Raw genomic sequence first — 72,089 nt, 5'->3', positions numbered from 1 at the left:
CCAAGACTAAAACTCAAGCAAACTCCAGAGTCTGAGCAATTAACCACTAAGCCGAATGACTAACAGGCAAGAAAGCAAATGAAGTTAAGATAGTGCAAAGTTGAATGAGTTTTTCAAGTTTGCTTATTTATTTTTTATTTATTTATTTATTTATTTATTGAGAGAGAGAGAGAGAGAGAGGGAGGGAGGGAGGGAGGGAGGGAAGGGGGAGGGAGGAAGAGGGAGAGAGGAAGAGAGAATGAGCGAGAACAGAGGAGGGGCAGAGAAAGGGGAGGGGGCTGCCAGTGCAGAGCCCAACATGGGGCTTGATCCCACATACTGTGAGATCATGACCTGAGCCAAAATCAGGAGTCAGATGCTTAGCCAATTGAGCCACCCAGGCACCACCAAAGTTGATATATTTTAAAGATCCTTTCAATTCAAACATTCTAGCAAAATATAAAAATTCCTGCTTTGAATCTTAGAGCACTTCTACCCTTTCCTTTGTCTAGCCACCCTTTTTATCACTGTAATTTGCACAAATTTGATGACTTAGGAAATTCTAAACTAGACATACTGCCTCTTCAACTCAATAGCTTGGATGTGTAATTCTCCAGGTGAGTATGCATGTATTTAGTGATGGGTAGATGGGTGAATGGTTGATGGGCAACCTAAAGCTCCACCTCTAATAGCCCCCTTCCTTGCTGCTCCATCTAAAAGGCCAAAGTTGCGTGTAAATAGCAAATGACAGGGTTGGAGGGGAAACAACAAAGGCTGGCTATTGTTTCCCAGAACTAAATAGTAATAACCTCTCAAAACATTATTTTCATTCTGGCTGTGATCTCAATGCCCATTTTGATTTCAAAACACAAAACTGTGTATGCGTGGGTGACTCAGTGAGTTCATGACCTGATGTGAGTCACTCCGCCTTAAGGAGAATGCTAATTCTGATCCCTTTGCTTTGGAAAAGTTCTGAAATTTTGATAAAAGGTAAGATTTACTTGCATGAATATCTATCCAGTAGCAATCTGAAGCCTGCCCAGACATTTGCAATCAACATGCATGCAGGCATCCTCTGATTCCAAAAGTAAAGAAAAAAAAAAAGAGAGAGAGAGAGAAAAAGAATGAAACAAACAAACAAACAAACAATATAGAGATGTGAAGTATTAAAAACAAATAACAATGGAAATCCTATGCCCTTAGGCATGGGATGCTTGTGGATCCAGGAGCAGTTTTGAAGTACTAATGCTCTTGGGTATCCTCATCATTAGCTTCCAAGGAACTGTTCTTTCTTGGCTTAAAGAAAAGAAAAAGAAAAGAAAAAAAAGGCAGCAGTACAAAAAATAAATAATTATTGACCGTCTATTATGTGCTAGGCTCTGGGCTGTTGACAATATTGCAGTCAATGAAATAAGCATAGTCTTTTATGGAGCTTACCATTCCATGATAAATGAGCTACAAAAAGACAGTGGTGGGGTGGGTGCTCTGATGAAGGCATTCAGGGTTATACAAGGCTAACGTCAGATTACGTAACCACAGAGACCCTGCTTCAAGTGCAGGGAAATTCACTTTCCCATTCAGAATGGCTATTAAACAGGTAATAAAGTATTCACTAAGCAGAGAACAGAGGAGAATACTCCAGGTAAAGTTTATATGCTGAAGCTGAAATCAACAAAGAACATTTAGGACTGAAACAAGTCCAATGAAGCTACAACACAAAGAGGGTGAAGGGAAGGTAAAGAATTAAGAATCAGGGAGGTTACCTTAGTTATCAAACGATCACTATGAATTTTTTGATCTCCTCTGATGCATACATCCTGCTCTTTTATTGAGTTAGAGAAATATGAAAAAATATTTTAATTCAGTCTAACTTTGGTCTTTCTTCTTTATTTCCTTGACCAAGCTGAAACTGGTCATCTATACACTCAGTGTGCTGTGGGACTATCCATGAACATGGTTCCTTTTCCAAAAGGCTTTATATCTTGAGATCAAAGGTGTCATCTCTCTGTAGGAATAAATTCTCTGTGCTGTCACAATTTTTATAGCAGTAGTATGATTTCATTTAAAAAATAAAAGGCCAAGACATGTCACCTCAATGTAAGTATTATTACTAACTACAAACTTTTTCTTTCTACTCTCTTAGTTAGGTTTTGTGAAATAAGAACAATGTCTTACTTACAGAATGCTTTACATAGCATTTCATATACTTTATTTCATGTGAACCAGACAGTCAACACAAGGATACACTACTATAGGTGAGGAAACAAATTTAAGAAGGTCATGTAATTTCTCCCAAGGCCATATTAGTAAGTGGAAAAAACAAGTTTAACATCATGGCTGCTCCCAGTCCCATATTCTTTCTTTTTATAAAGATGTTTTTCAAAATGTAATCCAAATGTGTCAACCTTTGTGCTGTATATTGTATAGGATACCTAGATCATACCCTCAAAAACTTTCAGGAAAATTGTGTGTGATTTTGGGTAAACTATCTCAATCTCTCGGAGCCTATTTTCTCATCTATAACATGGCAGTGATAGTACCATCTACTCAGGATGCTTGAGAGAATTAAGAGAACACATATGAAATGTTTAGCATTTAGTAGGTAAATATTAAGTATTTAATATTTAGATAGGAAAAGTATGTATGTGGAAAAGTACCAGTATGAGGCAATATAGAATTGGACATTTTCTAGGGCAAGTAGGGGTTCTGAGAAGAAAGATCTTACTATAGGCTGGATCCTTGCTACTTCAAGTGTGGTCTGTGGATAGGTAACATCAACATCACCCAGGATCTTATTAGAAATGTAGATCTTCAAGTCCAGCGCCAGTCCTGAGTCAGAATTTATATTTTAATAATATTCCTGGATGTTATATATGCCAATTAAAGTTTGAAGAGCACTTAGCTTGACATGTTTTTGATGATATGCAAAATTCAGATATTCAAGGAGAAGATGGGGACAATGGGCTTCCTATGGTTGAGAAGAGAAGGGAAAAAAGGTTTAATAAACCAAACTACTGAAATGTCTTTAGTGGGTGGGTATCTTACTTAAACCAAAGGGTTGTTTGGGGGTGCAGTAAGAGATGAAACTGGGCTTATAAACCCAGGTCATATTATCCATGGTCTTGGATTCTAGCCAAAGAGGTTTTGCCCTTATCCTTCCTCTGGTCTAATATCTTTATACATTTCTCCTTTAAGCTCTCATTTCCAATATAACTATTATCTTATAAGAATATGATTCTTAACATGTGATTAGCTGACCATCTAGAACAGAACCCTTGGGAAGCTGGTTGGAAAAGCTGGACCCACTTCCTAGCTTATCTGAGTGCAGGTCCTAGAATTTCAAGTATGAGAACCACTACTGTTATACAATGTCTGTCATAAGGACACTTTATGACGTAAAAATCTGAAGATAAAATACAACTGTCTTTAGAGTTCTATTCCTAATTTTTAAACAAGCAGTAGGAACTCAATCCATATGCATTCTTTAAAAAGAAAGACCATAATCAATGGTCTCTATATCCCTAATACCAGGAGAAGCTGGGTGATCAACAAGCATTTGCTGAATGAATCAAGAAATGCATGCATGCATAAATGACTAAGCAGATGATTTCAGAGATAACTCTGAAGTAAACAAATATGTGTACGAATTACAGTTGCATTTTCATACTAAAAGTAATGAGCAATGAAATCAAATGTATTCATTTTCAGAAAGAATAAAATTCACAGTTGCCACCAACAAACTTCTTTTGAAAAAGCTGACATGAATTTGATCAATATCCAACAAACAGACTCCTTTATAAACTGACTCAAATATGGTTTGGGGAATATCGTTTTGGTTACAGTCAACCATAGTTTGTGTTGGAGCTTCGAGGATGCCATGAATTTTTCTGTAAACCAATGCATGCATCTGAAGGAGATTTTAATACTGCATTTCAAGTTGGGGCTTGATACAGGACTAGCAGAATTTAATACACTACTATCCTTACTGTTCCAAGAAAAAGCAGAGAATTATTTATGTTATCTCGAGTTTTCGCAAGTAATCATCTGAGAAAGTGAGTATGGATCAGATGAAAATTCAAAAAATTTGGAATGTGTTAGAAAAATGGATGAAATGAAGAATAAAGTATTTCCTTATATTAACCATGATTAATTGCATAGAACAAGAGGCAGTTCAAGCCACTGTATTGAAACAACTCACTTCCAGTGTTAATAATGGTCAACAAGCAGGGTCAGCACCCCATTTAAGCAAATTGCAGCATGGGAGTCTACAACAGGGAAATCTTTTGCAGTCTATGCAAGTCAGGATGCTTACCTCTGCAAAGACAGAAAAATCTAACTCAAACTACATAAGCAAAAATGAAAATGAAACCAAACATAACACATTCCTGAAAATTACAGATTTTTTTCTGGCTTTATGCAAAACTTGATCTAGGCCTCAAGCAATGTCACCAAGACCCAGTATCCCCATCCTGCCCCCAATGTTCTTCTCCATCCTGGCGCAAATCTCAGGCCCCATACAGTGCCAAGATGGCTGCCAGCAGCTCCAGGCTACCTTGGAGCTTCCAAGGTTCAAACCCAGTATAAAACCAGATTTTCCTCTCTGTAACAGCTGAGTTCATTTTAATTAAACCAGTTTGGCCATATTGAACCAGTTAGTAATGCTAGAGAAGGGTGAAATCACACTGATGAGCACAGACTGGGTCATGTGCTCACACTCAGACCCATCATTGTAGACAAGGGAACTTAACGCTTTCATAGATTAGGCTCTAGGGTTCCACCTCTGGCATCAGGAGTGGGGCCTCACCTCAACAAGGACTAACAAGAGATGAAGAGTTTCCTAAAGGAAACTCAGGGTTCTACGATGAGCAAAGGAGGAAATGGACTCTGGCCATTCAAGGACAGCATATATATTCAGTGGTTTTCCAAGGACAGCTTTTATAGGCCAAATTTGACACCAAGGCTTACCTCAAGGCATTCTATGTGACACTCACAGATGGAGGAGAAGACATACATACAGAGCAGCCACGCTTTGTGGCAATTGGGCTACTTCGTTCCCCAGTGCTTAAAATCTACAAATGGCTCAGGACAAGTCTCAACCTACCAACGAGGCTTATAGGGTGTTTGAGGACTTGGCCTCTGTTTCTCTCATCGTCCTCATTCTGACTCTCAGTTGGTAACACTAACCTTCCTTTGCTTTTTAAGCTTCTCCATCTCTCCTACCCTAGGCCTGTGCATATACTGTTGCTCTGCCTGTCACACACCTGCCATCCATTTTGTCATCTCCAAACCCTTCACATAACCCCTTTGCTGGGAACTTTCCCATCATTCAGGTCTCCCCTGAAAAAAAGCCTAAGCCCGTGTTAGCCTCTGTTATCTTCTCCTACGGTATCCAAGTGTCCTTTAGTAACTCTGAATTCATCTTACAGAACATATTTAATAGTGTCTTGCCCCGGCTGTATCATAAACTCAGTAAAAACAAGAATTAGGTCCTCCTTCCTTTCCATTTCCTCCATCCCACCCAGGAAACAAAGCTCCAGGGGAACATTTTCAGGGGCTCAGAAAACATTAATAGATGAAGGAATGGATAGATGGATTGAAGGATGAAAGCTAAAAAACAAAAGCAAAAAAATAGTACTATGAACACATACATTAAAATATTTTAGCCCCACTAACGTAAGTATATATGTGCATGGTATTTACATATGAATTATATATTCCATACATTAGGTATTTATGGAAGGTATACTCTGTGCCTGGATTGGTTTGAGGCACTGGAGATATATCAGGGAAAACAAATAAAAACAGTATTAAGACCTAAAATAAACATTATAAATAAATCAACTACCTAACATGTTAGAATGTATTAAGTTCTCTGAGAAAAAAAGTCCAGCAAGATAAGGGGATTGAGCAAAGCTGTGTTGATGAAATACAATTTTTAACAGATGGGCAGAGCAGTTGCCACGGAGAAGGGACTAGGTGAGCAAAATATGAGGAAGGGAGGCATAAGCCAGGCAGATACCTAGCAAAGGAGCCCACTGGGCAGGAAAGCAGCCAGTACATGGGCTGAAGTGAGAGCAAACATGGCTTCACACATGCCTGCTGAAGGACCCTAGTCACAAACATCTTATTACTAAGAAAAATGAAAACTACTTTTGCGTAATTGCCAAAGACAATTTTACCTATCTTTAATTACTGAATGTGCAAATACCACAGATATGCTAGAACTTTTTACCTCAGTAGACTGACTCTACAACTCGAAAGGTTTCTCTGATCGGTTGAGAAAATAGGAAAAAAAAAACCGCAAAAACAATTTCACCCACTGGGTATTGACTTAGAAATGTTCATTTACATTAACTTTATTCATCTGAGAATTTAATGGGCATGCCTTAATTATCCGGAGAGGCAAATGTCTATTAAAATGTGGGAAAACCATGTAATGGCTATGATAAGTTTCTTTTTATTACTGCTTTAATAACTGCAAACTTCAATGAGTACCAACAATTGTATTACTATTAATGCCTATTTTATTCACTAGAAGTTCAGAAACATCTAAGCAGCTAGCTTGAATATTAGCTTGAATTTTTTTTTTACCCTTGGTAATGATAAGCTTTGTTATTTGCCTTCCTCCCATCTGGCTTGCTTCAACAAAATGATAAAGAAAAGAGTATAACAAATTTAATTACGTGAGCCATGTTTCTAAGACTGATACTGTACTAATGAGGACACATTCAGCCTCACAGTCCCACAATTGCTCATGAGTTGATTACAGAATAAGACTTTCATTCTAAACTTCTTGAAATGATTCCAATGATTACAAGCAAAAATGTCTCTTACAAAGCTTGAAATAATACGTCAAATGGCAACAACAATAACAGTAATAATACCTCACATTTATTGCTACTTACTACGTGCTGGGCACTATATACTGGTTCATTTAATGTTCACAATATTCCTGATGAAGTGTGTACTGTTTTTACTCCCCACTAAATAGATTAATGAACTCCAAAAGTCACTCTGCAAGTGGTGGGAGTCATGTGACTCGACCCTATTATGTGATTCTACCCTCTTCACCATGTGGACTGGACTTGGGTACAATACCTGATTAAAGCAGGACTGATCAGACTACCCCTCCTGGGACACATACTAGAGGTCCATGGATGGCTGGAACCTCCTGTAACCCACAGACAGAGAAGCAGAGAAAGGCTCTCTGCTGTAAGAACAGAAGAAAGCAGAGATGGAAGGCAGTGCAGACAGAGAAGAGAGAGATGTTCCTTTGATGACTGATTCCTTTGCAGGACCTATTTTGGGCACCACCTCATCAACCAGGATCTGTGTATTTTCTAACATATTCCCTGCTGTGGCTGAAGCTGAGGAAGGTATCTCTTGCTTCCACTTAAGCACATTCTTTAGATAGTCTTTAATTCACCTGAGAATTTAATGGGAATGCCTGAATCAGGAAACTTAAGGTGTCCCACCAACTACCATCACTGACAGCAGAGAAGTAAAGACCAGACTAGTCACAGGCAACAACTGAAAAATGAGTATGTTACCAGGATTTTTTTTTCAGAGTGTGTTGCACATCCAAACCATTACTCAGCATTAACTCTGCACCCTTTTTGAAAGGCATCAGCACAGCACTGTTAATAATAACCCCTTGAAATCTGATACTGAAGACACTATGCTGTTTAAACATCTTTTCCAAATCTAACCCCAAAAAAGGCTTTATCACCTTTCATTCACACTCATGAATATTTTTGAGTACTTGCCATGCACGTACTAGTTAGTTTTGCTCTCATTCCATGCTGTGGTTTTCCTCTGTAGCACCTATCACAATAGTAAATAATCATATAAAATTTGCTTATTTTTCATCTGTCTCTCCTGCCAGACTTTTAACTCTATGTGGGCAGACTAAATATGTTTAGAGCAAGAGCTGCTATAGAGGGGCCTCTCGGGAAATTTTTAATCAATTAATTAATCCTCTTTTCCCTCCTTATCCCCATTTACAGCAGCTCAGAGAAGCTAAGAAACTTGCTAGCCCTCATGTAGCTGGTACATGTCAAATACCCAGCTCTTCCTACCTCTAAAGTGTATACTACTTTCCATATGCTTTCACTCTCCCCTGGGCAATGTCTAAGTGTCTTCTTCAATTCCATGAAATCCCACCTTTTAACGGTTTTAATACTGTAGTAGCCTTTTAAGGATGTTGAACTTAACATATTTTTGGCAATGAAAGTTGCACTGTAAAATAGTCTCATTTTTTCACCTCCAACATAAAATCCCATTATGCTATTGCCTAAAGATACAGAGCAAGAATTAGATATGGTACAAACCACCTTTACAGCACAGGTTATCCTATCCTGGAGCATCTTTGTAAGACCTTTTTTTAATACAGAAATAGTTAAGGACATATAAAAAGCAGTTTCTAAACATGCTTCAAAACAAGGCTAACAGGTAAAAATAAATACAAGTATTTACATTCAAATCCTACTCTGCTAGAAAATGTTCCTCTCCTCTCAACTTCTGTTGTTAGGTTGGGTTTAGAGCCTAGATGTGGTAAAGAAAAGGGGGGGAAATGAGAATGACTAGGAAGGAGTTAAAGGTAGAAATAAAAGAAATGGGAAGCAGTAATTAAGGAAAACATCCTAAAAGACCTTCCCTGATATGCTAGTGTTCAAAACATGCCAACTTTCAGAAAAGACAGAAATATGATTTGGGCTAGTACATTCTGTTTTTAAAATCAAGATCCATAATATTTATACAAGGCTGATTTCACATAAAATTTTGGATTTATGTCCTTTGAAAAATTCTGAGTCATCTTTAGATGGGACTCATGCTCTCCAATATGCCCTATTTTCTACCACCCACTCCTCTTTCCAGACTTCACTCATTTACAAAACCAGGCTGTGTATGTATAATTTGATTTGGGTACCTCCAATCCGAATTCACAATTCACTTCCCATTTTCTCAAAACTTGAGTCACAATGGATTCCTGTACATTCAATTTATCTAGGATACATAAGCTCCAAGAGATGAAAAAAGATATCCCATCAAGATATCCCATCCAAGTGGACACCCAAAGAGAACAGGGGTGTCCCTACATATATCAGACAAAACAGACTTAAAAGCTCTAACAAGGACAGAGGGGAGGAGCCAAGATGGCAGAACAGCATGGAAGTTTTTTGTGTGTCTCGTGTCCATGAAATACAGCCAGACCAACACTAAACCATCCTACACACCTAGAAAACCGATTGCAAGATTAACACAACAATTTGCACAACTGAACCACAGAATTGAGCAGGTATGCAGCGTGGAGAGGTGAATTTGGGGAGTGAGAAGCTGTGGAGGGTAGGGAACTGCTTTTCTAGGTGGAGAGAGGATGGAGACTGTGGAGGGCAGCAGAATACGGGAAAAGCACCCCTCCCCAAAAGCAGCTGGAGAGAAAGTGGAAAATTGGAAACAGACACAGGGACTAAACTAAAAAGGGAGAAAGGAGAAAGGAGAGGGTTTAAATTCCATTAAGACTGTAAACAAGGGGAGCTCAAAGGCTGCAACTCCACAGCTGGATACCTGCCAGTGCTCTGGTGGGAAGGGCAAATCCCCGGGAACAGAGTGGGGTCCGGGAGGTTCTCAGGCCACACGGGGAAAAGCAGTTCCACTGCTGGAAGGACATTTGGTAGAGACTGTTGAAGCCACCTGGTCCCACCAGACCCCAGAAAATGGCCACATTCGCTGGTGCTGGAACAAGGTCGTTAAGGGGGAGGCCTGGTGCCAGATGTGTGCTGTGATTTTCCATAATCCCTGAAATGCTGCTGCTACACTATCTCGCAAACTTTTCCTGGAATAGGCTGCTGCCTGGCCACAGTCTTGGGGCACCAGCAGCAGCAGGGTCCAGCAAGCATTCATGGGTGCAGCTGACATTCAGCCATTGCTCGGTGAGACCCTCCCGCAGAGGGGTGGAATGGGTCAAAGCTGCAGTACTTCAGAAGTAAGGGGCCGGGGAAAACAGCCGCATCTGAGACAAAACTTGGGAGAGAGGTACTGCCTGGGGCCTGGTCACGGAGACTGAAAAAGCGGGGAGGAGATGAAAGCTGAAGACAGAACATGGGTGCGCGACTGCTGATCCGGGAGAACAGACTGGGTATCTGGGTGGCGCCATTTTCACTGCTCCTGCGCATGTGCATACACACCTACCAGCACTGCAACAATCCACCCCAGTAGGCTAGCAGCACCATCTAGTGGAGAACGGAGCTGTTACACTGAGCCCCGCCCAAATGGGCCAACCTCGCTTTTCAAGAACACAAGTATCACCACCGGCTTAGAGTTTATGGACTCTAAAGCGCTACCATAGACTGACTTCTAGAGGAAAATGAAGCAATTTCAGTCCTACTGCAATCTGTTAGCAGGTTCATCTATTCAATTTTCTTTGTTTTTTTAATTTTTCTCTTTTACACTTCTTTTTCTAGAAAACAGAAAGAGAAAAAATTCATTTTTATTTCCAATTTTTATTAAAAATATTTTTAATTTTTATTACTATATTTTTTACTTTTGTGTAAATTTTTTCGAATTCTATTTTCCATCATTTTATTTTAGTCTACTTCAGCATATTCACCTTTTCAAATTTTCAACAATTTCCTTTTTATTTTTTTCTTTTTTCTCTTTTTCATTTCTTTTCTTTTTCTTGAATGCAGAAAGAGAAAAACTTCAGTTTTATTCTCAATTTCTATTAAAAATATTTTTATTTATTTTTTTACCATATTTTTTGTCTTTATGTATATTTTTTCAAATTCCATTTTACTTCCATCATTTTATTTTAGTCTACTAGAGTGTATTGACTTTTTCAAATTTTCAAACGATTTCCTTTCTTTGATTTGTTTTTTTATCTTTTTATCTTTTTTGTTTTCCTTTTTTTTGAATAAAGAAAAAGAAAAAATTCATATTAATTTCTAATTTTATTAAAAATATTTTTCTTTAATTTTTTTCTACTATATTCTTTACTTTTGTGTATATTTTTTGAAATTCTATTTTACCCCAATCATCTCATTTTAGTCTACTTTAGTGTATTCATTTTTTCAAATTCTCAAACGATTTCCTTTTTTTTTCTTCTTCCCCCCTCCCCTTTTTTTTTCTCTAATCTGTCAAACCACTTTCAACACCCAGACCAAAACACACCTAGGATCTAGGATCATCTATTCAATTTGTGTGTGTGTGTTTTTAATTTTTAATTTTAATATTTTTTTAATTTTAGTTGTTTTTAATTTCAATTTTGCTACCTCATTAATTCTTCTTGTCCCTTCAAAACGACAAAATGAGGGAATTCACCCCAAAAGAAAGAGCATGAAGAAATGACAGCCAGGGATTTAACCAACACAGATACAAGCAAGATGTCTGAACCAGAATTTAGAATCACGATAATAAGAATACTAGCTGGAGTCGAAAATAGATTAGAATCCCTTTCTGCAGAGATACAAGAAGTAAAAAATACCCAGAATGAAATTAAAAATGCTATAACTGAGCTGCAATCACAGATGGATGTAGTGGTGGCAAGGATGGATGAGGCAGAACAGAGAATCAGCGATATAAAGGACAAACTTACGGAGAATAAAGAAGCAGAAAAAAAGAGGGAGATTAAGGCAAAAGAGCACAATTTAAGAATTAGAGAAATCAGTGACTCATTAAAAAGGAACAACATCAGAATCATAGGGGTCTCAGAGGAGGAAGAGAGAGAAATAGGGGTAGAAGGGTTATGTGAGCAAATCATAGCGGAAAACTTTCCTAACCTGGGGAAAGACACAGACATCAAATTCCAGGAAGCACAGAGGACCCCCATTAGATTCAACAAAAACCAACCATCAACAAGGCATATCATAGTCAAATTCACAAAATACTCAGGCAAGGAGAGAATCATGAAAGTAGCAAGGGGAAAAAAGTCCCTACCCTACAAGAGAAGACAGATCAGGTTTGCAGCAGACCTATCCACAGAAACTTGGCAGGCCAGAAAGGAGTGGCAGGATATATTCAGTGTGCTGAATCAGAAAAATATGCAGCCAAGAATTCTTTATCCAGCAAGGCTGTCATTCAAAATAGAAGGAGAGATAAAAAGATTCCCAGACAAAGAAAAATTAAAGGAGTTTGTGACCATTAAACCAGCCCTGCAAGAAACTTTAAGGGGGACTCTCTAAGGGAAGAAAAGATGAAAAAAGCAACAAAAGATTAGAAAGGACCAGAGAACACCACCAGAAACTCCAACTCTACAAGCATCATAATGGCAATAAATTCATATCTTTCAGTACTCACACTAAACATCAATGGACTCAATGCTCCAATCAAAAGACATAAGGTAAAAGAATGGATAAGAAAACAAGATCCATCTATTTGCTGTTTACAAGAGACCCACTTTATACCTAAAGACACCTTTAGATTGAAAATAAGGGGATGGAGAACCATCTATCATGCTAATGGTGAACAAAAGAAAGCGGAGTCGCCATACTTAGATCAAACAACCTAGACTTTAAAATAAAGACTCTATCAAGAGATGCAGAAGAGCATTGTATCATAATCAAGGGGTCTATCCACCAAGAAGACCTAACAATTGTAAACATTTATGCACCAAATATGGAAGAACCCAAATATATAAATCAGTTAATCACAAACATAAAGAAACTCATCGATAGTAATACCTTAATAGGAGACTTCAACACCCCACTCACAGCAATGGACAGATCATCTAATCAAAAAATCAACAAAGAAACAATGGCTTTGAATGACACACTGGACCAGATGGACTTAACAGATACATTCAGAACATTTCATCCTAAAGCAGCCGAATATACATTCTTCTCCAGTGCACATGTACATAAGTACAAAAAGATTGAGATCATACCGTGCATATTTTCAGACCACAATGCTATGAAACTCCAAATCAACCACAAGAAAAAATTTGGAAACGTATTAGTTGGAAACTGAAGAACATCCTACTAAAGAAGGAATGGGCTAACCAAGCAGTTCAAGAGGAAATTAAAAAGTATATGGAAGCCAATGAAAATGGTAATAACACAGCCTAAAAACTCTGGGATGCAGCAAAGGTGGTCATAAGAGGAAAGCATATAGCAATCCAGGCCTTCGTAAAAAAGGAAGAAAGATCTTAGATACACAACCTAACCTTAAGTCTTAAGGAGCTGGAAAAAGAACAGCAAATAAAACCCCAAACCAGCAAAAGACAGGAAATAATAAAGATTAGAGCAGAAATTAATGCTACAGAAACCAAAAGAACAGAACAGATCAATGAAAACAGAAGCTGGTTCTTTGAAAGAATTAACAAAATGGATAAATCAATAGCCAGTTTGATCAAAAAGAAAAGGACCCAAATAAATAAAATCAACAATGAAAGAGGAGAGATCACAACCAACACAGCAGAAATAAAAACAGTAATAAAACAATATTATGAGCAATTATATGCCAATAAAATGGGTAATCTAGAAGAAATGGACAAATTCCTAGAAACATGTACACCACCAAAACTGAAACAGGAAGAAATAGAAATTTTGAACAGACCTATAACCAGTAAGAAAATCGAATTAGTAATCAAAAATCTGCCATAAAACAAGAGTCCAGGGCCAGATGGCTTTCCAGGGGAATTCTACCAAACACTTAAGGAAGAGTTAACACCTCTTCTCTTGAAACTGTTCCAAAAAATAGAAATGGAAGGAAAACTTCCAAACTCTTTCTATGAAGCCAGCATTACCTTGATTCCAAAGCCAGACAGAGACCCCACTAAAAAGGAGAACTCTAGTCCAATTTCCCTGATGACTATGGATGCAAAAATCCTCAACAAGATATTAGCCAACTGGATCCAACAATACATTAAAAAATTTATTTACCATGACCAAGCAGGATTTATAACTGGGATGCAGGGCTGGTTCAACATCCACAAAACAACGTGATTCATCACATCAATAAAAGAAAGGACAAGAACCATATGATCCTCTCAATAGATGCAGAAAAAGCATTTGACAAAATATAGCATCCTTTCTTGATAAAAACCCTCAAGAAAATAGGGCTAGAAGGAGCATGCCTCAAGATCATAAAAACCATATATGAATGACCCAATGCTATTATCATCCTCAATGGGGAAAAACTGAAATCTTTCCCCCGAAGGTCAGGAACAAGACAGGGATGTCCACTCTCGCCACTGTTATTCAACATAGTATTGGAAGTTTTAGCCTCTGCAATCAGACAACACAAAGAAATAAAAGGCATCCACAATGGCCAGGGGGAGGTCAAACTTTCACTCTTTGCAGATGACATGATACTCTATATGGAAAACCCAAAAGACTCCACCAAAAAACTGCTAGAATTGATTCATGATTTCAGCAAAGTTGCAGGATATAAAATCAACTCACAGAAATCGGTTGCATTCCTATACACCAACAATGAAGCGAGAGAAAGAGAAATCAAGGAATCGATTCCATTTACAGTTGCACCAAAAAACATAAAAACCTAGGAATAAATCTAACCAAAGAGGTGAAAAATCTATACACTGAGAACTATAGAAAGCTTATGAAAGAAATTGAAGAAGACACAAAGAAATGGAAAAAGATTCCATGCTGCTGGATAGGAAGAAAAATATTCTTAAAATGTTGTTACTACCCAAAACAATCTATATATTCAATGCAATCCCTATCAAAGTAACACCAGCAGTCTTCAGAGAGCTAGAATAATCCTAAAATTTGTATAGAACCAGAAAGACCCCGAATAGCCAAAGTGATCTTGAAAAAGAAAACCAAAGCATGAGGCATCACAATCCCAGACTTCAAGCTATACTACAAAGCTGTAATCATCAAGAGAGTATGGTACTGGCACAAGGACAGACACTCAGATCAATGGAACAGAATAGAGAACCCAGAAATGTACCCACAAACGTATGGGTGACTAATCTTTGACAAAGCAGGAAAGAATATCCAATGGAATGAAGACAGTCTCTTCAGCAAGTGGTGCTGGGAAAACTGGACAGCAACATGCAGGAGAATGAACCTGGACCACTTTCTTACACCATACACAAAAATAAACTCAAAATGGATGAAATACCTCAATGTAAGACAGGAAGCCATCAAAATCCTCGAGGAGAAAGCAGGCAAAAACCTCTTTGATCTTGGCTGCAGCAACTTCTCACTCAACACGTATCTGGAGGCAAGGAAAACAAAAGCAAAAATGAACTACTAGAACCTCATCAAAATCAAAAGCTTCTGCACAGCAAAGGAAACAATCAGCAAAACTAAAAGGCAACTGATAGAACGGGAGAAGATATTTGCAAATAACATAACAGATAAAGGGTTAGTATCCAAAACCTATAAAGAACTTATCAAACTCAACACCCAAAAAACAAATAATCCAGTGAAGAAATGGGAAAAGACATGAATAGACACTTCTCCAAAGAAGACATCCAGATGGCCAACTGACACATGAAAAAATGCTCAACATCACTCATCAGGGAAATATGAATCAAAACCATAATGAGATACCACCTTACACCTGTCAGAATGGCTAACATTAACAACTCAGGCAACAACTGGTGTTGGCGGAGATGCGGAGAAAGAGGATCTCTTTTGCATTGTTGGTGCGAATGCAAGCTGGTGCAGCCATTCTGGAAAACTGTATGGAGGTTCCTCAAAAAACTAAAAATAGAACTACCCTACAACCCAGCAATTGCACTACTAGGCATTTATCCACGGGATATAGGTGTACTGTTTCCAAGGGATACATGCACCCCCATGTTTATAGCAGCACTATCAACAATAGCCAAAGTATGGAAAGAGCCCAAATGTCCATCGATGGATGAATGGATAAAGAAGATGTGGTGTATATATACAATGGAGTATTACTTGGCAGTCAAAAAGAATGAAATCTTGCCATTTGCAACTACGTGGATGGAACTGGAGGGTATTATGCTAAGCGAAATTAGTCAGTCAGAGAAAGACAAAAATCATATGACTTCACTCATATGAGGACTTGAAGAGACAAAACAGATGAACATAAGGGAAGGGAAACGAAAATAATATAAAAACAGGGAGGGGGACAAAACATAAGAGACTCATAAATATGGAGAACAAACTGAAAGTTGCTGGAGGGGTTGTGGGAGGGTGGATGAGCTAAATGGGTAAGGGGCAGTAAGGAATCTACTCCTGAAATCATTGTTGCACTATATGCTGACTAAATTGGAAGTAAATTTCAAAAAATAAAAAATAAAATTTAAAAAAAAGCTCTAACAAGGACAAAGAAAAGGCTTATATAATGATAAGCAATTCATCAAAAGATATAACAATCATGTATATGCACTCAACATAGGCGCACCTAAATACATTAAGCAAATACTAACAGATTTTAAGGGAGAAATTGACAATAATAATAATAATAATAGAGGGAGACCTTCAATATGAATATCTACTCTCAATAATGGATAGACCATTCACACAGAAAATCAATATGGAAACAATGGACATGAATTATACTTCAGACAAAATGGACCTAACAGACATATAAAAAGCATCTCATACGACAGCAGAATACACATTCTTCTCAAGCGCACATGGAACATTCCTCAGGATAGATCATATGTTAGGTCACAAAATAAATCTTAGCAAATTTAAGAAAACTAAATTAATACCAAGTATCTTTTCCAAGTACAATGGTATGAAACTAGAAATCAACAACAAAAACAAGAAGCAAACTGGAAAATTCACAACTATGTGAAAATTGAACACTTCCAAACCAATGGGTTAAAGAAAAAATCAAAAGGAAATAAAAATCTTGAAGCAAATGAAAATGGAAACACAACATACCAAAACTTATGTGAGGCAGCAAAAGCAGTTCTTAAAGGGAAGTTTATAGCAATAAATGCCTAGATCAAGAAGATAAAGATGTCGAATAAACAACCTATTTACACCTGAAGAAACTAGAAAAAGAACAAACTAAGCCAAAAGTCAATGGAAAGAAGAAAAAAACAAAGACTAGAGCAGAAATAAATAAAATAGAAACCAGGAAAATATAGAAAATATCAAATGAAACAAGCTGGCATTATGAAAAGTTAAGCAAAACCAACAAACTTTTACCTTAAGAAAAAAAAAAATCAGAAGTCAAAGAGCAGACGTCACAAGTGATACCACACAAATACAAAAGATCTTAAGAGACTACTTAGAACAATGATACGCCAACAGACTGATTAATTTAGAAAACAGGTAAATTCTCAGAAATAGACAACCAAAAAAACCTGAATCACGAAAAAATTTTTAATGTAGAGAGAACAGTAATGACTAAGGAGATTCCATCACTAATCAAAACTACCCAAAAAGAAAACCTACCAACTACCCAGATTCAGATGGTTTCACTGGTAACTTCTACCTTAAATGTAAGGAAGAGTTAATGCCAATCTATTTCAAACTCTTCTAAAAAAAATGAAGAGGAGGGTATACTCCTAAACTAATGTTAGAAAGCCAGAATTACCCTGACACTGTATATGGAGCCTACAAGAAAAGCAAACTATAGGCCAGTATCTCTGATGTATACAGATGAAAAGATTCTCAAAAAAATATTAGCAAACATTTTTCAGTAGTACAGTAGAAGGATCATACACCATGTTAAAATTAGATTTATTGCTGAGAAGTAAGGATGTTTCTACATACACAAATCAGTAAATGTGATACATCACATTAACAGAATGAAAGATGAAATCCTATGATCATGTCAGATGCAAAAAAGCACTTGACAAGATATCATATCCTTTAATGATAAAAATGCTCAAAAAATCAGATATAGAAGGACATACCTCAACATAATAAAAGCCAAGTATAACAAACCCAGAGTTAACATCCTAATTAACAGTGAAAGATTGAAAGTTTTTCCTAGACTATCAAGAACAAAACAAAGATGCCAGCTCCTATTCAATATAGTATGGGAAATTCTATCCACAACAATCAGGAAATAAAAAGCAGTAAAAGTCATGTAAATCAAAAAAGAAGAAGTAAAACAGTCTCTGTTTACAGCTGATAAAATCCTACGTATGCAAAATCCTGAAGACTCCACCAGAAAGTGTTAGAACTAATTAATAAATTCATTAAGCTTGCTGGACGCAAACCAACATACAATTGTCAGTTGCATTTCTATACATCATGAACTATCTGAAAAAGAAATACAAAAAAGAATTCCACTTAGAATAGCATTTAAAAATGAAATACCTAAGAATAAATTTAGCCGAGGAATTGAAAACCCTACATAGCAAAAACTATAAGACAATGATGAATATTATTAAAATGTCCATACTACACAAAGCCACTTAGAGATTCAGTGCAATCCATATTAAATTCCTGTGGCGTTTTTCACACAAATAAAGAAAATCGTAAAATGCATATGGAATTACAGAAGATCCCACATAGCAAAGAAATCCTGTGAAGGAAAAAGCTGGAGGCATCACATGTTCTGATTTCAAACTATATTACAAAACTATGGTAATCCAAATATGGTACTGATGTAAAAATAGACACACAGATGAATCGTACACAATCAAGAGCCCAGATGTAAATGTTTTCGCATATAGCCAGCTAATAGTTTACAAGGAAGCAAAGAATAGTCAATAGGGCAAGGATAGCCTCATCAATTAATAGTGTTGGGAAAACTAGATAATCTCATGCAAAGAAAGAAATTGGACCCCAAGCTTAAACCATTCACAAAAATTAACTTGAAATGGATTAAAGACTTAAACATAAGAAATGAAACTGTAAAAGTCCTGAAGAAAACATAAGGAAAAGGTTTCCTGACATTGGTGTTGGCAAAAAATTTTTTAGATATGACACCAAAAGCACATGCAACAAAAGCCAAAACAAACAAATGAAACTACAACAAACTAATAATGTTCTGTGCAGCAAAATAAAACACTCAACAAAATTAAAAGGCAACCTATGGAATGGAAGAACATTTTTGCAAGTCTATCTGATAAGTGGTTAACATTCAAAATACATATTTTAAGGGTGCCTGGATGGCTCAATCAGTTAAGCATCCAGATCTTGATTTTGCCTAAAGTCATGACCTCATGGTTCATGAGATTAAGCACCACATCAGGCTCTGTGCTATCTATCAGTCAGGGCCTGCTTGGAATTCTCTTTTTCCCTCTCTCTCTGCAACTTACCTGCTCATTCTTTCTTTCTCTCGAAATAAATAAACTTAAAAATTAAAAAAAAAATACATATATATATGTGTGTGTGTGTATGTATATATATATATGTGTGTGTGTGTGTGTGTGTGTGTATATAATTCACACAACTCAATAGAAAAAAAAAGCCAAAATAATCCCATTAAAAGTGGCAGAGGACATGAATAGACATTTTCACAAAGAAGACATACTAATGGCCAATAGGTACACAAAAAGATGTTCATCATCACTAATCAAAAAGGAAATGCAAATCAAAACCACAATGAGATCACACCTCATAACCATTAAAATGGTTGTTACTAAAAAGACAAGAGGCAATAAATGTTGGAAAAAAGGGAATCCATGTCCACTGTTGGTTGGTAAGAATGCAAACTGGTACAGCCACTATGGAAAACAGTACAGAAGTTCCTCAAAAAGTTAGAAGTAGAACTTCTTATGATGCAGCAATCCCACTTCCGGATATGTATCCAAAGGAAGTGAAATCAGTATCTCAAAGAGCTATCTGTGCCTCCATATTCATTGCAGCATATTTATTAAGAGTATGATAGCCAAATATGAAAACAGCCTAAGAGTCTATCTATGAAGTCTGTCTACAGATGACTGGGAAAAGATGTGGGATTATGTGTATATATGTGTAGGTACACACACACACACACACACACACACACACACACACACACACAATGGGTTACTATTCAGCCATGAGAAAGAAGGACATGTTACAATCTGTGACAAAATGGATGGGCCTTGAGGCCATTATTCTAAGTGAAATAAATCAGACAAATACAAATGCTTTATGATGCCGGTTTTATGTATGATATAAGTAAGTCAAGTAAGTGAGTCAAACTGATAGAACCAAGGGGTAGAATGGTGGTTGCCAGAGGATGAGGGTTGGGGGGAAATGGGGAGATGTTAGTCAAAGGGTAGAAGCTTCCAATTATAAAATGAGTATATTCTGGAAATCTAACATACTACATGGAGACCACAGTTAACAATACTATTGTATTGAAAGGTGCTATGAGAATAGATCTTAAATATTCTCACCATGCACACAAAATAGTAACTATGTGAAGTGATCAAAGTATTAACTAATCCAGTTGTGGTTATCATTTCACAATATATAAGGGTATCAAATCATCATGTCGTATTCCTTGAACTTACACATTGTTATGTGCCAATTATATCTCAATAAAGCTGGGGGAGAAAATGAAGTTGACTTTCACAGGAAAAAAAAGTATGTAAGAATCCACTGCTGTAGATGGGCCCTATAGGAAATACTAAAGGAAGTTCTTCATGCTGAAGTTAGAACACTAGACATTTACTCAAATCCACATAAAGAAATAAAGACCTGAGGGTCACGGGGGTGGCTCAGTTAAGCGTCTGACTCTTGATTTCAGCTCATGATCTCAAAGTTTGTTGGTCCGAGCCCTGTGTCGGGTTCCATGCTGACAGGGCAGAATTCGCTTGAAATTCTCTCGGTCCTTCTCTTCTACCCCTCCCCACTCCTGCTCTCACTCACTCTCTCTCTCTCAAAATAAGTAAACTTAAAAAAAAAAGAAATAAAGATCTGTAATAAGTTATAAATACATAGGTAAATGTAAGAGACATTATAAATATATTTGTGTTCTACTTTTCTTCTCCTGATTTAAAATACAACTCCATGAAGCAATAATACTGTGGTGATGGGCTTATAATGTATAAAGATATAATCCATATGAGAATACTAGGACTAAAAAGGAGAAAGCACACAAAGCTACATTGGAGCAAAGCCTTTTCTACTTTCAACATTAAGTTGCTCTTAAGCCAAACCAGATTTTTGTAAGATATTAATTGTAATGCCTATAGCAACCACTAAGAAAACTACTCAAATTTTATGTAAAGAAATAATTATTTACATATCATACTAAATATCATTAAATATACTTATATGCAACTAATTATACTCATATTAAATATAATTAAATATATATTTTAAATAAATAAGATGAATTGCTATGAATATTGTAGAAAACAAATAGTAAAATATCAGACATATCTTGCCTTATTAGTAATTACACTAAATGTAAATGTTTTCACACTTACCAAAAGACAGGAAATTGTTTTAAACACATGATGCAACTACATGCTGTCTACAAGACAAACACTTTAGATTCAAAGACATGAATATGTTCAAAATAATATTAAAACATATTGTGGCAACAGTAAGCAAAGACAGCTGAAATGGTTACAGGAACATCAGAAAATGACTTTAAGACAAAGTTACTAAAGACCAATCAGGCCATTTGATAACGACAAAAGGGTCAACCAATCCAATAGAAATAAAATTACAGATTAGAAAAGAAGAGAGGGAAGATGGCGGCGTAGGAGGACGCTGGGCTCACTGCGCGTCCTGCTGATCACTTAGATTCCACCTACACCTGCCTAAATAACCCAGAAAACCGCCAGAGGATTAGCAGAACAGAGTCTCCGGAGCCAAGAGCAGACGAGAGGCCCACGGAAGAGGGTAGGAAGGGCGGCGAGGCGGTGCGCGCTCCACGGACTGGCGGGAGGGAGCCGGAGTGGAGGGGCGGCCCGCCGGCCAAGCAGAGCCCCCGAGTCTGGCAGGCAAAAGCGGAGGGGCCAGACGGACTGTGTTCCGACAGCAAGCGTGACTTAGTGTCTGGGAGGTCATAAGTTAACAGCTCTGCTCGGAAAGCGGGAAGGCTGGAGGACAAATGGAGGGAGAGTTGCTGAGCCCCTGGACGACAGAGCTCAGCTTGGTGGGGAACAAAGGCGCTCACCAGCGCCGTCTCCCCCGCCCATCCCCCAGCCAAAATCCCAAAGGGAACCAGTTCCTGCCAGGGAACTTGCTCACGCAGCGCAAACACCCAACTCTGTGCTTCTGCGGAGCCAAACCTCCGGCAGCGGATCTGACTCCCTCCCGCTGCCACAGGGCTCCTCCTGAAGTGGATCACCTAAGGAGAAACGAGCTAAGCCTGCCCCTCCTGCCCCCGTGCACCTTGCCTACCCACCCCAGCTAATACGCCAGATCCCCAGCACCACAAGCCTGGCAGTGTGCAAGTAGCCCAGACGGGACACGCCACCCCACAGTGAATCCTGCCCCTAGGAGAAGGGAAGAGAAGGCACACACCAGTCTGACTGTGGCCCCAGCGGTGGGCTGGGGGCAGACATCAGGTCGGACTGCGGCCCCGCCCACCAACTCCAGTTATACACCACAGCACAGGGGAAGTGCCCTGCAGGTCCTCACCACTCCAGGGACTATCCAAAATGACCAAACGGAAGAATTCCCCTCAGAAGAATCTCCAGGAAATAACAACAGCTAATGAACTGATCAAAAAGGATTTAAATAATATAACAGAAAGTGAATTTAGAATAATAGTCATAAAATTAATCGCTGGGCTTGAAAACAGTATAGAGGACAGCAGAGAATCTCTTGCCACAGAGATCAAGGGACTAAGGAACAGTCACGAGGAGCTGAAAAGCGCTTTAAACGAAATGCAAAACAAAATGGAAACAACAACAGCTCGGATTGAAGAGGCAGAGGAGAGAATAGGTGAACTAGAAGATAAAGTTATGGAAAAAGAGGAAGCTGAGAGAAAGAGAGATAAAAAAAAATCCAGGAGTATGAGGGAAAAATTAGAGAACTAAGTGATACACTAAAAAGAAATAATATACTCATAATTGGTATCCCAGAGGAGGAAGAGAGAGGGAAAGGGGTACTTGAAGAAATTATAGCTGAGAACGTCCCTGAACTGGAGAAGGAAAAAGGCATTGAAATCCAAGAGGCACAGAGAACTCCCTTCAGACGTAACTTGAATCGATCTTCTGCATGACATATCATAGTGAAACTGGCAAAATACAAGGATAAAGAGAAGATTCTGAAAGCAGCAAGGGATAAACGTGCCCTCACATATAAAGGGAGACCTATAAGACTCCGGACTGATCTCTCTTTTGAAACTTGACAGGCCAGAAAGGATTGGCACGAGATCTTCAGCGTGCTAAACAGAAAAAATATGCAGCCGAGAATCCTTTGCCCAGCAAGTCTGTCATTTAGAATAGAAGGAGAGATAAAGGTCTTCCCAAACAAACAAAAACTGAAGGAATTTGTCACCACGAAACCAGCCCTACAAGAGATCCTAAGGGGGACCCTGTGAGACAAAGTACCAGAGACATCACTACAAGCATAAAACATACAGACATCACAATGACTCTAAACCCGTATCTTTCTATAATAACACTGAATGTAAATGGATTAAATGCACCAACCAAAAGACATAGGGTATCAGAATGGATAAAAAAAACAAGACCCATCTATTTGCTGTCTACAAGAGACTCATTTTAGACCTGAGGACACCTTTAGATTGAGAGTGAGGGGATGGAGAACTATTTATCATGCTACTGGAAGCCAAAAGAAAGCTGGAGTAGCCATACTTATATCAGACAACCTAGACTTTAAATTAAAGGCTGTAACAAGAGACAAAGAAGGGCATTATATAATAATTACAGGGTCTATCCATCAGGAAGAGCTAACAATTATAAATGTCTATGAGCCGAATACCAGAGCCCCCAAATATATAAAACAATTACTCACAAACATAAGCAACCTTATTGATAAGAATGTGGTAATTGCAGGGGACTTTAACACTCCACTTACAGAAATGGATTGATCATCTAGACACATGGTCAATAAAGAAACAAGGGCCCTGAATGATACATTGGATCAGATGGACTTGACAGATCTATTTAGAACTCTGCATCCCAAAGCAACAGAATATACTTTCTTCTCGAGTGCACATGGAACATTCTCCAAGATAGATCATATACTGGGTCACAAAACAGCCCTTCATAAGTTTACAAGAATTGAAATTATACCATGCATACTTTCAGACCACAATGCTATGAAGCTTGAAATCAACCACAGGAAAAAGTCTGGAAAACCCCCAAAAGCATGGAGGTTAAAGAACACCCTACTAACGAATGAGTGGGTCAACCAGGCAATTAGAGAAGAAGTTAAAAAATATATGGAAACAAACGAAAATGAAAATACAACAATCCAAACGCTTTGGGATGCAGCTAAGGCAGTCCTGAGAGGAAAATACATTGCAGTCCAGGCCTATCTCAAGAAACAAGAAAAATACAAAATCTAACAGCACACCTAAAGGAAATAGAAGCAGAATAGCAAAGGCAGCCTAAACCCAGCAGAAGAAGAGAAATAATAAAGATCAGAGCAGAAATAAACAATATAGGGTCTAAAAAAACTGTAGAGTAGATCAACGAAACCAAGAGTTGGTTTTTTGAAAAAATAAACAAAATTGACAAACCTCTAGCCAGGCTTCTCAAAAAGAAAAGGGAGATGACCCAAATAGATAAAATCATGAATGAAAATGGAATTATTACAACCAATCCCTCAGAGATACAAACAATTATCAGGGAATACTATGAAAAATTATATGCCAACAAATTGGACAACCTGGAAGAAATGGACAAATTCCTAAACACCCACACTCTTCCAAAACTCAATCAGGAGGAAATAGAAAGCTTGAACAGACCCATAACCAGCGAAGAAATTGAATCGGTTATCAAAAATATCCCAACAAATAAGAGTCCAGGACCAGATGGCTTCCCAGGGGAGTTCTACCAGATGTTTAAAGCAGAGATAATACCTATCCTTCTCAAGCTATTCCAAGAAATAGAAAGGGAAGGAAAACTTCCAGACTCATTCTATGAAGCCAGTATTACTTTGATTCCTAAACCAGACAGAGACCCAGTAAAAAAAGAGAACTACAGGCCAATATCCCTGGTGAATATGGATGCAAAAATTCTCAATAAGATACTAGCAAATCGAATTCAACGGCATATAAAAAGAATTATTCACCATGATCAAGTGGGATTCATTCCTGGGATGCAGGGCTGGTTCAACATTCGCAAATCGATCAACGTGATACATCACATTAATAAAAAAAAAGAGAACAACCATATGATCCTGTCAATCGATGCAGAAAAGGCCTTTGACAAAATCCAGCACCCTTTCTTAATAAAAACCCTTGAGAAAGTCGGGATAGAAGGAACATACTTAAAGATCATCAAAGCCATTTATGAAAAGCCCACAGCTAACATCATCCTCAATGGGGAAAAACTGAGAGCTTTTTCCCTGAGATCAGGAACACGACAGGGATGCCCACTCTCACCGCTGTTGTTTAACATAGTGCTGGAAGTTCTAGCATCAGCAATCAGACAACAAAAGGAAATCAAAGGCATCAAAATTGGCAAAGATGAAGTCAAGCTTTCGCTTTTTGCAGATGACATGATATTATACATGGAAAATCCGATAGACTCCACCAAAAGTCTGCTAGAACTGATACATGAATTCAGCAAAGTTGCAGGATACAAAATCAATGTACAGAAATCGGTTGCATTCTTATACACTAACAATGAAGCAACAGAAAGACAAATAAAGAAACTGATCCCATTCACAACTGCACCAAGAGGCATAAAATACCTAGGAATAAATCTAACCAAAGATGTAAAAGATCTGTATGCTGAAAACTATAGAAAGCTTATGAAGGTAATTGAAAAAGATATAAAGAAATGGAAAGACATTCCCTGCTCATGGATTGGAAGAATAAATATTGTCAAAATGTCAATACTACCCAAAGCTATCTACACATTCAATGCAATCCCAATCAAAATTGCACCAGCATTCTTCTCAAAACTAGAACAAGCAATCCTAAAATTCATATGGAACCACAAAAGGCCCCGAATAGCCAAAGTAATTTTGAAGAAGAAGACCAAAGCGGGAGGCATCACAATCCCAGACTTTAGCCTCCACTACAAAACTGTAATCATCAAGACAGCATGGTATTGGCACAAAAACAGACACATAGACCAATGGAATAGAATAGAAATCCCAGAACTAGACCCACAAACGTATGGCCAACTCATCTTTGACAAAGCAGGAAAGAATATCCAATGAAAAAAAAAAACAGTCTCTTTCACAAATGGTGCTGGGAGAACTGGACAGCAACATGCAGAAGGTTGAAACTAGACCACTTTCTCACACCATTCACAAAAATAAACTCAAAATGGTTAAAGGACCTGAATGTGAGACAGGAAACCATCAAAACCCTAGAGGAGAAAGCAGGAAAAGACCTCTCTGACCTCAACCATAGCAATCTCTTACTCGACACATCCCCAAAGGCAAGGGAATTAGAAGCAAAAGTGAATTACTGGGACATTATGAAGATAAAAAGCTTCTGCACAGCAAAGGAAACAACCAACAAAACTAAAAGGCAACCAACGGAATGGGAAAATATATTTGCAAATGACATATCGGACAAAGGGCTAGTATCCAAAATCTATAAAGAGCTCACCAAACTCCACACCCAAAAAACAAATAATCCAGTGAAGAAATGGGCAGAAAACATGAATAGACACTTCTCTAAAGAAGACATCCAGATGGCCAACAGGCACATGAAAAGATGCTCAATGTTGCTCCTCATCAGGGAAATACAAATCAAAACCACACTCAGATATCACCTCACGCCAGTCAGAGTGGCCAAAATGAACAAATCAGGAGACTATAGATGCTGGAGAGGATGTGGAGAAACAGGAACCCTCTTGCACTGTTGGTGGGAATGCAAATTGGTGCAGCCGCTCTGGAAAACAGTGTGGAGTTTCCTCAGAAAATTAAAAATAGACCTACCCTATGACCCAGCAATAGCACTGCCAGGAATTTACCCAAGGGATACAGGAGTACTGATGCATAGGGGCACTTGTACCCCAATGTTTATAGCAGCACTCTCAACAATAGCCAAATTATGGAAAGAGCCTAAATGTCCATCAACTGATGAATGGATAAAGAAATTGTGGTTTATATACACAATGGAATACTACGTGACAATGAGAAAGAATAAAATATGGCCTTTTGTAGCAATGTGGATGGAACTGGAGAGTGTGATGCTAAGTGAAATAAGCCATACAGAGAAAGACAGATACCATATGTTTTCACTCTTATGTGGATCCTGAGAAACTTAACAGAAACCCATGGGGGAGGGGAAGGAAAAAAAAAGAGGTTAGAGTGGGAGAGAACCAAAGCATAAGAGACTGTTAAAAACTGAGAACAAACTGAGGGTTGATGGGGGGTGGGAGGGAGGGGAGGGTGGGTGATGGGTATTGAGGAGGGCACCTTTTGGGATGAGCACTGGGTGTTGTATGGAAACTAATTTGACAATAAATTTCATATATTAAAAAAAAAAGAAATACAATTACAAGTACATATGAACAAAATACATGAAACCAATGCTAGTGAATTAAAGGTAGAAATAAACAGTTAAACAAATACAGTTGAATTTTTTTTTAAATCTTTCAGTAATAGACTGAACACATAGCAGGAGACAAAGAACAAAATACAAAACATGAACAACACTGCAAACCAAGTAGACTTAACAGACCACAACCATGGAATATTTCTTCTCAAGAACACATGGAACATTCTCCAATGCAGATTTTATGTCAAGTGATAGAACACCTCTCAGTAAATTGAAAATGATTGAAATGATAGAAATGATGTTCTTTGACCACATCTTAAGAAAATCAGTAATCATTAACAGAAATAAATTTTTAGGGGCTCCTGGGTGGCACAGTCAATTAAATGTCATGACTCAGGTCGTGATCTCATGGTTTGTGAGTTCTAGTCCTGAGCTGTGTCTGGCTCTGTGCTGACAACGCAGAGCCTATGTGGGATTCTCTCTCTTCCTCACTCTCTGCTCCCCTTCTCGCCTGCACATGCTCTTTCTCTCTCAAAAATAAATTTAAAAAAACCTTAAAAAATTTTGTGAAATCACAAGTAAGTAGATATTTTAAACACTCTCTTAGATCATCCATGAGTCATCAAAAAAGAAATCACAAGGGAAATAGGTGAGCACTTTAAGATAGGTAAAAATAAAACACAACATCCCAAATGTATGAGATGGGTAGCCAAAGCAATGCTTAGAGGGAAATGTATAGCTCCAAACCCATATGATTTAACAAGACAAAAGATCTAAAATCAATAACCAAATCTTCTACCTAAGGAAACTAGAGAAAGAAGAGTTAACACAAAGCAACCTGAAAGAAGCAAATAATAAATATTACATTATAGTGGAAATAGAGAACTGATCAACATGTTCAGTAAATCACTGAAGACAAAATCAACTCATAGAAACAAGTTACAGAAATGTAACCAATAATAAAGCAGCAGAAAGAGAAATTCAGAAAACAATCCCATTTAAAATTGCACCAAAAATAAGATACCTAGAATAAATCTAAGCCAAGAGATGAAATACCTATACTCTGAAAACCATAAAACACTGATGAAAGACACTGAAGATGACACAACGAAATGGAAAGACACTCCATGCTCACAGACTGGAAGAACAAATACTGTGAAAATGTCTATAGTACCCAAAGCAATCTACACATTTAACACAATCCCTATCAAAATACCAACAGCATTTTTCATAGACTAAGAACAAACAATCCTAAAATTTGTATGGAACCACACAAGACCCTGAAGAGCCAAAGCAGTCTTGAAAAAGCAAAGCAAAAGCATCACAATTCAGGACCTCAAGGTATATGAGAAAGCTACAGAGATCAAAACAATATGGTACTGGCACAAAAACAGACACAAAGATCAATAGAACAATAGGAAACCCAGAACTATATGGTCAATCAATCTTCAACAAAGTAGGGGGGAAAAAAGGGAAGGAGAGAAGAAAAGGGAGTGAGAATTCACTCTCAGTTTGTTTCCTCTACCCAGCCCCACATGATGGCAACAGTTTAGGCCTGTTCGTCAGCTCATGAACTGTTTATTTTAGAAATGATGGGCATTAAGGAGGGCACTTTTCAAGAAGAGCACTGCCATATGTAAGAGAAGAATCATTGGGTTCTACTCCTGAAGACAAGACTACACTGTATGTTAACTAACTTGAATTTAAAAAATAGGAAAAAAAAAAAAAAAAGAAAGGAACAGAATTTGTGTATCTCTGAACAAAAGAGCATAGTAGGTTAGGTAAAACCATGTGGTAAAAAGAGTGCAAAGGTTTTAAATTAATTCTTCAGGTAACCAAATGAAGCTTCCCCTGTTTAAAAAAAATTACAGACACCATGGAGCGCCTAGGTGGCACAGTCAGTTACGTGTCCCACTTCAGCTCAGGTCATAATCTCCTGGTTCACGAGTTTGAGCCCAGCCTCAGGCTCTGTGCTGAGAGCTCAGAGCCTGGAGCCTGCTTCAGATTCTGTCTCTCTCCCCTGCTTGTGTGTTCTCTCTCTCTCTCTCTCTCTCTCTCTCTCTCTCTCTCTCTCAGGTAAATTAACACCTTAAAATATTACAGAGAGGCACAGATACACACATCACTACATTATATCTGCAAAGGTATTCTTTCTAAATGTTGTAACAAAATGATAAAGCCCCAAGTGCAGGAATGTTTAAATTAATACATTTAAAGTCTTTAGCATTGTTGTAAACCATCTAGATCTTCTGCTGTCTATTGGCAGTTATAATAAAGTATCTTATACAAGTATATAAAGTAAGTATGCCACATGAGCTCTTTCAAAAACATTTACAAGACTTAAAAATAAAGTATTTATAGAACAAAAAAATTTGGCTAAAAAGCACGCAAACCCACAATAATTAACAAGAGCTGAAAAGGATTTAGGATTCTGGAAACACTGCTTCATACCCTTTGTACTCTGACTACAAATGTTGCACAGTGACTGGCACACAGTAGTCATCTGACAAGTATTTTTGAAATAATTCAAGCAGCTTCCTCTCAACCTTGTTCCCACTGCTCTGTGCAAGTACTTTATTCTTCTCTAGATCTGTCTCATCACTCATGTTCAAAGCATCCCTTTCCAGCAGCCTACTAACCTTTTGCGCATGGTGTTTCTATCACCTGGAACACCTTCTCCCCTTCCTCACCTATTAAATTTGAATGTTACCAATCTATCAAAGAACAATGCAGATTTCAGCACAGTAAACCGAATCCAACTTCTCTAGGCCATAAAAGTCTTTTAGGATCTGTACTTCTTTGGAACATATTTATGTGCTATGCATCCAAACTACCTAAAGAACATTTTTTTAAATTTAGGTGCCCAGGACCCATATTAAAACTAGTGAATCAGTATGTAATTTGCAGGTCTGTATCTTTTAAAGCTGTCCACAGGTCTGCAAATCAGCCGTAGGAGACCATTTTCTGTACCACATAAAATTGCCTTATAGAGGATACCTATTTGTGCTGGTTTGTAAACATTTTATAGTGTCAAAGGTAAGTGCTGAGAGGACCAAGCTGTATGATAATCCTCTGTTATATCCCCCACAATCCTGAGCACAGTACTGGTCACAGACCCATTACTGGATTTATGGAATACGAGTTAACTTGGGCTTAAATTTCACATTATGCTGTTTGGTCCATATAGTTTTAATCTGTATCCCAAACGCAGTGCCTATAGCAGGACTTAGAACAATGTAAGTGTCCAATAAATACTTGATACATTAAAGTGAATTTAAAAGGCACAATTTTGCTACCCATTCTGATTTACAAGTGGTCAGATAATCCCACTTCATAATCCTGAAGCTCTTTCATGCCCATATCTCAAATTATAACCTGTTTGATCTTCCAGTGATGTCATAAGGTGTGAAAGACACAAGTGGAAAATTTAGGATAGTAAAAACATGTCATATTTTAGTTGAAGAAGCCTCTTCAATCAACCAGTTCAATTCCATTATTCAGCCATGACAAAGAAGGAAATCCTGGTATTTGTGGCAGCATGGAAGTTGAGGGCTAAATGTTAAGTGAGGTAAGTCAGACACACAAAGACAAATATTATAAGTGATCACTTACATGTGGAATCTAAAACAGCCAATCTTGTGAAAACAGAGTAGAATAGTGGTTACTAGGCTCTGGGGGAATTGCAGAGATGTGGTTCAATCTTACAAACTTGCAACTAATAGCTTAAAAAGTCCTGGAGATCTAATAAACAGCATAGTGCTCATATACAATAAAGCTGTATTAGAAATTTCAAAGTTGCTACAAGAATAGAGTTTAATTGTTCTCTTCCCCCCAAAAATAAAAAGTAATTATGTGACATGACACGATGGTAACCATGTTACAATACATAAATTTATCAAATCAACATGGTACCTTCCTTAAACTTAAATAATTTTTTGTCAATTGTATCTAAAAAAAAAAAAAAAAACAACTAGTCTAAGTGCTTTATGTAAGAGTACAAATTAACATCCTAAGAGGCAAAGTGACTTGTCCAAGATCACGTGTTTAATTAATTACAAGGGGACGTGTGATTCAAAACGAGAGCTACAATCTTCCAGTGCCAGGTATTCTTTGTCTCCCAGGGATTGGTTCCATGTTTCTCCTTAAATGCCCTTCTACACTGTCAACCGATAGCTGTTCTCACAGAGAAAACAAAGGTTTAGGCAATTGGCTTGCTCTTTGGGTAAGCTTTACAAACAATAAATAAAATTAGTCAACTTCTTACTAACTTGACGAGCAAGCTAATGCATTCAGTTGTCTTATCTCCTTTCACTGTGACCCATCTTTAGCCTCGATGCCTTACTTCCTAATTCTTTAAACTACCAGGAGAAACTCTCTTTGGATGGACACTCCTAATATTCAAAGAACCACATTATTGAAGAACCCTTGCAAAATAATTTTTCACTTCTGCTACTGGTAAAATCTTCCTAATTTTCTGAACTTTTGGATGCCTAGAGACTTTACTGAAATACATAGCAAAATGGGTGTTAGCCCTATAATTTATCTATAGATTTATTTTTAGAAAGGACTGATTAGTACAATTTCCCCATAGTTCCAATGGTCTTCTGACTTTTGGCAATATGGCGCTCCTAGTTGATTAACAACAACAGCAATAACAACAACAAAACCTAAATGGAAATTTGAGATTCAATTCGTACCACTGGCTTTTTTCAACTTTGTATTGTAAAGCAGTTTTAGACTTCAGATAAGTTGCAAAATATTACCCAATGTCCATCTATTCCTTACCCAGCTTCCCCTCCTATTAACAATTTACGATTGTACAATTTGACATAGTATAATTCAGATGCACAATTCTGGAACACTACTGTAATATAAAAAAGACTTTATTTGAATTTCACCACTATTCCTTCCCCTCCATTTATACATTCCTCATATTTGTATTCTATAGGGCTGATTCAGTATTATCACAGTTTTCAGCTCAAACTGCTCCCAATTCGGCCAGTGAAAGATTGTTCAGCTTTTCCTGTGTACTTCTGACAAGCCCCATCTTCTTTTGAGCAGTTCCTTACTTTCAGCACTTGTTCCAGGTCCGTCTTGTATTTTTCTCTACCTCAAACCTAGAATAAATTGTTCTCCAAAGAGCCTTGGCTCTTTTTATGTAAGGAATGATATTTAGAAGCCAAAGTCTCATCACCAATTGTGTTCACTGTTACTGGGGTCCTACTGCTTCTAGGCCATCTCAATGGGAGGCTAGGATGTTCATGTATGGCAACTAACACATCAACCCACATCTACATTTCTCCATCTGTAAATGTAACCAAAGCCAGGAGTTTATAGTGATACTTCATATTCTAACTAATGTGCACATAAAGTAGCTTCAGAATTCCTAACCAATACCCCTGTAGGAAACACATTTACTAACTAGGTAGTAGCATGTGAAGTGCTTTTTGCTTTTAGCTTCACAGTATCCAGTCGAGATATTATTTTCAAACTTACTTCTTAGTTCTTTTTATTTCCGTCCCATTCATGTAATTCATTCGTAATACAGATAGGTGCATATGCTAGTGGTATATTCTATTTTGGATTCTTCCTACAGATGTTTTTAAGGATACAAACTTGCAATGAGTAGTAAATCGTCCTAGAGATCTAATGTACAATATAGTGAATATAAACAATACTTTTATCATCATCAAACTTGCATAGAGACCAGATCTTACTTATTCCAGCCACTAAAAAGAAGTGGTAACTATGAAAGTGGATGGAGGTGCTAATTACTGCTACAATAGCAATCATATTACAATATATAAAGGCATCAAATTAACATCCTGTACACCTTAAATTTACACAGTGTTACATGTTAAACCTATTTCAATTTTAAAAAGTCTTTTCCTACACGATGATTAAAGAGGAATTCACCTGGGGTGCCAGGGTGGCTCAGTTAATTAGGTGTTGACTCTTAGTTTCACCTCAGTTCATGATCTCATGCTTCATGAGTTTGAGCCCTGCATCGGCTCTGTGCTGACAGTGCGGAGCCTGCTTGGGATTCATTCTCTCTCTCTCTCTCTCTCTCTCTCTCTCTCTCTCTCTGCCTCTCCTGTGTCTCCTCTCTCTCTCTCTCTCTCTCTCTCTCTCACAAAATAAATAAAGGAACTTTAGAAAAAAAAGAGGAATTCACCTAGATTTTCCTCTAGTACTTGCATGGTTTCTTATTTTAGATTTAGGCTCCTCATCTATTTGCAGTTTATTCTTGTATATGGTGTGAGACAGGACTGTGTTTGTTTTTTGAAGAGCTACCCAGTTGTTCTAGCACCATTTGCCAAAAGATCTATCTTTATGTTACTGATTTAAGATGCCATCTTTGTCATATCCTAAGTTTCCATATGTATTTAGGTCTAATTCTGGAGCTTCTGTCCTATTACATTCATCTGTTTACCATTCATGTGCTAGTAACACACGGTCTTAATTATCGAGGAAGACAGAGGATGTTTCCATCTCTACTGGTGCTTCCCCCCCTTGCAAAGTTGTTCTTTTCACTGTTTTCCTTCCTGTATGTGCATGTTGATTTTTTCACGTGAGCTTTAGTGACAACTTGGTCAACTCCTTAAAAGAGTTAGTTGGTGTTTCTATTGGGATTGCTTTGTTTTCCTTGACTTTGAATAGTATATTTAAAATATTCTGAGACACTGTAGGTGTGATCCCTCAAACTTAATCTGTCAAAGAAAAAAATGGCTCAACAACACAAGACTTTTAAAAAATAAATTCTGACAATAGAATTGAACATTGTATGCACAATATGGTAAGGGGAAGAACGTTAAAAAAACAAGTGCCTTTTAGGGGACCTCCTCTAGAGGTTAACTACTTTTTAATGTCTATGTACTATCAGTATCAGTGACACTTGATTCTTCCTCCCTGGAATTGTGTTTTAGATTGGTCCCATATTTTTTTTTAATATATGAATTTTATTGACAAATTGGTTTCCATACAACACCCAGTGCTCATCCCAAAAGGTGCCCTCCTCAATACCCATCACCCACCCTCCCCTCCCTCCCACCCCCCATCAACCCTCAGTTTGTTCTCAGTTTTTAACAGTCTCTTATGCTTTGGTTCTCTCCCACTCTAACCTCTTTTTTTTTTTTTTCTTCCCCTCCCCCATGGGTTTCTGTTAAGTTTCAGGATCCACATAAGAGTGAAACCATATGGTATCTGTCTTTCTCTGTATGGCTTATTTCACTTAGCATCACACTCTGCAGTTCCATCCACGTTGCTACAAAAGGCCATATTTCATTCTTTCTCATTGCCACATAGTATTCCATTGTGTATATAAACCACAATTTCTTTATCCATTCATCAGTTGATGGACATTTAGGCTCTTTCCATAATATGGCTATTGTTGAGAGTGCTGCTATAAACATTGGGGTACAAGTGCCCCTATGCATCAAACAAAAACTGAAGGAATTTGTCCCCACTAAACCAGCCCTACAAGAGATCCTAAGGGGGATCCTGTGAGACAAAGTACCAGAGACATGGCCCCATATTTTTATATGCAAGCTCCGGCTTGCACTCTGGCAGCAAAGTCCAATCATCTTCAGAAAGCATTATCTACCTAAAATTTAAACCTCATTTATGACATAGCAACACAAAATCTTGTGTTAATTTCTTGCTTCCTTGAGGAAAAGTTACAAATTATTTAGTACAGTATTCAAGTGCCTTTATGATCTGACCTAGCTCTGCCTTTAAGTTTATCTTCTCCCTCTTCTGCTTCCATTCCCCTTCAGTTATGTGACATAGCTCATCATTATTGTCATAGAACTTCACACCTTTGCCATACATGCCCCTAACATTCTTTTCCCATTGGACTATAGAAACTTAGGGACTATACTCAAATGGCAGACTTGCTGGGATGTGGCTCTGGCTCCCTTATATGCTCCATGCAGCAATGATCAACACTGATTGATACCCAATTCCTAGAGGGCAGGTGCCTACTGAACTCACCCAGTATTCAATACAGGACCCAAAACATAGCACAGTCCCCACACCTCTAGTGAAATGACCAAAAATGCTACTTTGTAAGATTAATATAAAATTATCATAAAATGACCTTGGTCCACAGGTTTGTCACAAAATAAAAGTAGAAAACACACCTTTATGTTTTAAAAGTATTTTTAGGACCATAAACCAGAATTTGCCCTGCACGTGTGGAGCAAAAACAGCAACACAGTGCTGTGTTTCATGCTTGGGGCCCTAGTGGAAATGATAATAGATGGCAGTCCAGGAGTACAGCGTATCAATTCCTATCTTGGTCACAGAGAACAGGGCCACTACTAATCTTTATTTTGTGTTGGTACAAATAGGTAAAAGGCAGCCTTTTCTCAAGACACTTCACAATCCCCATTAGAAAATTGTCATAATATATATATTATGTTTTGTTATTTATTATATAATATACAATATATAATATGTATGCATTAAAATACATAATTATATTAAATTATATATACTTTATTATTGTATAGAAGTATAATATACTAATATATACTATGTAACACCATGATAATATATATGTACATACTATAATTCTAAGTATTGTCTGTTTATATTTTATATATTATGTATGTGGTATATATTATTATCATAAATATATAAATATACTAATCTTTGAGAACTACACTGTGAAGGGCACTCCTTAGAGCTGTGCAGATAACATCCTGCCCAACCATACACATTGACTATAACAAAAAATGCAAGATGTGTTATTGAATGGGAAAAATTAAAACAATATTAAAACAGTATATGTGACATCACCAATGGTGTGCAAGAGGGGGGTATTATTTTATTTGCCTTTATATGCATAAAAACATGGCTGCAAGGACATTAAGAAAATGGACTACCTTTGGGGCAAAAAAGAAGGAACAGAAGAGGGACAGAGGAGACAGAATCTTGTTGCTGTTTGACTTTATAATTTTTAAGATCATGTGAATGTATCATTTATTCAAAATAAATACAAACTGAGGCACTTGGGCGGCTCAGTCTAAGTGTCTGACTTCACCTCCGACCATGATCCCACAGTTTGTGGGTTCGAGCCCTGCATCGGACTCTGTGCTGACAGCTGAGAGTCTGGAGCCTGCTTCGGATTCTGCGTCTCCCTCTCTCTCTGCTCCTCCCCCACTCATATTCTGATTCTCTCTCAAAAATAAACATGTTTTTTAAATAATAAAAATAAATAAATACAAACCAACGTATATGAATGGGCAGATTCACTGTTCAGTTAGAAAGCTTACAGAACGACTGTCGAGGACTCACTGTACATCTTCGCAGTGGGGAGACTCTAATGGTAATGCTCCCACCAAGAGATCCTCAACAAGCACTTAAAAACAAAAAATCACATGGAAAGAGAAGTAGGCTCAACCAAGCGAAAAACGCTGGGTCAACAGGCATAAAAACATTTCTAGTAAGCAAGATGAGTAAGTTCTATAAGACCACTATACAATATTGTACCTACAGACACCAACATTATTGCACACTAAAAAATTTGAGATTTACTTTAAAAATTCACTGTCATGTTAAGTGTCCTTACAATACAACTTTCAAAAGTAATGTATCTTGGGGCGCCTGGGTGGCTCAGTTGGTTGGGCATCCAACTTCGGCTCAGGCCATGATCTCACAGTTTGTGAGTTCTAGCCCTGCATCAGGCTCTGTGCCGACAGCTCAGAGCCTAGAGCCTAGAGCCTGCTTCGGATTCTGTATCTCCCTCTCTGACTGCCTTTCCCCAGCTCACACTCTGTCTCTTTCTCTATCGAAAATAAATGAACGTTAAAAAAAAAAAACAAAAAACAAAAAAAACACACACACACACATTTAAATTAATTAATTAATTAATTAATTAATTAATTAAATAATGTGTTTAAACAAACAAATGGCCTGACCAGTTCTGGACCTCTATTTATGGACCAAGACAAAAAAATATATATATATATATTAGTAGTTAAACCCCAGGGAAGTCCTCAGTTTGAGAGCAAACTGAGACAGTAAAACAACCATGTAGATTTAACAGAGTGACCAGGTCCAAAATATGCTAAAAATTAATCAAAGTCTAAAAGAAATTACACAAACAACTGAATGATTTTAAGAGTCACAAAATTCATGAAACTTTAAGCCTACTCATATATACCCAGAGCTGGAAATATTGCTAGGAAAGTGGCTTTCAGAGTCACTGTGATAAAGGAAATTTTCAACTTTTAATGTTTGTGGGCCCTGTTCCTGGACTCACAGGGAAGCTATACTTTTACCAAGGTCAGAGTGATTTCACCCAGCTTCCAAGCATGGGATCCGTTTCTGCCCTGAGCACACATTGTACATCTGCTTCATTAGCAAATAATCTAAAAGAAACAATTCAAACTAAAAATAAGAGTAAAAATCTCCTTAAGTTCCATTCTCATTCCTCTGAAGCCTGTAAGTGCGCACATACTAAAAGTTTAAGATAATGCTTGTTGTTTTCTGTCCTTTGTCATGATGATGTGTAACTTTTGATGTAATAAAAAAATCATATATAACCCTGTATTAAACATTCCTTCTCTGGAGCACTCTCTTCTTTCTAAAGATCATGTATTCTGGGCACCTCTCCACATTGGGGTTCCAATTAAACTCTCATCTGGTTTTTTTTTTTTTTTTTTTGAAATTCTAACAGGTTTGTTCATTTTTTTTAAGATTTATTTATCTATCTTCAGAGAGAGAGAGAGACAGCACAAGCAGGAGAGGAGCAGAGAGAGAAGCAGAGTGCGGATCCCAAGCAGGCTCTGAGCTGTCAATGCAGAGCCCCACATGGGACTCCATCTCATGAACCATGAGACCACGATTTGAGCCGAAATCAAGAGTTGGACGCTTAACTGACTGAGCCACCCAGACACCCCAAAGGTTTGTTCATTTTGCAATGATAACTGCCAAGGAACATTTTTCAGACTGCTTTTTAAATTATTTGATTATTATAAATACACAACTCACTGAACGTCATCACTGGTGGGTAGAAGAATGATGTTATTAATAACCTGGCCGACTGATGTTAACTTTACGCAGGTTTTAACACTCAGCTTTCACCTCCTTTCCTTGCAAGTTTCCACTTCACTGTATCTTGCTGCAGAAAGTCTGTACTTCTGTTTCCAGTTAACCAAATTAGAATAGAACTGGAAATAACCATACTTCTAGATTTTAGGATCATTTCCAGTCTTAGTAAGCAGGAACCTTAGCATATGATGTGTTAAGGTGTAACCCAGGGAATTAAGTAATGAAGGGAAAGCCTACATGTCTCTGCTACACTCTGGCATACAAAACCTAGGAATTAGAGTTCCCAGTGCGCAGCATGGGGTGCTGAGGAATTAATCATGAACCACAGCAAAACTGTGCGGACACGTTTCCTACATAAGCTCCTCTGGAAACTTCTCCTTTTCCCCTTCAGTTTTTGTCAATTTTTAGAATAGTGGAAGAACCAGCTATTGGAAAGCAACCTGAGGAAGTTCTCTTAGAAAATCTTTGTAGACACTTCTCTTTCTGAATCAAGGAACAGACCAGGGCATTCATTCCTATGGGGTGTCGTAAAGCAATAAATTCTCAGATTCTGCCTCATAGGATATCCATCATATTTTAAGTTAGCCCCACACCCACTATCTTCCAAAAGTCATCACTGCTATGGCAATGATGTGAGCATGAAGACCTATTATATCTGACGTCCTAACTATCTCCCTAAAGATCTCAGTGGCATCATGAGCTGGAAGGATAGTACTTACTACTCCAGAGATTCTTACTATAAATTCACAGAATTTTGCTGGGATACTAAATAATCATTCCTTGATCTAAATTCAAGCATATGGGTATTGTAACTCCAGGAATTATGAAACCATGTAACTTTCACCCTGATTTCTTTTTCTGAAATGTGAGAAAATATCCGAGCCATACTATACCTAGCTCAGGATACAGGTTTTTCCTAAAGATTTTTACACACCACCTGAGGCATTTTTGTCAGCTTAGTGCATGCAGGTGGGCAGGCAGGCAGGCTCACGCGTGAGCGCTCTCTTTCTCGCGCGCGCGCGCGCATACACACACACACACTAAAAAAAGTAAAGGAAATCATTTACTTCTATTATACTTTCAAGTGTTTTAATTACATTTATCTTGAATGTATGTATTGAATAAAGAAAGTCAAAGATAATCTAAGCCCCAAACCCACTGTACATAAATCAGAGCCACTGATCTCTAATAAGGCATAAAAGCATATCTAATAGTTCAATTTTCCCTAACATTCTGAACATCTGTTTTAAATACAGCAGTGTGCTACCTGTGGTGGGGCACCCAATACTAAATTATTGCGATCTTTTCACTCCAGTGGCTTCCAATGGGCAGGAGAGAGAGCAGTAGACCTACCTGAGCATGTTTGAATCAAAGCATAATGGGATGTGCTCTCACGTCTGAAGCTCCCATGAAATCAGTCCAAAAATATTTTCACATTATACTGTTGAAAGTCATTCACATGAAATTTTGGGCTTTCCATTTTAGACAAAACGAGTATGACCAAAACCCCAACTGGAGAGGCTAAAAGTAGATCTGCACTTGACTTTGGAAATCAAGGGCTTATTCTCCCTCAAAGTCTACCATCTCAGGAAATGGCACCAGTCACCCAATTGTCAAAGCTCCAAATGTAATGGTCCTTTTTTTTTTTTTTTCAACTCTCACTTCCAATCCTTAAGCCAGCCCCCAGCTCTGCCCTCCAAATATAGCCCAAGTCAGTCCTTCTCTTCTTTAACTCATGTATTACCACCGTGACACAAGTTACCATTATCTTTTACCAGAATTACTACACTATCTTCCTTACTGGTTTCAGGCTTCCATCCTTTTCCCTTTCCCTCTACAATCTCCACCCAGTAATCAGAGTGACCTTTTAAAAGCTGAGTTGGCTGCCTGGTTTTGCAAATAAAGTTTTATTGGAACACAGTCATTTGAGTATTGTCTATGGCTCTTTCATGGTACAGTAGCAGAAATGAGTAGTTGCAATAGAGACAGGATGGGCTACAAAGCTAAAATACTCACTATCCAACTCTTACTGGTTTACTAACCTTGGAAACAAAATCAACACTTTTTATTTTATCCCACAAAACCCAAAATGTTCATAACTATATTAATTAAATGGGAGTAAGTCATACTAGTTCATTCACTTTGGTATCTTTCTACACCAAGGATGCTGCATTCACACAATGAGGAATTTACATCTAAAAACTCATTATTAAGGTATTAGGGTAATTGTTTAAAGGGTACAAACCACAGGCATTAGAATCCCAGAGAATATGGTTTAATTCCCAGATTCAATCAAGGTTCATTGAATTCCATTTTCCATTTGCCAATGTGCAAAATGCTACTTATTTCAGAGTGCTAGAGGGGACTGAATGGGATTACTTATGTAAACACTCTACGACACTTATTTTACAAACTTTCATTTCTTCCTGGTCCAAATACTCTTCTCATTTAACCTGTCCTCACACAGGTCCTTGATATTAAAATTCCAACTGCTGCAGAAACGAATACATCCATTTTGAATTTTTAATGTCTCACATGTAAATTTCTATTTTTTTCCTTTTTTTGCTGCTGTTTCTTTTACTAACCAAACCATTTCCTTCCCCTAGAATTTACATCCTTTATGGAAATCAAATACACACTCCTCTTGGTCAACCAGCCTAGATGTAGTTACAAGATTATATTTTTACTCCTAGGACTGTTTTTTAAAAGTAAAGCTTGGCAGAGGCAGTAATAAAGCCAACAGAGTCTTCACTATTGCCTCAGATCTAAGCAAATGCCTGTTGATGATACCGGTTTACCTTATGATGCATGGAAACGGGATTATTTTTGCAACACCCCATCTAGGAATGCATATTAGTTTGGCTCATGCTGAGCCATTAGTCAAGAAATACAGTCTGGTAGGAAACACTTCAAGTTTGTGAACTTGGTTCTGATTGTATTAAGACAGGATTACAGAAAGCCCAACGGCCATCTCTGGCTAACCCTCCCAGAGTCACACAGGGCCATCACTTCATAAGCAGCAGACTGAGACAGGATTTGAATGCAAGTAGTTTATTTGTGACAGAATACTGTAACACACCAAGAGGGGAGTAGACAATGAGAGAAGGAAACAAAAAAAGTCAACAAAGGGCTAGTTACTATTGGATGTAACTGGAGCTTAATATCACCAGGAGCCAGGGTACCTCAAAGTTATCCCCCTGAGGGTGAAAGAGCCACATATTTATAAACTTACTCCAGGAAATCACGGGATGATGGCTCTTCTCAGGGGGCAGTAATTCTCTGACACCCTAGGCCAAGTATGTTGAAACCATCAAATAAGCTTACAAGCAGAGAAGCAGAAGCTACCAGCTCGAAGTCTGGTTCATATAAATGCTAACAGGAAAGACCAGGGGACTATAGGAGGGAGGACATGGACTGAATTTTGCACACAAGGCAAATACAAGGCACCACACCCAATGGGGTCAATGCAGTTACCCACTTGAATGTTGAGGCCAAGGCTCTGAAAGAGGGGACAACGTGAGGACAAGAAATACCGATTTACTCATCAAACATTAGTTGACGACCTACTGCAAAACAGAGGACCTAGTCATGACCAAGACATGTAGAATCCTTGATTCTCTTTCCCACCCCATGCTCTTCTGCACACCCTACCATTCACAAGCCAGGCTCTTTCACAGGCACATGCATCCTTATAGATTCTGGCTGTTAACTTTCTCCCCTGAAGGATTTCTTTTCCTACTAGGTTCACCTCAGCAACCTGTATCTCGGTAAAATTTTATAAAGATCTTTATTGTAACTTATCAAGATGTATCATAATTCATTCTTTCATAGCTGTCTGCCCCTAACTGGCTCTGGGCTCCATGAGGGCAAAGAGACTCTAAGAACTCAGCACAGAGTAAATGTCCAAAAAGACTTCTGAATTAAACAGAAGGAAAGTGCAAGAAGAGGAACAAACAAAATCAGAATAACATTTTAAACAATAGCATAGAACATATTTATAAGATATGAAAATATGATCATAGATTATCTTAATATACATAAATACTAGGAAAAGTATGGACAGATAATATACAACCCCATTTTAACACTGAACTTTGTCTTTGGTATATCAATATTTGCTAATTTTACTGCCATGAAAACATATTAAATATATAGTTTAAAACTTAAATAGATCTTTAAGGACAATTCAAGACTTGTTGATGGCAAATCAAGGTCACACCAGTAATAGCTTTCAGATTTCAAGCCCAGACAAGGAAGTCGATGAGTAATCAAACAGGTAGGATCCAGGCACAACAGGATTTTGATGTTGAGGTAGCTCCTAACTCTGATAGGAACCTTTATCTGTGACCTGGTTCTCAGGATGGGACCATGTGGGACTATGTACGGGCTGGCATATGAGGCCACATGTGGCACAGGGTGATTGGAGATAAGAGCATTCACTGCTTCCTGACTAGTGTCCTGGCCTAGTTCTCAGCCCCAGCTTTCCATACTGAGTTATTGATCATCTACAGAGCATCAAAACAACAAGATATGGAAGCCAAAATAGCCAACCTCTGATGATCCATTTCTCTGTATCTTAAAATACTAGAACAAACTAGACAGATTTTTAGTGGTCATCTTCTTCAAACTCTTCATTGTACCGATGGGAGTAACATCAAAGAAGAGGAATATTTTAAGCAAGAAAACACTATTTTGATGAACATGCTAACTTGGATAGATTAGGATTGGCTACTAGAAGTTCTATTTGAGGAATCTGGGGCCACAGTCAGGCTCAACTGCAGAGAAATTTGTAGTTGATTAGTAATGTCTGCCATGGCAATGGCTATCTAAGAGATGACCCACATACTATTCTCTCCTTAAACCCTGAGCAGCAACAGGACAATCTGTTAATTATGACAGAAGCCACTAACTGAAGGAAGGAGACATGGCATCAAAAGCAAGTTTTCCAATTTTATAATACAATAAAACCTCTATGTTGAAAGAATTTGTCACAAGTAACTAAAATGATGGGCAACAGACTATGGATTCAAATACTAATCTGTCTGACCCAAAACCCATGCTCTTGACCACTAGGCTATAGAAGTTCCTCCTTGTTGGCTGTCTTTTTCCACTACCCACTGATGCCACGTCCTCAGTTCTGATAGCTCGTCTAAAACAGCCTTAAGAGTCAGCTGCTTCTGATTTCAATACCAAGAGCTGTTTGTCTCAGACACAAAAACCCAATGTCCCAAGTCAATCTTCTCTTTCAGGTCCAAAGTTTGCCATTTTCTGAACCTTTTACCACTGAATCTTTTTTACATGTCATTTGGCTCCAGCTCTTCCTTTCAATCTGCTTGATTTATTCAAATGTGCAAGAATGACTCACAAGTTACATGAAGACAACCCCAGCTGTATGCCAGAGATAATTATTTCAGAGTAATTAAAATGATCTATGGGCTGCCAAACTACACACCAAAATGTGATTCTGTACTTTCTCTCTTATCTGCCTAGTTCTTTCTCGGTCAAAAGAAGCTGCTTGCTATGGTAGGGGCTCCACAGCCCTAATACATTAATCAATGCTGTGCAGCAGCCTTATTAGAGGGTCATCTCCACATGGGAGACTTTACAGCTTCATAGAAAAAACTCTGGTCTGAAATCTAGAGAACTCCAAGATGAGCACTCATGCTACTTGCTGTTGTTGAGCTCCCCAAAAGGATATCCCAAAACATCTAGAACCCAACCAGAACATCACACAACAAGAAGAACGATGAAGAATAAGGAAGGAAAAAGAAGAGATGGGGAAGAAGGAAGGAGCTGGGCCTTGGTACAACTGCCCCTTCTTCTTAATCCATTGCATCCACTGGTACATCCAGTTTTTAGCCCCCAAGGTATCTCTCTCTTAAGTTCCGCTCCAACCTAGATCAGGTCCCCTCAAGCAGAGACTCAGGTAGAGATTCTTGTACATGTGTTGTATTATAAGAGTGCTCTCAGGAGAAATCTATACGGGTGTGAGAGAGGTGGGTGAGGGCAGGGGAAAAGCTAGGCAAAAATGGACTTTCAGGTAAGATCTCAGCCTCATCCCATCAACTGTATCACAGTTTGAACCACCCAGTGGCAAGGCAACCAGGCTATCATAGGTCTTCATCAGTGAGTCATTGCTGAGGGCCACCCCCAAGTAGGAATGATGGGGTGGCAGGCAGTGAAGGGTAGAAGAGGTATGCATCTCCTGGCCTGAGCAGCCAAGAACAACCTCAGTAAAGAAGTTGGGTATGAGCCATTTGTAGTCAACACCCACAGCAGCTCAGAGAGGGAGACTGAGTGAGGCAAAAGACATCTGGGCACTCACAGCACCTGCTCAATTCTCTTATATCATCTCATGGTGTTGGAGAGAATGCTCAACCTGCCAGTGAACTCAAATTGGCAGTCCTGAGACAGGTTGATGGCCCCCAAAATACCTAAACTTGACTTCAGGAATTATATGATCCCAATGAAATTGTCTGTAAAATGTCCATATGAAAAATTGACAGGGAACAAAGAATATAGATCTCATAAGATTCTCCATAGTATCTATGAGCCTCTGGGTTCAGAAGTTCACCTGTGAATTTCCTCAGTGCAAAGTGTAGCTCTAATTCAGCCTCTTCCATGAAGTCTTCCCTGACTTTTCCCTTTTCATCTGGTGCTTACCTCAGAGGCATAGTTGGGGACCTGGGAAAGTCAAATTAACTCTGTTAATTTGAAAATACTGAGGGCAGTGACTAAATCTATAGCTTACTGAGCACTTATAATAACCGGCATATAGTGGGTGTAAGTGGCATCTCATTTAGTTTTCCATACTATCCTTCAAAGTAGGAACAATTAATTATCTGCTTTTCTCATATGAAAAGCTGCAACACTGAAAAATTAAGTCACCCACCCACATAGAGGAGTCAGGATTTGGATGCAGGCAGTCACACTCCCAAGGTGCAAGGATGTTGGAGGAAGCCACACCAAATATGTGGCTGGGGCATCACAGTTCAAACCCTGAAACAGGAGAGAAGTTACACAAAGGCAGTGGCTTTTTAATGCACTAGTCTCCCCATTAACAATGGCCAAGACTCCTAGGACATAGTAAGTGCTCAAGAAACAGAGGTTTTAGGAGGGAATAAATTGCATGGTTAAATGAGATAAAGTGAGTGTCAAAGGGCCTCTCAGTTCCTAGGCTTCCTGTATGCTCAAGAAATGCTCATTTCCATTCTATCACAAGTCAGAGTGTTCTTTTTATCCCCTGCTCTGCCAGGTACCTCAGAGTGTCTCAGAAAATAGTGCTACCTACACAATTTTCCCAAATGGGTACCACACGGAGAAGAGGCCACAAGAAAAATGAGACAGCAAGGGAGTAGTGAGGAGGGAAGGCAGAAATCCAAGTGACTACAAAGGCAAAAGGGGAAAGAAAAAGCCAAACTTGTGCTAGTGATGCTCCCCGCACATCCCCTCAGCAAGAAGCCCCTAACCCGGCTGCAGTTAGATTTTAAAGAGCCCAATGCATCTTCCGTCTCTAACAGGATTTCCCAATGCGGCTCCAGATGTGAACGGGGAAAACACTCGCCCGAATTGGAAAGACACTGAATGAGCATGCATATTCCTGCCCTTCTTTAAACTCCTCTCCCCAGCCCTCTGCACTTGGGTCACTTTTTTCTCTGTGGGACTTTCACCCCCTGCTTTAATCAGCTTCTAACACCACAGCACCACCTACCCTCTCTGACGTAGATGGGGAGGTGCACCCTGCTTGGACCAGAGAAAGATTTTCCACCTCACCAGCAAGGGAGCTAGAGGACACCATTCATCAGCCCTGTGACAAGCCTGGCTGAGGCGAAATTGCCACTCAGCATTTCAGGCTGCAGGTTCTCTCCTCTCCCTAATTCAGTGCCAGGTTCTTCCTCCACCTAAAGCATTTTCTCACAAGAGTAAATGGGTAATTCATATAGAAGAAAAGTCTCCCAGGAAATGAGACACGGTGCTGGGAGAGCCACAGAGTTTCTTAGACATCCACTAGGATGATTTGTGGCTAAAAGGAAAAACTACTCGGTAGAGCTAATTACCCCGGGAAGTGACCCAGCAGGCTGATGTGCCCTTCCGTGTAAGAGCACACAGACAAAAAACTACCAATGTGGAAAGACTGCATTTGACTAAAATCATACCCATTGTGACAAGATGAGTTATCTGGATGCATGATGTTTGCTGAGCAGGAAAAGTAAATCTCTCTTCAGTTCCCCTGGCTACATTCATTGTCTTCACAGGTAGCTGCCCACTTAAACCTGCAAAACACATACCTACCCTCATATCTATCTGGACCTCCATGCCAGCCATGGAAATGGTGATTATGGCTGCTATTTCCCCATTCTGCTTAGCTCAAGACCACTTCTTCCATTATGCTGCATGATGTTGGCCTGAGAGCCTGCCTAGTGTTTCCCTGGAACCCTTGCTCACTACCTGCAGTTAGTCTCTGCTGTGGAGGACTCGGGCGATGGGACTGATTCCCTCCTCTGTTTGGCTCATGTTGACCTCATTCCAACCAAATGAGGTAGCTCAGAATTCAGGACAGCAGCCCCACAATGTCCCCACTCTGGGATGCCCTGAGCAGGCTGAGTAGCACACTCATGACAAGCCCTAAGTCTGAGCACCCAGCCCTAAGCACCCTACTGCCTCCCCCTAGAGAACCTAGCTCTTGGTAGCATCACTTTTCCCCTAGGATGGTGACTGCTTCCTGCAGTTGCCACTTCTGTAAAACTTTGATGACCTCTTTTTCCAGTCTTGCAATACCACGTAACCAATCCCCTGGGATGTAGCCTCTCAGGCTGAGACACCTGGAACGGTTTGGGTTTTCCGGTTGATACTGCACATGCTATACAATGACATCCAAGATGTAAAGATGAAATGGTTTCTGAAGACCGAGAACTGGTACATGAGTCCTACCCACTCTTTTAGAATGGTTTCAATACTAGTTGAAAGCAGGCACCTGGGACTCAGACAGACCTGGGTTGCATCTGGGCTCAGCCACTTGTTCTTTGTAGACTCTTAGACAAAGTGTATAGTCTAGCCTCAGCTTCCTCATCTGTAAGATGGGAAATCAGTATACCAAACCCACAGACCTGTAGAGGGACTTATACTGTACAATTCACATACAAAGTGCTTTCTGCAGAGACTAATGAATAATTAGGCTTCAGTAAAGATAACCCAAAGTTCTAGTTTCAAGATAAGGAAGTTCTGAGGATATAATATACAGCATGGTGACTATAATTAATACTGTGGTGTTCATTTGAAAGTTTCTACAAGAATAAATCTTAAAATTTCTCATCACAGGAAAAAAGTTGTTACTACTTGAAGGAATGGGTGTTAACTAGACAGTGTAGTGAGCATTTTGCACTATACACGTATATCAAATCAGTATGTTGCACACGTTAAACTAATCCAATGTTATCTGTCAATTATATCTCAATAAAACTGTGGGGACAGATGATTCAGTACTGGTTTTATTTCTTACCACCATCATCAAGTTTCCAAATAAGAGAACGTTTGAGAGCAAAAATTCCAGGCTCTGGGTGGATTCAAGAGAGCTACCACCCTGAACAACCTGTGAATCCCTGAACTGATAGCACAGAGATGAAATTCCAACCAACAGAAGTCTCAGCCAGGAGATCATGGATGAGACAAGAACATGACCAGTAATAATGGTACATTTAGTCTCTGCCCAGTATATGCTATATGTTTTACATGGAAAACAATGTAATGTGGGTCTTATTATCTCTACTCTACTAATAAGGAAACTTATCTGAAGAAGTTAAAAGGGGGATGGTTGCTTAAGAAGTTTAAAAAAAAAAAAAAAAAAAAACAACTTGCCCCAAATCATACCAGTAGAGCTGAACCTTAGCCTTGGTCTGGCTGAGTAGTTCCAGAACCCATGCTCTTCAACATTAAGCTGCCTAGTAGAAAGATCAACATGGTCACAAACTAAGAAAGAAGTTCCCTTCAGCAAACCAAGAAAGCAAACACAAAACATGTTTACAACGTACTTTTTGTGTATCTCACAACACTGGTGGTGGTATAAAGGTGTCATATGAGACAAGGCTTCAGGGATGTCTCACCAAGTATCAAATAGCTTAGGTATTATAGACTCACAAGGTTTTCATACCTAGGGTCCTCTCAGACTCTTCAACTCCCAAGAAATCTAATATAAGAAAGTGCAGTAGGAAAGGGGACCCCCATCAAACTCTACCCAGCATGCACTCCACAGCCTATTTTACACTATCCCCGAAACACCAACTTCAGCACTCAACGCAGGTGCCATATCCTATGCACCGAGGAAATTGCAGCCTGGTGGCATCTGTATGAGAAAGCATTTTATAATGAGCCCAAGCCAATCATGGGCTCTGTGCATGCATTTTAGAGATTCACTCTCAGTGTTTAGCTTGAGAAAGTAATTGATTATTGCCAATAAAATAAAAAAGCACTTCCTGTATCATAACTGACTCAGCCAAGGCTCAGTTCAATGGAGCCCAGCAGCAGCGGCTTCATAACTAGAATAAAAAGTCACAGAGGCCTCTGGAACAATAGAGAGGCTGGGAAAAGGCCCCATAGGACTTGGGCTGTACCACCAATCCTATCATGGCAATCCAAGGAAGTGAATGGGGGGATTCACGGGACAGTCTCAATACATCTTGGTTATCTGACTGCATTTGTTTCGAGAAAGGAGTTTACAAAATGCTCATCATGAAATCACTGTAAAGGAAGCCTCCCAACCTACAATTCACTAGCTATCTTACCTACCAGCTGAGTGGAAAAGACTTAAAGGCCCCGGAGGAGCAGAGGAGCAGAGGGCAACAAGGGAAAAGTGGCCCTGGCTCTGAATGCATTGTAAAAGGCCCTGACTAGAAACACTGAAAAAGACTTTTATGTTAGGTGGGTAACAGGACTAACCCTAACGGGTCACACAACCCAGACAGAGAAATTCCCAGCTTTTAATCCTTCTCCTCTCTGAAAGCCTTCCCAGCTCTTAATCCTTCTCTCTGAAAGCCACAACAGGAACATTAAAGGAACAGCAGGGCAGGTCTAGAAGACTCCTTCTGGACGTCCCCCTGGGTGAGCACGTTGGGTCACAAGTGGTGACCACAGCTGGGTAAGAGAGCAAGCAAGCACACTGGAACCATGGACAGCTGGATGCTTTCAATTAAATAATTGCCACTTTGCAAGCATGCTGAGGAGAAACATGTCTCACTTGACCTATCAGTCACTCCCTTTTATTAATAATAGAGTGTTTGTGCTTTGGCTGCTGTCCTCCCGAGAATCAGAACCAACGCTGACAGGATTTGGTAGCACTTCAAGGTCAGCAACATCTCAACGACGGGTTATGAACATTAAAAAAAGAAAAACCTAATACTCCCATTGACTCCCCTATTTCCATTGGCAAGAGCCAAGAAACAAGAAAGAAAATAGGATCAAGCACGAGAACAGTATCTTCCAATGTGCAACACTTATCAGGGGTGGGACCTGAGGGGGAAGGTGGTATAAAAGTGAATTTTCTTTCATTTTTTGTAGTACTTTTGTAGCTGTTGCTGTAAGGGTGATGTTGCTTCTCTGACAAATGGGCTTGAAAAAGCAGTGACCTGAGCCTAACTGAAGTTCACGTCTTGCTCAGGTAACAGTCTGTACAGGGCATTCCTGATTACTGGCCTTTTCTCATGTACCTGGTGAATTAGGAAAGCAAGCTACTTCCTTCTGTGGCTCTGCCATCCCCTCAAAGTTCTTGGGGCCTGCTGGCTAAAGGAGTACACGTGTATGTAATGCATACACACTTCTTTATTTTTTTTGAGAGAGAGAAAGAGGAGGGAGAGAGAGAGTGCAAGTGGGGGAGGGGGCTGAGGGGGGAGGAAAGTGTGAGAAGGAGGGAGGGAGGGGGAGACAGAGAGGGAGAGAGAGAGAGACAGAGAGGAAGACAAAGAGAGAGAGAGAGAGAGAGAGAGAGAGAGAGAGAGAGAGAATCTCAAACAGGCTGCACGCTCAGCGCAGAGCCTGATGCAGAGCTCAATCTCATGACTATGAGATCTTGACCTGAGCCGAAATCAAGAGTCAGACACTCAACCAGCTGAGCCACCCAGGCGTCTGATAACGTACACACATTTCTTACAATTATGGGCCCAGAAGGGACACTTCACTTCCACTCATATTTGATTGGTGAGATCTCATCTTTGGTTACATCTAGAAAGAAAGGAAGCTGGGAAATGTTGTCCCTGACTGAGCAACCCCAGAAATAATTCTATGTCATGGACAGACAGATTAAAACATCAGAGGACAGCTGGCTGCCTCTACAACAGAAAGTGGGCCTAGATTTCCTTTTCCAAAACGCAAAATAAATTTACTTTTAAATAAAACAAGGAGATCCTGGGTTGCTCAGTCGTTAAGCATCCAACTTTGGCTCAGGTCATGATATCACAGTTCATGAGTTTGAGTCCCACATCGGGCTCTGTGCTGAAAGCTTAGAGCCTGGAGGCTGCTTCGGATTCTGTGTCTCCATGTCTCTGCCCCTCCCCCTGTCACTTTTTCTCCCAAAAATAAATAAATAAAGATTTTTAAAGAATTAAATAAAACATAAATAATGAGTCAATGCAAAGGAAAAATATTTTCAATAATAGGACAGATGGTATATGATAGAATGCTATTCTGAGTGAATGAAATTATTTTTTTTTTTTTTTGAGTGAATGAAATTTAGACAATTCAAGACCAGAGTACTATGTAAAACAACTACAAACAGGAACCAGACTGTTTCCTTTCTATTAATAGAGGTGGTATTTTTTTCCTTCTAGTTTTCTACCCTCTTCAAGAAAACACTATCTGTTAACAACATATTTGAGAACAACAATTCAGGTAAGTGATTGGAGAAGCAATTAGCCACTTGACCCTATCAGCAACATGTAGAGATGGGGACTCCCTCCCAAGTACCGCATTCCCTTGGCTAATCAGGCTGGTGGAAAGAAAACATTGGTTTTCTTATCTATCTACTAAGAACTTATTATTATCGGTTTCCTCTTTATCAGGTATTCCTGTCTCTGTCCTATTTGTTAACATGATTTCACTTCTTACTCTTTCCCCTCTTTGGTTCTGAAAATTTTCCTCTAAAATTCTTTGAGAACTATTTCTTTTACTTCTCCCTTTGATGTCTTGCACAGATACTTCACTTTTCAGCTAACTTATGTACTGAATGTATTTGTCAGCTTTTGCTGCAATGTAGCTGTATGATAAAAAGACCCTACATTCACCAGCTCAAAAATAAGCATTTATTTCCCACTAGAGGGTCTACAGGGTAGACTACGATTCTGCTGAGCTTGGCTGAGGGTGACTCCAGATTGTAGACTGCATTCTGATCGGGTCTGCCTATCACCTTATCTCTTTGAACCAGCTACCTGAGACATGTTGCTCTAATGCAAAAGGCCAAACCAAATACACATGCATACTTAAATCTCTGCTTAGTGTAATATTCTCTCACATTCTCTTTTGGCTCTATTCTATCACATTCTTTTGATTCTATTGACCTAAGAAAGTCACATGGCCATGCTTAATATTAATGGAATGGAAAAGTATTCTCTCATTCTAGAGAGGCACCAAAGTCATGGGGCAAAGGGCACAGACAGGTATCACATGCTCTCACTGGGAGAGAATAAAGAATCTGGAGGGAAGTAATCCAATCTACCTCTCACACAAAATTCTTTTTCCAAAGCACCCTGAAGAAATTTACCACCCAGGTAGTCATCTTGACCCAAGGGGCAATCGAATGAAAAGAAATAAAGATCTCTGACAATTGGTATGAAGCCAAGACAGGACCTCACTTGGAAAGAACCCAGATAGTTTTAACTTTTTATGAAAGATCTCCACTTGCATTTCATAAAGCAGTTACTACTAGATCCTGTCAGAACTGAAGGTGACAAAAGAGCTCATTTATTTCAATACACTAACATTTGATCAGTGAGGTCTAGTCTCACAGTTACCTTTGGAACAGAATTTGGAAAAAGTGGTTCCCTGGAGTCCTAGGAGGACAAGGATTCTGGGGTCACATCTGGGATCATCAGCTGAATGTTTACAATGGATTGTCCATGTTGAGGCTGCGAGGGGCAACCATACGTGAACATGTTACTCAATATAAAGAAAAAACATCACATAAATAATACCATAGTTGGTTCTTGACCATGGCCATAATCTTGAGGGTAATGTAAATCTGGAAAACTCTAAATGAGAAAACTCTTAAAATAATGGACTCAATCCTTTTGCCAAAGCAGATTTCACACACATGAAAATACTCAACACCTAATTAATCTGAGTGTTAAATTTTAGGAACTTAACCCAAGAATATAAGTGCCCAAAATACATACAATTTGTACCTAAGCAAGGAATCCCAGTCTCACACTGCATTAATCTAACTATAGTTTTGAGATTAACATAGGCGATGGCCCCTCCAACAAGTACACATCTGGAAAATGAGGTCCAATGTGAATGTATTATTTTCAAAGTACATAAGTGATTAAAACAGAGATTCAGACATGCAGAATTCTATTACTTTAAAAAGTGAGCTCTTTAATTTTACTTTATCCTTATCCCTATTTATATTTAACAGATAAAATATACAATCTTAATACAGTTGCTATCTTATTCTCAGCTTATTCATTTAGTATGAATTCACCCATTTTCTCAGCTTGCTACATTTTTTCACATTAGAAATTTTAACATGTGCAGAATAACTCATTAAGATATTATTTGATAGACCATAATACCACCTCTTTATGTTCAATATTTTCATCAGATCCATTTAGTACTTACAAAGCTTCAGTTAACTGAGTAAAATATGTTGCGTGTTTACTGAAATTGAAACCTAGTTTATTTGGGTTTGGGTTTTTTTTTTTTTTTTTTGTATTCTACAAATCTAATAACAGTATCCACCCTACAAACTTCCCTGACTAAAATTTAACTTTCCTCAGAGTGTGGTTCACTAGAGGTGAACTGTGATGTCTCTAGAATGTATTATCTTAGTGGAAGCATTCCTCTTTAGAGAAACAAAGACCAATGCTGAAATGGAATCTATGGTGCTTTTATATATATATTTGAACCTTCGACATTTTCTTTCATTAGAAATCACACTAGTTGGTCACCAAAAAAGAAGAGCCTTTTTTTTTTTTTTTTTTTTTTTTTAAATGCATCCAAGAGTCTTGCAACTGCTCCTGCCAGTGAAGCCATCAGGACTGAGGAGAAATCTGAGAATAATTGACAACTGCACTGGTTATCTGTTGCTGCATAAAAAAGTACTCCAAAATATAACGGCTCAGAGCAAATATTTACTATTGCCCTATTCACTGTTCCACTATTTGTGAGAATCAGGAACCCCCCACATATTAGCTGGGTGGCATCCAGGATGCAGAAGCGGATGCCACCTGAAGGCTTGAATGGGTGGAGGATGAGTCGCCTCACTCACATGCCTTTGGCTGGAGGCCTCATTCCTCACTCCGTGGGCCCCCACAGGAATTGAATGTCACTTGAATGTCCTGACACATGGCAGTCGGCTTCCCCCAGAGTGAGTGATCCAACAGAGAGCAAGGAAATTGCACTACCTGTATCTCTTCAATGCCAGAGTCGCATACTTTCATTACGCTTTTTCTTATCCCATTAGAAGCAAGTCACAAAGTCCAGCACAGGCCGAGGAGAGGAGAATTAGGCTTCACGTCTTCAAAGCAACAGTATCAAAGAACTTGAGGACGTACTTTAAAGCCACCACAGTAACTGCTAAACTATCATAAGATAACGGGGGAAATACGGATTTCATCGTCACATACACCACCTTCTTTCCAATCCCAGCTTTGCAGGTTACAACCTACGTAACACGGAGACAGTCACTTGGTGCGTGCCTATGCCCTCTTTCTTCATCGCTATAGCACAGGTTATTTGTTGTCTCCCTGCCTTACCAGGTTATTACAAAACTCAAAAAAAGGCAACGTAAAATGGTGGGTTTCTCATAGTCGTAACTAAAAATCAGATATTGCCAATGACCACCATCAGAAAAATGAGTGATTATTCCTCAGTACTCTTCAGGTAACAAATGACTTCACTCAAATCACACTCAACAAAGGTTAAAGAAAAATTGAATGTGTTGGTTCACATAAACAGAGGTCCTTCAGGAATGGCGAGATCCAGGGTCTTACGCTGGTAGAGCTCTTTGTCTTTCTGTCCTTCTGCTATCTCAGTTTTCGGGGTTTCTCTTTCTTTTTCTTTTGTATTTCCCTTTTTGTCTTGTCTTCTTTACTTCAGGGCTATAACGGCATCTCTCCACGTGGCCAGGAAGAGGACTGCAACCATCTCCATCTTATATCGTCCTCAAAGCTTATTACCCTCAAGGTAGAGAAGCACTCTCTCTATGCCAGCATCCACATACCACATCCTGGGAAAGATTCTAATTAACCCTTCTCTGTGATTGCATATTCAAAACCCTGCAGTACCTTCTCTTTACAATTCAATCTAGCCATGTCCTCACCATTGACTATAAGCTTTTGTATTACTTGGCCCCTGACCACCACTCTGTCCTCATTCTTATCACCATGCCCTCACTCCTGCTATTCGAGCCACATTGCTACAGCCTCAGGGCCTTTGCACCTACAGTTCCCCCTACCCCAAAACATTTTTCTTCAGATGTTAATATTGTTTATCCTCCCCCTTCATTCAGGCTAAGTGCTATTTCATCATGGAGGCCTTCTGTGAGCCTTCTTTCTAAAAATGCTACCTACCATCCCCATCACTCTCAATCCCCTAAGACGCTTCTTATGTTTTTAAGTAAAACCATTATCAGACATTTTGTTGCATTTCTGTTTACTCGTTCATCTTCTTAAACTATAGTGTAAATTTTCTAAGCACAGAGAACCTACTAGGATTACTGGTGTACCCACACTACACTGGTGTAGTACCCACACTAACTGGTGTACCCACACTAACACATAGTAGGTGCTCAGAAAATACTGATGAATGAAGGAATGAAAATGCCCATCTATAAACCATCCGCTGTCACTGAAGAATGGAGTATCCAAAATGAATGACAGGTCGTTCCCAGAGGGGTCAAGATTGACAGTACAACCAGAACAACATGGAATTGGCAGTAAGCCTCCAACAGAACAGCAGGGTATGATTTATCAGAAGCAGAGGGAAGGAATACAGGGCAGGAAAAAAGCAAACCAACCCCCAGATCACGTTTATCCCAATCTCACACCAAACCCACCAAGTAAATGTGAAAGGGGAGGTCAGAGAGAGATGGAGTAGATTTTAAAACTGCTAGATATATACTTTCCAAAGCCAGCAGCCAAAAGCCCCTGTGAAGCTCATGCCAATTTCACAGACACACATAACCAAAAAATACACAAATAAAAACATTATCACAATGCCTACTAAACACCGCAGCAAACCCCAGCATGGTAAATTAATGATCACCAATGAGTGGCACGGCATCAGAAAAGCAAAAGGCATTTTGTGCAAAAGCAGACGTCGAGAAAGAGACATTAAATCAAACCAGGGTACTATGAAAAGGCAAAGTAGAAGTGGAAAGGATAATTTCTCACAAAGTAACTTTCCAACGGAGAGAATGGATTGATAGTACTATCCGTTCTTTATAGGAAAGTTCCCAACAATGCATTTCCTTGTCATCGTGATCTAATATGGGTTACCAGCTATTACTCTCATTCGTCATGTTCCCCATCCGCACTGTAGTATAAACAATATCGGGGATTTCTTCACTCGTATTTCATGGCACTTCTTGGAGGGGGTGGATTTTGTATTCAAGTGCAAACCTAAGTGTTCCAAATCTATCTAGGCTCGTAAAAACTATAAATGACCTGGTCTGGGGCACACAGATGCCCAATGGTGCTATAAAATCGAAGTCTGGTTTGCTGGAAGTCTCCTTTGCTTTAGAAAATTTACTTATCCTTACAATCTGATTTAAATTAGGCTGGTCCCCATAAAACCAGATTGCTTCTACTCGCCGTCTATGCTATTCCTTCACGCTCTAAAACAACTCAACTCTGATCTCCCTCCTTCCTTGAGCCCTGTAAATTGTACCTACCCCTTACTGAGTGCCTAATACTTCCTGCTCAACTGCACACAATGTCTCAAACCACCACAAAACAGTCCTTCGAGATGGGCAATGTCATCACCATTGTATTATTTTTTTAAATTTTTTAATGTTCATCTATTTTTGCGAGAGAGAGACAGAGCACAAATGGGAGAGGGCAGAGAGAGAGAGAGAGAGAGAGAGAGAGAGACAGAGAGAGACAGAGAGAGACAGAGAGAGACAGAGAGAGACAGAGAGAGACAGAGAGAGACAGAGAGAGACTCTGAAGCAGGCTCCAGGCTCTGAGTTGTCAGCACAGAGCCCGATGTGGGGCTCGAACTCACAAACTGTGAGATCACCCTGCCAGTCACACACCCATTTCTACTTCCTTCAACTATTTCTTGACCATGGCAGCTCCACCATTCTGATACCACATTTACTGCCTCATATCTAAATTGCTATAATCATATCCTGATTCATCCCCTGACCCAATCTCTCCCATCCACAGAATCTCCTGGAAGATTACTATGTTCCTAACGAGAAACTTAAGTATCTCCCAATTTTGTATCAGACCAAATGTACACATGTCTACCAGATTCTGCTATTTTTTAGGATTAATCCAAATATATCAGTAATCACTATTTGGAGGGGGTGCTCCTAATTTTTTTATGTGAGTATAGTTGGTGCTTGATGTTACAGTAGTTTCAGGCATACACCATTACTTGAAGAGTTTAAATGTTATGCTATGCTTACCATAAATATAGCTACCATCTGCCACTGTCCAATGCTATTATAGTATCATTGGCTATATTCCCTATGCTGTACCTTTTATTCTCATGGAGATTACCTCTTTAACAGGAACTTCTTCCCTGCTCTACCTTTAAGCAGGCAAAGCTCTCTGTTATTTGGCCCTGACTACTTCAGTTGGAAGGGCAATGCTTCCTGCCTCTATCATATTGATGTACTCCCTTCCCACATCCGCGTGACAGAGCTAGATAGATATAGAGACACAGAGCTAGACAGAGATATCGAGACACAAAGATACAGATAGAGACACACAGATAGACATGCATAGAGAAACACACAGAATCCAGTAAAGAGAGAGAGAGACAGAGAGAGAGAGAGGAAGACATAGAGGGACACAGAGACAGACACAGAGATACAAAGAGACACAAAGACTTAAAGTCAGAGAAGACAGAGATAGGCATAGAGAGGCAGAGATACTGAAACAGAGAACCTGATGTAGAAACAGAGAAGCAGAGATAGAGAGACACAGAGACAGAGACATAGAGACATACAGAGAAAGAAATAGATACAGAGCTACTGACCCTACAGCCGAATGCTGTGTGTATCCAAGGTACTGCAACAGGGTTTCAAAGTTATCTTTTATTGTGTTTTCGCTATCTGCCAGGAGGCTTGTATACTCTCAGCATAATCCTGACAATCATTTCAGGAAATATGTACTATTCTTATCCCCATTTTATACATGAGACACCGGAGGCTCTAACAAGTTGACTTTCTCAACTTGTAAAAGGCAGTAATATTTTCACTCAGGTGTGCATAACTCTCAAGTCCAAGACTATGTACACCAGCTGTTTGGAGATGTTTTTTATGGGAGGTGAGAGCATGATATTATTGACATCTAATGAGCAAAGGTCAAGAGTGCTGCTTAACACCCTGTGATGCACAGGACAGCCGCCCATATCAAAGAACTGCCTGGCCCAAAACATCAATACCGCAAAAGCTGAGAAACTTGTATAAACATACTTCCCAGTTCTAACATCCATCTTCTCCCATACACTTCGGCCCACACCACTTACTCTCTCCTAGACATCAAAGTCACTTGATTTATTTATCCATTCATTCAACCAACATTTACTGAGAGTTTCTGAATTCATAGGCACATAGAAAAGCATGATTTAGGCATGGTTCCTCATAGTTTATTACAAAAAGGGGTAAGAGATTATCTTCCATACCACCTGACACCTGTCAGAATGGCCAACATTAACAACTCAGGCAACAACAGGTATTGGCGAGGATGTGGAGAAAGAGGATCTCTTTTGCACTGGTGGTGGGAATGCAATCTGGAGCAGCCACTCTGGAAAACAGTATGGAGGTTCCTCAAAAAACTAAAAATAGAACTACCCTATGACCCAGCAATTGCACTACTAGGCATTTATCCACGGGATATAGGTGTACTGTTTCCAAGGGATACATGCACCCCCATGTTTACAGCAGCACTATCAACAGTAGCCAAAGTATGGAAAGAGCCCAAATGTCCATCAATGGATGAATGGATAAAGAAGATGTGGCATGCATACACACACACACACACAAAATGGAGTTACAATAGAATATTACTCAGCAATCAAAAAGAATAAAATTTTGCCCTTTGCAACTACGTGGATGGAACTGGAGGGTATCATGCTAAGGGAAATTAGAGAAAGCCAAATATCATATGACTTCACTCACATGAAGACTTTAAGAGACAAAACAGATGAACATAAGGGAAGGGAAACAAAAATAATATAAAAACAGGGAGGGGGACAAAACACAAGAGACTCATAAATATGGAAAACAAACAGAGGGTTACTGGAGGCGTTGTGGGAGGGAGGATGGACTAAATGGGTAGGGGGCATTAAGGAATCTACTCCTGAAATCATTGTTGCACTCTGTGCTAACTAACTTGGATGTAAATTTTTTAAAAGAGAGATGATCTTCCAGGTATGGAATAAGTCATGGGAATACAAGGAAAAACATAGGGATTACAGTCAATGGTATTATAATACAATTGTATGATGACAGAGGAGGGCTACACTTGTGGTGAGTACAGCATAACCTATAAACTCATCAAACCACTACATTGTACACGTGAAACTAATATAACACTGTGTGTCAACTAGACTCAAAAATGTTTTCAAAAAAGAGAAGTGAACATGTATCTTCGAGCCAACATGCCAAGTGTCATGCCAAATATGTGTGCAAAAAAACTACAGGAGCACTAACAAGGAGCATTTAACTCAGGAAATACAAGGGCCATCATCCCCAATTCTTAATCCTAAAACCTGAAAAGTTGTGAAAATTGAAATGGCTTCTTCAGAGCAAAGAAACAATAAAACGCAAAGGCAAAGTACAGAAGAAAATCCTTGCAAACCATGTATGTGATAAGAAATTAATATCCTATATATATATATATACATATATATACATATATATATGTATATATATATATGTATATATATATATATGGAATTGTACAACTCCATATCAAAACACAAATAACCTAATTCTTTAAGTATGCAGAGGACCAGAATAGATATCTTTTCCAAAGAAGACATACAGATGGCCAACAGACACATGAAAAGATGCTTAACATCACTATCATCAGGGAAATGCTAGTCACAACCACAAGAAGATAACACCTCGCACCTGTCAGAATGGCTATTATCAAAAAGACAAGAGGTAAGTAATGGTGGGAATGTAAATTGGTACAGCCAATATGGAAAACAGTGTGCAGTTTCCTCAAAAAATTAAAAATCGAACTATCATATGACCCAGCAATCTCACTGTTGGGTATTTACCTGAAGGAAACCAAGTCAGTATCTTAATCTAGATCTGTACCCCCATTTTCACTTTAACACTATTCACAGAACTCAGGATATGGAAACAACCTAAGTGCCTGTCAACAGATGAATGGAGAAGAAAAAGTGAAATTTCATACATATAAAATATTATTCAGGCACAAAAAAAGAAGTAATTCCTGCCAATTGTGATAGCATGGCTGAATCTCCAAAGGTAATCAGAGAAATCTTTTTGTGACGGATTCAACAATACTTTTTACCAGAAGCCTATATTGGACTGGAAGAAAATTGTGTATCTATGTATCTCTCTCCCAAACTTCTCATGAAAAATAAAGTTGTTGGTGTCTATTTCCTCACAATGTGATATTTACAACAAAGTCCCATTACCAAAGAATTTTGTAGTTCATAAAGAATAGGTACAAGTACTTTTTAAAAGATTCTATGTTTGCTATACTCAACAAGGAACTAAAGGATTCAACATTCCCTTCAAGAGGTCAATCTTGAGGATGACATTGACACAGTTAATGTTGGCATGATATTGGTAAATCAATATTAACAAATGCTTGGAACAGATTTTGAAAATGAAGGCTTGGAAATGGACTTTCATGTGAATATTCAAAACACTCCATGCATGTAATAAAAAGTAGCAGACCACCTCGTTTACCAAAAAAATTATCAAGTGAAACTAAGCAGTCACTGAAGAAATGCTCAACTTTACCCATGATAAACCAACTATGCTTTCTTTGGGAATGGGGAAATGGTGGTGTAAAATACATGTAAATATAAGGACATTAATAGTGATGATATGGATGCTACTGTGAATACAGGTGAAAAGCTCTATAGAGATCAATATGATAAATAGGTATTATGATTTGATAATTGGCCTTGAACAATGTGAATTTATTTACCAGTGAACAAGGTATTAAGGCAGTTCACTCAGTTAATAAGCTAACACCTGGACAAAAGCTAATGATGAAATCATTGATAGTGGAGAAAAAAAAACCTGTTTTATGGCCATCTATTATAGTGATGACTTAACATGAAAACTCTGTTTGTGGCTCATCATTAAATGTCCAATAACGGGCCAGACCGGGGGCGCCTGGGTGGTTCAGTCGGTTGAGCGTCCGACTTCAGCTCAGGTCATGCGTTCATGAGGTCATGTGAGTTCAGCTCTCAGTCTGAGTTCGAGCCCCATGTCGGGCTTTGTGCTGACAGCTCAGAGCCTGGGACCTGCTTCAGATTCTGTGTCTCCCTCTCTCTCTGACCCTACCCTGTTCATGCTCTGTCTCTGTCTCAAAAATAAATAAAAACATTAAAAAATAATAATAAATTAAAAAAAAAAAAAAAAAAAAAAGGCCAGACTGGTATGTCTTCCTCAATCAGGTAAACGAATCATTTATTCCATGTGTAAGGACAAGTATTTCGCTTAATTGAACCTATACACATTTATAGTTTAACTGAAAGATTTTCTTTAAAATATTGCTTTTATCAATGGCCCATTCCTTCCATGTTGATTGGCAAGCTGTGTGGCATATTTCCAATCCATTAATGGTTCTTTCACCTTTTCTAACAAGTGTCCCAAGCATGACACAACTCTACAGAGAAGCGATACTTAACATATACCCAAGTTCATCTTTAAGTTGATGAATGTTGGTCATTATTATCAAAAGACAGTCTTCATCGCATCCTGATAACTGGCAGTACAAGTAGTGAGAATTTACTTCATTTTCTCGTAGGTCTCCCTTATTTGACTATATTCCAATCTCTGCTCTTCCGTGATTTAATGTGAAACTTGAGAAAGTTACTTGAATTTGATCTACCTAAACTTCCTCCTGTGTAATGGCTATAATAATGCCTAATGTACCTTGTGCCAAGGTTATAAGAATTAAACGACAGTGGCTATAAAAGCTTGTTAATAAAGATAAAACTGTACGTATAATAAAACCTGAGTTCTACTTATCCCAAGACATATTCCTCAGAACACTAGTCTCAAGATAATTTGAGGGAAAAAAAATGGCTTCTAAAACTATGCTTAGAAAATGCTGTCTATTTTATCTTTCTCTTGGAGATTCCAAATACATAGAAAAGGACTAACAGCTTTGGGAGGCTCTGAAAGAAAATTTTAAAAATCTTGTGATTAGAACCTAACACTAGGCTTAGATACATTTCAGTTTCTTAACACCCATATTTATTAGCTGTGAATTTTTAGCAGATTATTTAACATCTCTGAGCCTCCACTGTCTCATCTACAAACAGAAATGAAGTAATTCCTCCCTCATAAAATTATTAAGGAAATTCTTTGAAGTGATGTGGGTAAAGTACTTAACAGAGTGTCTGACACGTGGCAAGTGTCCAATAGATGGTAGCAATGATTAGATTTGCCTTATTAATTCTATTCTTAAATTTTGCCTAACTCAACTTTGTCCATACGATTTTGGCCATGAAACGTCTTTTTTCCCTTGTGATAGATGAACATACTTCCTCCAGCACACCTTTGGGAAGGTCCTGTAAATTACCTGTGTTTGTGTCCTCAGTATCTCTCGATCTACCATTTTATAAATTCTCATTAGTCTTAAACCAACTATGAGACTTCTCTAGAAAGAAACTGCTCCTTTGCTCAAGGAAATGAGAAGATTCTTCCTGGAAATGGAAAGCATTTCCAATGACACAGGACAATACGTGATTAAGTGCAGATGAATGTTTCTGAGAATAAGATGACAAGAGTTCAGAGGCGAGAACAGTACCAGGAAGATGAAGTGGTAATAAAGGTGTCTTGGTTGGGGGAGGGGGGGGGTCTGGGTGGCTCAGTTAGTTAAGCCTCTGACTTCGGCTCAGATCATGATCTCAGGGTCCATGGGTTCGAGCCCTGCATTGGGTTCTGTGCCGAAAGCTCAGAGCCTGTACCCTGCTTCAGATTCTGTGTCTCCCTCCCTCTTTCTCTCTGCCCCTCCCCAGCTCTCACTATGCCTCTCTCGAAAATAAACAAACATTAAAAATATATTTTTAATTAAAAAATAATAATAAAGGTGTCCTGGGGCAGGCAACACTTGAGGTGAGACTTGTCATAGGGGAGGACAGCTTTAGAAAGATAGGTGGTAAAGCAGGGGAAATCAAATTTTACAACTACATATAAAGTCTTCCAACACCTATTTTTGCCCTTGAACACAAGGAAACTTAAAGTGTTTTCCTTATGTAAGCTACCTGACTGACTTGGCTGGCTGTCCCTATTGTCTGTTAGGCTTCTTTTATATCAGGAGCCATATGACACCTCGTCTCTGACCGCATGGGTTCCCTAGACAAAAGCCAACACCACCCAACATACCCTGAATGAGGCTTTTCTCCTAAGCCTGTCTGCTTTTCCACCCTCATAAACTAAGTGGGAGGCTCAAGGGGGATAGAGGAAAGCTCATAATTTTGAATCCTGGGAATAAAGTACATGTTTAACCCTTCTTTCAAAATTCTAGGACAAGAAAAGCCAAAATATTTTGGCTCACATGCTAATTAATGATCAGCCATTAGTGGCTGCTCAAAGCCCTGTGTTGAGAAGGATAGTGAGGCCCCATCTGTGCCCAGCAAGGAAAAGGCACTGTCATGGGTTGAGTCTTGTCTCCTGAGAAGCAGCAGGGAGAAGTGGAATTCCACACAGTGCCACATGGCTATCATCCACTCCAGGAACAGATTTCCTCTCCCCTGAGTTCTACCACAGACCCCCAGCACCAAGGGCCCTGATGATGAGAAGGCACAGAGAATCTGGTGGGAGAAGGGGTACCAGGTACTTCTCATGACCTCCATAAGAATGCTTTCTGGTGTTTATCCATGCTCACTCACCCTGAAGAGGCTGAAGACGAGGGTAGAATGGAAGGGTGCCAAGAACAGTCTGTTCAGCTGGCCTTTTCCTGTGACTGCCTGCAGACCAGACTCATAGCCCCAGCTTAAAAATAAGCGTGGGCTCTTCGTGAACAGGACAGCCTCTGATTCATCTCCAGCTGAGACCTGACCACTTATCTTGCTCACAGAAGGCACAGGAGAGTAAAACAATGATCAAGTGCTTAGACTCACAAAAGGCCCTCCCAGCTAGCATTGAACTTTTCAGACTCCTACCTCACTTATCGTAACAGCAGCTCCCGTGGGAGATCTGCCCATGAGCTCCCATCCACCTTTCCTCCCGTCAACTTTTATATCCCCGCTGTTGCTCTGTGCTCACATGTTTCTATCTCATCTCTACATGAATGGTCCTCTCCAGGGCAGAGACTTTTATTTCTCGGATTCCTCCTGGGCTTATCTTGAGTGTACCAAGTGATAGAGCTCAATAAATGTGTATTAAGGGGTTAGATAAAATAAACAAACAAAACAATAGAGGGGCACCTGGGTGGCTCAGTCAGCTAAGCAGCCTACTCTTGATTTTGGTTCAGGTCATGATCTCACAGTTTGTGGGTTTGAGCCCCGTGTCAAGTTGCACTCTCACAGTGCGGAGTCTACTTGGTATTCTCTCTCTCTCTGCCTCTCCCCTGCTCACACATGTTCTCTCTCAAAATAATTTGAATTTGTTAGAATCCTTAGTTTGCTGAATTTGTTAGAATCAAACATTTCTCAACTCAGATTGAGAGGTGGGAAAGAGGACAAAAGCTATGTGGGAAAATAAGAAGCTAGGCTGAAACAGGAGAGCTGGAGAAATGAAGCGTGGCAATGCCCGTTTCTAGTCGTATTGCTGAGACATGATGTAATTCTCATGATGCTGACAATTATGAAAGATCTAACAACAAAAGCCTCAAGTCAGAACCATGCACATATCCAGACAATGTATGGTGTGGCTTAGAAATTGTTAAATTAACCTATAAAGCTGCTGTTTTTTAGTCTAAAAACATAAATCCTCAATGATTTTGGCTTCACAACTTGTTTCAAAACTTAGAAGATGCAAAAGGCTTTAATAAAAATGATATATGCCATTTATAAAAGACCATGCAGATGGCTTGGGATGGGAGGAAGACAAGCAAATGGATAAGAACTAACTTTAAATGGAAATTCATTTACAGGAAATTGTCTCTAATATATGAAACATCCATGCCTGCCAAAGTTATGAAAGTGTGGACATCCTGTAAATATCCATCTCATGCTTATTGTTTTTGAATTTCTGTAAAATCTCATTTTGAGAAGTTAGTTTTCTGCTCAGTATAGTTATGACATACAATCAATTCAATAACATAGCACTGAATTTTAAAATAAAGTTAATGTGCTTGGATATTCAAAGCATCAACCTGATTCTTTTTTCTCATCCTGAACACCCGCCTTTCAGATGAGATTTATTTTTCCCATGCTAAGTATGGATTTAAAAATCAAAGTAATTGAGCCACTGCATACAAGAAAAATACTTTGGAGACCCTTATAACGTTTTCTGTAAATGCATTCTGAAATATGAAGCCTGAGCCAGGAGCAACCTTAAATATGAATGCCTCTAAGAACTTCTTCAGGTTTCTCTAGAATAGACATCATTGAGTAAAACAGTCCCTAGTCATTTCTTACATTTCTTAGAGCTCAAGAAAAATGGCTCCAAGTAGTCAAGGAATTGTCAAGGTCCATGGTTAAAGCTAGAGCCAGAAGATATTCCAAATTCCCCTCATAGTCCAAACCTTCTGCTACAGTGGACTAGCTACACTCTACCAACCAGAACCCCAATAAAATTCTCTAGGCAGCCATAGAATAAGGTTTGTATGAGTTGTTATTTAGTGTTTCTGCTAATGATAACCAATTGCAACACAACATAAACTCCCTAACAGCACAAATTTACATCTGTTTTATTCACTGGTATCTCTAGCACCAGAATAGTGCCTGGCATCTGCAGGCACTCAGTTAATTGAGTCATTTTATGTATGACTGGTCTCTATCTGTTAGACACTAGGATAACACCTCACACATGACCTCATTTAATCCAAAAATAAGCTATTAGGAACTGAATTGTGCCCCCCCCCCAAAGCTTGTATGTTGATGCTCTAACCCCCCAATGTGATAGTATGTAGAGATAGAGCCGTTAGGGAGATAACCAAGGTTAAATGGGGTTATAAGGGTGGAGTCCTAATCTAACAGGACTGGTGTCCTTTTAACAAAAGGAAGAGGCAACAAGGAGGCACATACACAGAGAAAGGGTCATGTGAGGACACAGTGAGAACGCAGCTGTCTGCAACCAAAGAAAAGAGATAGCAGGAAAAACCAACCCTTTCAACACCTCAACCATGGGCTTCCAGCCTCCAGAATGGTGAGAAAGTAAATTGTTTAAGTCACCCAGCCTCTGGCATGCTATTGTAGCAGTCCTACCTGACTGATGCATATACTATCAAATCAGTAGGATTTTCATTCCATTTTTAAAAATTTTTTATCCCACTTTTTAGATGAAGCATCTGAGAGACTAAGTAATTTCACTAATGTTACCATGGCTGGTCTCTGGGTTGCTAGAACGTCACTAGTTAGACAATGAATATCAAAAAGAGAGGAGATAAAATTTTAAATATTTTCTGATGTGTAGTAAACTCTTATAGGTCCCACTAAGGCAGTACAAAAAAAGAAAGGAAAACAAAGTGCTGTGGATAACAGTAAAGTAGCCCTTGGTTCCCCAGTTTTCCCATTCTCCCAATTTTCTGGCTACACATAATCATGGCCCGTTTTCCTTTCCAACATGGCATTGTCAGGTTTGCCATGCACCCACTGCATGGCATCTTGAGTGGGATGGGAGTAACTTTGACAGTCAAGAAAGGATTCTACACACCTAGCTGTACCCAGGACAGTACATGGTCTTCCGGGTCTCCCCTTTGGATCGGCAATGAAGGAACAGCATGATTCTTCTCCTCAACCCATCAGCTTCCAACCAAAGCAAATTGCCTAGAGTCAAATAAGGTATCTTATTCCTTGAAGTTCCCCAGTACAGAACTAAGTAAATTCTAAAAATTATTTATGTTGAAAAAGCGTATACATTCATTTAACTCCATTTAACTTAAAACATAGCACCCGTTGCAAAATTTCTGAAAAAATGGCTTACTAAAAATGGCTTACTCTAGTATCATACATTCGATAAAATGAAAATCTCCTTTATTATCTTCATCCTAAGTCTGGGGCCCTGCTTTCAGCATAAGGTGGAAGCCTGAATATATATCCCAAGTTTGGGAGGGCGTTGAAGGACGCAGACAAATACACAGTGAAACCCACAGGCAAAAGAGTCCATTTGACATGAGGACGTTCCACTTAGCAAGTTATGCTTGGTAAGTATTAAATGATACTCCAGGGCTCAACCAAAGTTATACTCCAAAGTACTGACCTTTAAACTTGACCAGAATCTGAACCTTGGAAAAAGACCGAAAAAGATTATTTATCAGCAAGTGTTGGAGGTTTCCCAAGGGTAAGACATCAGACTTCTCAGAATGTACCCATAAATTGGCCTTGTTATAATTCTTTGTAAAGTCACACAAAAAATCACATACCACAAATGTATACTCTGAAGCACTTGGCAAAGAAGAATTCAGAAGGGAAGCTACAAAATTAGAGAAGCCAGTCTTGCATAATATATGAGCATGAAGTCCAAAGTGCTGCACGAGCACCCTGCGGTAACCAAGGCAAAGCACAGCTGGGGGACAGCACAATACCACTTAGCAGAACAATTCATAAACACAACATTCTGATAAGGCCCTCCCAGCCACTCTCTTCAAAAGAAAGGTGCAGCCTTCCTAGACCTTATGTTATGAATTGGTAAAACATTTTGGCTAAATGTCTGTGTTTACAGGAAATGCAAGATCACTATCCTAATAGCTGAAGAATTATACACCAGCTCCTCCTAAGAGCTGTGAGAGTCTACATTTTCATTTGAAATAAGGAAATAAATGTCTCTATAGTTTAACATTATCCCAGATCCTGTATCGCACAGCAATATAATTGGCAACCTTGCTTTAGCAATATTGTGCTCAGGGAGGAAAGACATCCATCTTCTCAGTATACTTTTGTAGCCCATTTAAAAGTACAGAACTGAGCTGAAGAGCCGTTTAAGGCGAAACCTGAGAGGGGGCAGGGCTTAAAACAATCATTATGCTGTCTTTCCAAGCTGCTAACCTGCCAAATGGAAAATTCGAATCAGAAATGAGGCCCCAACTGCAAACACATTGTAATCTGTACCTCTAAGAAGACTAAGGCATATTGTCACCATGTAGAGATAGAGTGTGCTTAATTAATATCAGCTTACTTTCCCCCAGTATAATTTAAATTAACCTAACACACTGAAAAGACTTACAAGATTTAGGCTTATAATAAATTTCATTAATATATTGATAAAGAAACCACTAATCCTATCTAACTCTCCCCCCTTGGGGCTAGCTATCCAATCAGAAGCCAATTTTTTGTAAAGGTAGGTACTAGAGTGAATTGTTTAAGAACATGGGCTCAAGAAGGTGCCTGGGTGGCTTAGCTGTTAAGCATCTGACTTCAGTTCAGGTCATGATCCCACGGTTTGTGGGTTCAAGTCCCACTTCGAGTCAGCTCAAGCCCCGCATCGGTTGAAACAGGAGCCTTACTTCTCTTTCCCTCCCACCCTTCCTCTCTGTCCACCCTCCCCCCGCCTCCCCACCCGTCTTGGGATTCTCTCCCTCTGTCCCTTGCTCACTTGTGCCCTGGGAACACAGGCTCAGGAGTTACAGTGTGCAGGTTCACATCTGTTCAACAGAACTTTCTGCATTAACAGAAATGTTCTCTATCTATATGTTGTCCAGTCTGGTAGCCATTAGCTATGTGTATCTATTGGGCATTTGAAATGTAGTGCAGGAATCTTAGGGCCTGGTTTTTAAATATTTAAATTTAAATGTCTATAGCTTCATGTGGTTAGTGTCCATATTGGACAGTAGAGTCCTATAGCTTTTATTCATTAGCTATCTTTAAACATGCACCGTAACTATTATGTGCCTTAATTTCGTCACCCCTAAAATGGGGATAGAAATAATATGTCATAGAGTTATTGAGGTAAACCAAGCAAGGGCCTCAGCACAACACCAGGAACTCAGGTTCTTCTGCAGTGTCTTCTCATTCCTCCCTTCTCTACCTTCCACTATGCTCCCCTTTGTCAAACTCTTAGGGTCAAAAGACCCTCTTTAACCACCTCACTCCTTCTAGTGAGTTCAACCGCCAGTCATCCCAACAAAATATAGCAATAAACGTTTCTAAAATATAATTCTTAGTATATTATTCCTCTATTATCAGAATCCCCTATAGACCCCTATGATCTTTAACAGAATATACAGTCTGGCTTTAAGACCTTTTATTATCTGACCCCAAGCTGATGTTTCCCCCTCTCTCCCCCTGCTCCCAGATACTGGGTTGACCAGATGGAACAACTTATCCTTCCTCACGCCAATGATGCATATTGTTTACTCCAAGCATTGTTGACAATATGTCCATCTAAAATGCTCACTACCTTTTTATTCCTTCATCATGCTCATCCTTTGAGGGCTATCCCAAGACTCTCCTTTCAAAAACCCATCCCCTTTGAGCTACCCAATAGAAGAGCGGAGACATTTAATAATCATGTAAGTTTTATTACTACTGTATTTTTCATTTGTGCATTTTTTGATTGCCCCTAAGAACAAAAGCTCTTTGAAGACAAGGAATTAGGCCTCTAATCTCCCCAGTAGTATCTAGCATGGTACATGCATCAGTTAGAGGCTTGTTACAAATGTGACCAAGAACTACATCAACACAGATGCTATTCAACTTCAATGCTAGGATTTCTGGAATTCTCCCCAACACATTCAGTCAACCCCACCTGGGAGAACTTCTTCAAACTTTTTCAGCCATATGACCTCCCACCCTCCAAAACTCCCTAAAACCCCATCCCCAACTATTTTCTTCCTGTCCAATGAAATGACCCTTTCCCACTTCCCTTAGCCAACAGGTAGTTGAGAAAAAAGAAAGATAAAGGTAATCAGAGAGAAAATAACTTGAAAGCTCACTTGGATTAGAGTTGTACTAGTGGTTTCTGGCACAGAAGAGAGATCTTTGATTTCAGGTGGAGTTGTCTACAAAATAACACTCTACATAGCTTTTTGTAATTTATATTCCATTTTCAGACATTCTCTAATGCTGTGGTTCTCAAACTGTGGAGTGCATTAGAATCATCAGGAGCCCTTAGTGCAGTGCTGATCTCTGGGCATCAATGCTAAAGAATCTACATCCTTGTGTCTGGAGCTACCCAGAAACCCACATTCTAATGACGACTCAGCCCCTTCTCTCACAAGGGCAAAACCAAACTGACAAATGCTGCAAATGCCTCCTCATCCCCTCTCAGCCAGGCTTCTGTTCCCTCTGTCTGCCAAGACAACAGGAATAACTAACTGCAGCAAAAAGACTTAAATCTCCTGGAAATAACAGACTCTTCCCAATGAGGGTAATTAGATGGAGAGGCTGGAGCAGGACAAGATAAGCAGGCACACAAGGCAAAGACTAAAAGACTCACAGTAACCAGAGGTCAAAACAAATGGCAAATGACAAGTCCCAAGTTAAGAGCTGGGAAATTCAGTGTAAGCAGAAGGGGGAAGGGAAAAAAAAAAAAAAAAAAAAAAAAAAAAAGAACTGCTACTATAAAATCTTACCATGGGTGCAACAGCACATTTAATTGCAAAATGTCAGTTCTAGGAGGAGAAACTCACCACAGTTTAACATGAAGTATCTAAGCTGAGTCAGATCGAAAAATATAGTCCAAGACTCCTCTAATAAGGTCATTTCCTGAGATCAAAAAACGAGAATAAAAAGGGAAGGGTAATTTCCCAGCCTTGGCTGCATCCTGCCCTAGGAAGCAGGAGAACAGAACATCTGCAGGAAATTGGAGGTGTTAGGAGATGAGAGAGAGGATTCTAATAATCCCAACTAGATTGGCCACATGCTTGGGCCGACCCTAGACAGTGTGTTTATACCGGCTGTCCCAGCATAATTATTCCTATCGCCCCTTTTCCTTCCTAGAAGTCTTAATATAGCAGAAAATTATAAAGTCACCCTAATAACAGCTAACAGGCAAGGGCTAGGCACAGAGCTACAGGCTCTACTTTTTATCATTTAAACCCTAAACACTATAGAGTACTGGCATTAATGCTATTATTACACCCTTCATTTAGCTGAGGAATGTTGGAGGTTATTGAAAGTTAAACTCCTTGTTTACCACCGCACAGCCAGTAAATGATGTTCTGAACTCATGTCTGCAGAGGCAGTTCTCTTAACCCAGGACTGGCAAACCACAGGCCACAGACCAAACCCAGACAGCTATCTGCCTACTTTTTTTAAAAGCTAGAGTTTTATATGGCTACCCCGTTCATTTGCATATTGTCATGGTGCTTTTATACTACAAAGGCAGAGTTGCAACAAAGACCTTCTGGTTCTCAAAGCTGAAAATATTTACTATCTGGCCCTTCATAGAAAAGTATTGCTGATCTGGACTCTTCCTGACAGCACAAGAAAGGCACCCAAAGCAGAAATTCACAAACTGGAGTCTCCTATTAGGGATGAAAGGTCAAAGAAAACATGACAAAAGAGTAATTTTTCTAAGGAGGTTATTTCCAGTTCGGACAGAGGAGTGGTTGCTTTGTTGTTTTGGGTCTTTTTACTTTAAGGTTTATAACAGAATGAGCTATCAATGGTTTAAATCAACAAAGCATTCTTTATAATGGAAAAAGAGGAAAGAAAAAGAAAAAGAAAAGGAAAAAGAAAAAGAAAAAGAAGAAAAAGAAAAAAGAAAAAGAAAAAGAAACAGAAAAAAGAAACAGAAAAAAGAAAAAGAAAAAGAGCTGATTCCAAAGAGCATACAATAGAGGGGGCACATCAAAAGACATGGAAATCAGCTGAAAGAGTTCCCAATGGCCAAAATGTAAGGAATTCAAACAACAAAGTAATATTGGATTATAACCCAAAGT

The sequence above is a fragment of the Panthera onca genome, chromosome A2 (genome assembly GCF_046562875.1).
Source record: "Panthera onca isolate mPanOnc1 chromosome A2, mPanOnc1 haplotype 2, whole genome shotgun sequence".
Taxonomy (NCBI): domain Eukaryota; kingdom Metazoa; phylum Chordata; class Mammalia; order Carnivora; family Felidae; genus Panthera; species Panthera onca.
The sequence above is the reverse complement of the archived record's forward strand: the minus strand, read 5'-3'. Positions refer to the sequence as shown.